This window comes from Erinaceus europaeus, chromosome 7, assembly GCF_950295315.1.
Source record: "Erinaceus europaeus chromosome 7, mEriEur2.1, whole genome shotgun sequence".
Classification (NCBI taxonomy): Eukaryota; Metazoa; Chordata; class Mammalia; order Eulipotyphla; family Erinaceidae; genus Erinaceus; species Erinaceus europaeus.
In genome coordinates this window covers 95067206-95139294 of record NC_080168.1, presented here as the reverse complement: position 1 = coordinate 95139294, position 72089 = coordinate 95067206, and the positions used below count along the sequence as shown (strand labels likewise).

Here is a 72089-nt window from a genome sequence, read left to right as displayed (position 1 = left end):
ATAAAACAACAAGGGCAACAAAAGGGAAAAACAAACAAACAAACAAAAAGATTTGTTTAAAAAATAAAATTAAGTCCAGGGTGAGGGAAATAGTTCAACAGGTAGCACTCTGAACTTGCATACATGAGGTCCCAGGTTCAATCCCCAGCACTACCATATACCAGAGCTGAGTAGTACTCTGGTCTCTTTTTCTTTTTATCACTCTCCTATTTCTTCCTCATATATATAAAGATTAACAGGGGACAAGTGTGGCACATCCAGTTGAGCTCACATTACAATGCCCAAGGACTTGGGTCAAATCCCCTGCCCCACCTGCAGGGGGAAGCCTCAGGAGCGGTGAAATTTATTGGATAGAAAAAGAAATTGAGTGAAATGGGGGAGATAGAGAGACACCTACAGTACTGCCTCACCACTTGCGAAGCTTTCCTCTTGCAGGTGGAGACTGGGGGCTTGAACCTGGGTCCTTGCGCATGGTAACGTGTTCACATTCAGGTGCACCACCACCCAGCCATTCATTCTCTCTCTCTCTCTCTCTCTCTCTCTCTCTCCATCTCCTCTTTCTTGATTTCTCTGTTTTTATCCAATCCATCAACAAATTAAAATAAATAAATAAAAGTAGACAAGTCTTCATGAAAAATAAATAATTAAAAATAAATAAATAAGCCAACTCAGGGGGGTGGAGTTAGAGGTGCTGGAGTAAAGGTTTCTTTATTTATGTTTAGTTATTTTGTGACTGGATGTTCAATTTCTTCGCTAATTCTTTGACTTCTACCCAGGTCTGCGTTCATTTGTACCAGTGAGGTAAATGTTTGCACCAGTCACTCAGGATATATACTAAGGTCTCCCAACCTTGTAACGTGTGTGCTCAACCAGGTGCTGACACCACCCAGCCCCTCTCTCAATCTTGTAAACTCTCAGCTTCTCTCGGTGACATTAATCTGCCTTGTTAACCGTAAGCCTTCATGATCTGACTGGTCCTTTTGTTTCTGAGAGTACTTTGGAGAATGTGTCCATGCTTTTTGTTTACTGCCCTTTTGCTAGTCTTTGCCATCAAGAGGCCCTTCACTCTTGCGATGTTTTGCTCAGTTTTCCTACCAGTGTTGCCCATTCCACATTAACAAAATAGGTTGCCGATCCAATTACTTTAAAATCTAGACTCCAGGGACTGGAAGGCGGCATGTCTGGTTGAGTCCACAGGTTACCAAGCACAGGGACCTGGGTTCAAGCCCCAGGTCCCCACTTGCAGGAAGGAAGCTTCACAAATAGCGAAGCAGTACTTCTTTCTCTTTCTCTCTCTCTCTCTTCCTCCCTCCCTCTTTCTCTCTCCATTCCCTTCAACTCTCAGTTTCTCTTGGACCTATCAAGTAAATATTATACATTTTTAAAAATCTAGATTCTGGGGAGTCGGGTGGTAGCGCAGCGGGTTAAGCGCACGTGGCACAAAGCGCAGGGACCGGTGTCCCAATTCGAGCCCCTGGCTCCCCACCTGCAGGGAAGTCGCTTCACAAGTAGTGAAGCAGGCCTATAGGTGTCTATCTTTCTCTCCCCCTCTCTGTCTTCCCCTCCTCTCTCCATCCTATCTATTGTTGTCATCCTATCAATGATGACAACAATAATAACTACAACAACAATAAAAACAACAAGGGCAACAAAAGGGAAAATAAATTTTTTTAAAAACCTACATTCTGGAGCTGGAGAGATCATAACGGTTATGCAAAAAGACTTTCATGCTTGAGGCACCCAAGGTCCCAAGTTCAATCTCCAGAATCCCCATAAGCCAGAGCCAAGAAGTGCTCTGCTTTAAAACAATAATAAATAAAACAGAATCTAGATCCCAAAGGAGACACTTGGTTTGCTAGTGCAAATATTCACAAATGCTTTACAACTAAATAATAAATCTCTTGATTTTTCATATGTATATTATATATTTAATTAATTAATTTGCCTCCAGGGTTATCACTGGGACTCAGTGCCTACACTACAAATCCACTGCTCCTGGAGGCCATTTTTTCCATTTTGTTGCCCTTGTTGCTTATCGTTGTTGTTGTTATTAATATTGTTCTTATTATATATTTTATTTTAATGAGAGAGAGATACAGAGAAAGACCAGAGAGCTCTGTTCAACTCTGGCTTATGGTGGCACTGCAAATGGAACCTGGGACCTTTGGTGCCTTAAGCATGCAAGTCTTTTGTTACGTGGTCAGCTCACCTTTGTTTATTTGTAAGTACCAAGCTCTAGGCACTTAAAGCAAAAATGAAAATAAGCACATCCTTTTTTTTTTTGCCTCCAGGGTTATTGCTGGGGCTTAGTGCCTGCACCATGAATCCACTGCTCCTGGAGGCCATTTTTCCCCCTTTTGTTGCCCTTGTTGTTGTAGCCTTGTTGTGGTTATTATTGTTGTTGTTGATGTCGTTCGTTGGACAGAGAGGGGGAGAGAAAGACAAACACCTGCAGACCTGCTTCACTGCCTGTGAAGTGACTCCTCTGAAGGTGGGGAACCGGGGGCTCAAACCGGGATCCTTACTCTGGTCCTTGCGCTATGTGCCACGAGCACTTAACCCGCTGCACTACTACCCGACCCTCAAGCATGTCCTTCTATAGGCTCCTGTCTGTGGATTTTTAACTGTAGCACTTTGAGCTAAACTTAAATAGGTGTAAATTGCTTTTTTTAAGCACTGATGTGCTGTTTGCCACTGACCTAATAGTATATGTCACCTTGGCTAATTTCCCTGGCAAATCATTGTCCAAAAGTATGAATGTTTGTCCTGCCAAATAGTTCTTGTGGCTGCCTTTTTTTTTTTCTCAATGGAATATAGAAAGGAAAAGAGACTTTCTTTCTGCATTTAAGGAAACCATTTAAGGGGTGACCTTAGGAATTGTCCCTATGACCTATTACAGAGCACTTTGCTTAATGGTTACTTGAAGTTTCTGTGCTGAGGAGTGAAGCCACATTCAGGGGATGATGGCCCCATAAATTCAATACAGCCTTGAAGGCTGAGGTCATCCCCCATCAACACAGCACATTTGTTCTCATGGTATTGCTTTTCATTAACACCACCTGCCCTTCATTCCTGCAACATTGTCAAAGCAGTATCCACTGCAAAAATTGTCTAAACAAATCTGATTGATGTTTTGAAGGATATGGTTCAAAAAGAAGTCATCCTGCATGCTCCTGTCCACGTGGTTGGGTATATTAAATCTTAGAACAGTGCCTCCCCAGATAATTTTCTGTGCTTCTACAGAAAATTACTATATCTATCCCATAACCAAAGCATATTATTTTCTTTCTTTCTTTTTTTTTTTAATTGCCACCAGGGTGATTGCTGGGGCTTGGGTGCTGTATGAGCAACCCATCACTCCTGGCAGCCACTTGACTCCTTTTTTTTTTTTTATAATCTTTTCTTTGATAGGACAGAGAGAAATTTAGAGGGGATGAGGAGATAAAGGGATTGATAGAAAGACACCTGCCATGAAGCTTCCTCCCTTCAGGTGGGGAGTGGGGGCTCAAACTTAGGTCCTTGAGCATGGCAATGTGGGTGCTCAACTAAGTGCACCACTGCCTGCCCCCTCGCCCAAGTATATTCTATACTCACAGCACTGGGTAGTTTTTTTTTTTTTATGTTTATTTATTTATTTATTTCCTTTTTGTTGCCCTTGTTTTTATTGTTGTTGTAGTTATTATTGATGTTGTTGTTGTTGTTGTTGTTGGATAATAGGACAGAAAGAAATGGAGAAAGGAGGGGAAGACAGAGACGGGGAGAGAAAGACACCTGCAGACCTGCTTCACCGCCTGTGAAGCGACTCCCCTACAGGTGGGGAGCCGAGGGCTTGAACCAGGATCCTTATGCCGGTCCTTGCGCTTTGAGCTACATGCGCTTAACCCGCCGCGCTACCACCCGACTCCCTACTGGGTGGTTTTTATAACCAAAACACTGTCTCACAGCAATGATTCCACGTGTTCTATCTTCCCACACCTTTACGTCCTACATTACCCCTAGCAGCTGGCCGGTATAGGTTTCCCTTCTAAACGTTTCCTTCCTTCTTCCTTTCTTACCTTTCTTTTTTTTTTTTTTACCTCCAGGGTTACTGCTGGGGCTTGGTGCCTGCACTACGAACCCACTGCTCTTGGAGGCTATTTTTTCCCTTTTGTTGCTCTTGTTGTTTATTGTTCTTGTTGTTATTATTATTAGCGTTGTTATTGTTGCCATTGTTGTTGGGTAGGACAGAGAGAAATAGAGAGAAGAGGGGAAGACAAGAAAGGGAAAAGAAAGGTAGACACCTGCAGACCTGCTTCACCACCTGTAAAGTGAGCCCCCTGTGGGTGGGGACCCCGGGGGCAGGAACCGGGATCTTTACACCAGTCCTTGCACCTTGTACCATGTGCGATTAACATGCTGAGCTACCACCTGCCCCTCACCCCCATATAATATATTTCTATGTTCATGATTGGTCAGCAATTTGTTTGGCTTTATATGTTAACTCTCTTTTCAGCCACCAGGTTCCAGATGCTAGCATGATGCCGACCAGACTTCCCTGGACAGACAACCCCACCAATGTGTCCTGGAGCTCAGCTTCCCCAGAGCCCCACCCCACTAGGGAAAGAGAGAGGCAGGCTGGGAGTATGGGTCAGCCTGTCAATGCCTATGTTCAATGGGGCAGCAATTACAGAAGCCAGACCTTCCACCTTCTGCATCCCACAATGACCCTGGATCCATTAACCTGGAGAGTTAAAGAATAGGAAAGCTATCAGGGGAGTATGGAGTTCTGGTGGTGGGAATTGTGTGGAGTTGTACCCCTTTTATTCTATGGTTGTGTCAATGTTTCCTTTTTATAAATAAAAAAATAATAATAATGGGGAATTGGGCGGTAGCGCAGTGGGTTAAGTGCAAGTGGGGCAAAGCACAAGTACCTACCTAAGGATTCCAGTTCAAGCCCCTGGCTCCCCACCTGCAGGGGAGTCACTTTACAGGTGGTGAAGCAGGTCTGCAGGTGTCTACCTTTCTTTTCCCTTTCTTGTCTTCCCCTCCTCTCTCCATTTCTCTCTGCCCAAACCAACAATGACAGCAATAACAACACTAATAATAATAACAACAAGAACGATAAACAACAAGAGCAACAAAAGGGAAAAAATAGCCTCCAAGAGCAGTGGGTTTGTAGTGCAGGCACCAGGTGTGCAGGTGTCTGTCTTTCTCTCCCCTCTCTGTCTTCTCCTCCTCTCTCCATTTCTCTCTGTCCTATCCAACAATGATGACATCAACAACAACTACAATAATAAATACAATAAAACAAGGGCAACAAAAGGTAATAAATAAATAAATATAATAATAATATATTTCTGTAAGGCCTTCCTAAGCTGCAATGGCAAAAAAAGAGGAAGAGGAAGGGGGTAGGGAGTAGGAAGAGGAAGAGGAAGAGGAAGAAATTGCTACTAATCTATGGAAAGCATTTTTAGTATTCCCAGGCTTCCCCTAAATAACACATAAAATCCAAAATAACACCAACATACAGTAAAAGAAGAATGCTATGACAAATCCCAGCCTGTATAAACTTGTTCTCTTACTGCTCAGAGCATGGATTAACCCTAGAGCAGCTGCCACAGGACAAACACACTGATCTCGATTTCTCCCTTTGCCTTTTGTCTGAAATAGGAAATTCTTTTTGAGTTTCTTTGAACTGTTCTATATATTTATTTAATGAGGAGGAGAAAGGGAGAGAGATGAGAGCACTGCTATGGTTTATGGAGGTGTTGGGGATTGAACCTGGGGCCACTGAGCCCCAGAGCCTCAGGCATGAAAGTCTTTGACATAGTCTCCCTAGCCTGGATTTCTTTCAGTTAGTGAAAACAGGTACTGGTACAGATATTTTGTAAAAAGTGAAGTGGTCTAATGTGCATTTTCAGAAACTGTAGGATAGGGATCAGCAAAATAGCTTACCTGGTAAGGGGAGAGCACCTGCTTTGCCATGTGCCCGACCTAGGTTCAAGCCCGGCCCCCTACAACACTGGGGTAAGCTTACACACTGTGGTATCTTTCCTTCTCCTCCATCTCTGTCTCTCTCTTTCTGTGTGACAGAAAGCTGGAATAGAGTGATGAAGCCCTGGCAACAAAATAAACAAATAAAAGTGGGGGGAGAGCTGTCCTTGTATAAGCTATAAGCCATGAGAGAAAACCGTCTATTCGCCAGCAAACAGTGTGTGAGTATGTGTATATTGCTATGGGACACTTATGTTAAGTGGAAGACATTATCTAGTTACTTTTCCTTTGCAAACTTCTCATCTGCCCCTGATAAACCTGAGATGACCAGAGCTAGACTTTCCCCCAGGCCGTGAAAACCACTTTGTAACTTACTTTGTCAGTAAGAACATTTTGTATTGCAAGTGCTGGGAGATTTAACTTAATAGCATTTAAACAATAGAAGCAAACTTTTGTGGGCATGGGATAGACAGCATAATGGTTATGCAAAGAGACTCTCATGCCTGAGTCTCTGAAGTCTCAGATTCAATCCCATATACCACCATAAGCCAAAACTGATCAGTGCTCTGGTTAAAAAAACAAATACAAAAAAAAAAATAAAAAAGGAATTCCAAAAGCACACTGTTAGCGCATGACTCAAGTAGTACAAAGGTCCAGAGTGACCGTGACAGTGGTTTTAAGATAGACCTGAAGGTGCAGCACAAATCATGTCACTAAGGATGGGGTTTCTCTTCAGCTCTCCATTCAGTGTAGCCTTCAACCTCAACCACCACACCCGGGCCCTTGGGTATTTCTAGAATCTTCTTATGATGACAAGTGGCCACAACAGTTCCAGCACATTCCATCATGCTATACCATCCAGGCAAATGCAAGGGGCACTGAAAGAACTCAGAAGCGCTCCTGGAACTCTCAGAAAGTATTTCTTTAGTCTAATCAGCTATAAGGAAAATCTATGAATATAACTGTATTTTAGAAATACAACCCTGCTAACACTTTGATTGTAGGCTATTGAGAGCCATTTCTGACATCTGACCCCAGAACTATAATCAACTGCATTGTTTTGACTCACTAGGTTTGTTAGTAATGTGCCATGAGAGCTATAGGAAATAAATACAAGGGCAATCTACTGGTAAACATAAGAAAGTTGTGGGACTATGTGAAAGCCTGGTAGATCTTAGGGGAGCTCTCCCATCCTTGTGATGGAGGTCTGGAAAGACATCCCACTTGTCAGTCTCTCCCTTCTAGGGATGGAGCTAAGAGGGAAACACTTTCCATGACTCAGTTTCCTCTTGTTAGTCTCTCAAAGCTTCACAAAAGCCTGCATCCTCTCACACTTAGTTCACTCCCCTGCTAGCAGACCAAATGGCTGCCTGCTTGTAAGTTCACTTAGAGTTCACTATAAGTTCACCACCCTTTGATCACACACATAAGCATACTCCATCACAAGCCTTGCCAGTATCCTGGCAGTGAGACCCCCACACCTGTTTCCTTGTCTTTGATATCTATGACTTACATCAAGCTTTGCCCTTCCCTGCTTTATCTCACCTTACTGGTTTAACCACTATGTTTTTCTTAATACCTTTAGATAATTAACATGTCTTGCATCATGGAAACTAATTGCTTTGACCTTCCTGTATCTCATCAATTCTTGTTATTTCTACCCCTCTCCACCATAGGGGTATCTGACCTTTATAACCCTGTAATTTCTGACATATTTGAAAAATGTCCTTTGTTCTGTTTGCTATAAAACCCTGTGCTTACCCCAAACAAAGTGGACGTTCATACCTGAGTTTCCCCTGGCAGTTTTCCTTCTGCATCATGCAGTCCCTAGAATTAGTGAGGGGAAAGCCAGTGGTTTACCTTGGGTTGTGAGGCCACCCACATGAGCACCAGCAGAAAGTCATATTACTACAAGAACCCAAAGAAAGAGGTGTGTTAGAGTGGTGAGGAGGTCATAGTGATGACAGCTCTGCTCCTCACTTGAACAATGTCCCCACCCCTGCATGTGAAGACTACTGCAATAAAGCCAGCAATTACAGCTTCTAACCAGGTATGTGGACAGAAGTAATCTGCAGACCCTGTACCAAATCTATCCACTTTATTTTCTTTCCCTTCCTCCCTTACCTCCCCTCCCCTCCCTTCCCTTTCTCTTCCTTTCCTCCCCTTCCTTCCCTTTCCATGATGCTCTGGCTTATTGTGGTGCAAGGGATTGAATCTGGAACTCCAGAGCCTCAGGCATAAAGTCTTTTTGGCAGAAGCATTATACAATTATCTCCCCAGCCCTACATCTATCCTTTTCATATATATATGTTATATATATATATATCTTATATATTTTATATATATGTATTATATATAAAATGTATATGATATATTTAATATATAAAATATATAAGATATATTTAATATATAAAATATATAAGATATATTTAATATATAAAATATATTATATATTTTAAAGATAAAACTATATAAGATAAAGATAAAATATAAAAATATAAGATAAAGATAAACATATGATATATTATATATATATATCATATATATATATATATTTCTTATTTATATCCTTGGCTTTTCCATCCCCAGCACGATTTTTTTTACCTCTAGTATCTGTCTCTACCATCACCCTCAGTCTAAAGATCTTGAATTCTCTATAAAACTGTGTTTTGCATGTTCTCAATCTCAGGTGATATTTATTGATATAACTTCAGAAAACAGACCTGTCACCTGCCTACCTGGCCCTTATGACTAAGGGAAACAGGAGTCAGGGAAGAACAAGTCTGAGAGAAGTAATCAAAGATTTAACAGCATCCATAAAATACCAAAAGAGGAGAAACCCCTAAAAAGTTCATAACACCTAAAAATGGCAATAAGCCTCTAAAGTATCATAAAACAGAAATAAATGTCCTAGCTGAATAAATTTCCAAAGATTAGCTACACTCTCAATAATATAACCAGAATGTTAAAATTATCATCATTAAATCATAAATTTGACTTATCTAGGACAAATAGCTAATTATATAAATACTAATTACTAATGAGGCATTCAATTAATGTTTTTCTTATACCTTCCTTGTAGTTAGAATACTTTTTTAAGATTAATGACTTTTAATCTTTATTTCATGAGAGACACAGCAAGTGAGAGAGAGAGAATACAGTACCACTCTTTCATATGTGATGCCAGTGGAATGAACCTGGGGCCTTATGCATATTAACCCTGAGCTTTAACCACTGAACTACCTTCCCAGCAGGGTACTTAGAATCATTGTAAGGGAGAAGGTAAAGAACCCAAGTCTTATTTCAAGAATTTTTCTTGAGGGCAGGGGCGTGAGAATGGTGCTGGGCTTCACATGTGGTTAACCATACATGTTACCATGAGCAAGGGCCCAGGTTGGAGTCCCCACTCCTCTCACCTACAGGGGGGAAACTTCGCAAGCAGTGAAACAAGTCTGTGTCTTTCTTTCTCCCTATCTCACCTCCCCTCTCAATTTCTCTCTGTCCTATCAAATTAAATGGGGGGGGGTGATCATTCTTGAGCAGTTTGGGCAGCATAAGACATTTGATTTATAAGCATGAATTCCTAAGTTTGATCCCTGACAGTACATGTGCCAGGGTGATTGAAGATTTGGTTCTCTTTCCCTTCCTTCTTTCCCTCTCTTTCTTTAAGTAAATAATTATAGAAATCTTTAAAAAATTATTGGGGGCGGGTCGGGCTGTAGCGCAACAGGTTAAGCGCACACAGTGCAAAACTCGAGGACTGGAGTAAGGATCCTGGTTCGAGCCCCCGGCCCCCATCTGCAGGGAGGTGGCTTCACAAGCAGTGAAGCAGTTCTGCAGTTATCTTTCTCTCCCCATCTCTGTCTTCCCCTCCTTTCTACATTTCTCTCTGTCTTATCTGGTGATAACAACATTAATAACAACAATAATAATAATCACAACAATGATAAAAACAACAAGGGCAACAAAAAAGGAAAATAAATAAAATATATATTTTTTAATTATTCTTTTTTTTTTAATTTTTTTTATTAAAGAAAGGATTAATTAACAAAACCATAGGGTAGGAGGGGTACAACTCCACACAATTCCCACCGCCCAATCTCCATATCCCACCCCCTCCCCCGATAGCTTTCCCATTCTCTATCCCTCTGGGAGCATGGACCCAGGGTCATTGTGGGTTGCAGAAGGTAGAAGGTCTGGCTTCTGTAATTGCTTCCTCGCTGAACATGGGCGTTGACTGGTCGGTCCATACTCCCAGTCTGCCTCTCTCTTTCCCTAGTAGGATGGGTCTCTGGGGAAGCTGAGCTCCAGGACACATTGGTGGTGTCTTCAATCCAGGGAAGTCTGGCCGGCATCCTGATGACACCTGGAACCTGGTGACTGAAAAGAGAGTTAACATACAAAGCCAAACAAATTGTTGAGCAATCATGGACCCAAAGCTTGGAAAAGTGGAGAGGAAGTATTAGGGAGGTACTCACTGCAAACTCTAGTATACTTCTGCTTTCTTACTTTGGTGCCATACTCCAAACTCAGGCAATTTCTGCTTTGCGTTTCTACTTCTTTTTTTTTTTTTTTTACATGCATAACATTCCCCAGATTCCCATTTAGCAATACAACCCCCACTATTTCATTCATCATTTTTCATGGACCTGTATTCTCCCCACCCACCCACCCACCCCAGAGTCTTTTACTTTGGTGTAATACTCCAATTCCATTTCAGGTTCGATTTGTGTTTTCTTTTCTAATCTTGTTTTTCAACTTCGGCCTGAGAGTGAGATCATCCCATATTCATCCTTCTGTTTCTGACTTATTTCACTCAACATGATTTATTTTTTAATTATTCTGTGGAGACACAAAACTTTGGTGATGCATGTGGTGTGAAACTAATCTTACAATCTTGTAAACCACTATTAATTACAAATTTAAAAAATAGCTTGTTAAAAAATGATTCTGGAGCCAGCAAGACAAATTCCTTGAGTCGCGTGTCTTTTTGACACGCACAAGATCCAAGTTCAAGTCCAGCCTTCACTACATTGGCGGAAGATTCAGTGCTATGGTATTTTTTTCCTCTTTTATTTTTCTATCTGAAAAAGTCAGCATGGAGCAGTAAGTCCCCAACAACAACAAAATCTGAAAAATGATTAGCTATACGTTTAAAAAATGTCAGCAGTTTAAATATTTAATAATAGAGCGAGTTCACACATAGAGTATTACATGGTTGTTTATCTTGAGGGGGAAAAATCTTAATAATCATGAGAAAATGCTTATTTTACAGTAAATATAAAAAGCACAGTGGAAAGTAATATATGGGGGTAGAGGTAGAGAGCATAATAGTTATGCAAACAGACTTTCATGCCTGAGCATCACTCTTACACATGCAGTGCTGGGGGTCAAACTTGAGACCACCTGCTTGAGAGCTCAATACTTTATCCAGTGCATCACCTCCTGGGCCACCACAGTGGTCCTTCTTTAAATTTCTACTATTTTATACATTCCAGTATATCTTTAAAGAAAATGCATTGCTATCTTTCCTCTTACTAGTGATTAAATTCACTTACATCCTCTCTTATGTGATATTAATGTGTCTACCTCAGCTTCATTTCAACTAGTATTTACTTGCCACAGTTTCTGGTATCCCTCTGTTCTTTTTTTTTTTTTTTTTTCCTCCTGGGCTCGGTGCCTGCACCATGAATCCAACCCTCCTGGAGGCCATTTTTCCCCCTTTTTGTTGCCCTAGTTGTTGCAGCCTCGTTGCGGTTATTATTGCCATTGTTGACGTTGCTTTGTTGTTGGATAGGACAGAGAGAAATGGAGAGAGGAGGGGAAGACAGAGAGAGAGGGGAGAGAAAGATAGACACCTGCAGACCTGCTTCACCGCCCGTGAAGCGACTCCCCTGCAGGTGGGGAGCCGGGGGCTCGAACGGGGATCCTTATGCCGTCCCTGCGCTTTGCGCCACGTGCGCTTAATCCACTGCGCCACTGCCCGACTCCCAGTATCCCTTTGTTCTTACCTCTCCTGTGAACATTTGTTTAAGTATATCTCCTATAAAATTTCAAGATCATAATGACTCTAATAATCTGCTTTGTAACTGATGGGTTTACTTTGATACGGGGTTTAAGAGACAGCACAATGATTATGCAAAAAGACTTTTTAGGCCTGACTTTCCAAATTCCCAGCTTCAACCCCAAGCACTACTGTATAAGCTAGAGTTGAACAGTGTTCTGATATTAATTAATTAAAATATGGGGTGCATTTTGGGTAATGGGGTGCATGTGTTACAATGCATAAGGACCCAGGTTCAAGCTCTCAGACTCCACCTGCAGGGGGAAAGCTTCTGAAGTGATGAAGCAGTGCTGCAGATTGATCTCTCTCTCTCTCTCTCTCACCCTTTCCCTCCCCTCAATCTCTATGTTTCTATTCAATAAACAAACAAAATAAGATAAAAATAATTGTATAAAAAATATAGTTTATGGGGAACTGGGTGGTAGCACACCTGGTTGAGGGCACATGTTACAAGGACCCAGGTTCGAGCTTCCAGTCCCTACCTGCAGGGAGAAAGCTTTGCAAATGGTGAAGCAATGCTGCAAATGTCTCTGTCTCTGTCTCTCTCTCTCTCTCTCTCTCCCTATCACCCCCCTTCCTCTCAATTTCTGACTATCTCTATCCAATAAATAAAGATAATACAAAAATGTGGTTCAGGACGTGACGCAGTGATAAAGCTTTGGACTCTCAAGCATGAGGTCCCAAGTTTGATCCCAGGCAGCACATGTGCCAGAGCGATGTCAGGTTCTTTCTCTCTCCTCCTATCTTTCTCATAAATAAATAAAATCTTTAAAAAAAAAAAAGATAATACAAATTTTTTTTTAATTTGGGGGGTAGATAGCATAATGGTTATTCAAAGAGACTCTCAAGCCTGAGGCTCCAAAGAACTAGGTTCGATCCTCTACACCTCCATAAACCAGAGCTGATAAGTGCTCTGGTAAAAAAAAAAAAAAAAAAGAGCAGTTTGATGTGTTCTGGTTATGTCCTGAAGTATTTAGGAAAAAAAATGCCATCTTATTTTGTATTTTCTATTTATACTTCTAGATTTTAAAAAATTCCTTTCCTGCATTCCTTTAAATTAGCAACAATAAATAAATAAATATCCATTTCCTCACTTATTGTCCTTCTGGAGCTAGGGTATATATTCATCTCTAATTTTGGAGGTGACCTTTAATTTTTTTAATACCATGTTTATTTTTCAAGCAATGTCCAAAGTTATTCAAAACTTTATTCCTCAGAACCACAGGGAAGAAAAAGTGCAGTGTACACGCACACAAAACCCAGAATAAGAGGGCAATAAGATAGCTGGCTGGCTCAGTACAGTAAGTACCTTGCCGTGTGCATGACATGGGCTTAAATCCTGCTACGACTTGGAAGTTTCAATGCACTGGGGTTTCTCTCCCTATCTGAAATAAAAAGAACCTTAGAGGAGTCAGGCGGTAGTGCAGTGGGTTAAGCACATGTGGCACAAAGCGCAAGGACTGGTGTAAGGACCCTGGTTCGAGGCCCCGGCTCCCCACCTGCAGGGGAGTCGATTCACAAGCAGTGAAGCAGGTCTGCTGGTGTCTATCTTTCTCTCTCCCTCTCTATCTTTCCCTCCTCTCTCCCTTTCTCTCTGTCCTATCCAACAACGATTACATCAATAATAATAATTGCTGGGAAATTGTGCCAATGCAGTCACATCTGCCATGTTGTCCCCTCAGGCTACTGCTAGTTCCCACAAGAATTGGGACATTCTCGGAGTGCCTGTTCAGCCATGTTGTGCCCTCAGGACATTGTCTATATCCCCGCAATATCTGGAGTGCTCTGGTTACTCCTCCCCCCTCCCATTCTCATGAGAGTTATCATCCTATCCTGGAGTGCTATGGTTACTCCTCCCCCTTCCATTCTCGCGAAAGCTACTCCTATAAAAACCCTTCGTTTTCCACACCTCGTTCTCTTGCCGGCGCTCCACTCTGGTGTTCAGACGCAGGAAAGGTTACTGCGTGAGGCGGCCATTTTCTCTACCTCCACGTGGCCCAACCTGCCTCTCTAGCACCCAACTCTGAGGTGCCAGCACGAATAAAGATTTGTGTTTCCTCTTCGCTCCGGACCCTCTCTCTCTCTTCTCTGTGGCCCGCGCACTACAACATCTGGCTCTACAACAAATAATAACTGCACCAATAAAACAAGAACAACAAAAGGGAATTAATTAATTAATTAATTAAAGTGAGTCTCTGCTTGGAGACTCACTAAAAAAAAAAAAAAAACACGAAAGAAAGAACCTTAAACATTGGCTTGAGTGAGTTGAAACCAGGAGCCAGGTAGTGGCACACCTGGTTAAGCTCACACATTACAACGCATCAGGACCCAGATTCAAGCCCCTGGTCCCCACCTGGTCCCCTTCAGGGGGAAAGCTCCACAAGTGGGTGCTGTGGTTCTGTCCCTCTCAATCTCCCCCTCCCCTCTCAATTTCTCTCTGTCTCTATCCAGTAATAAATAAATAAAAATATTAAAAGTGAGAGAGTTGAAATCATGCATGCTCACAACCCAGTGTTCCAATCAATCAATCAATCAATCAATCAGGAGGAGTGGGAGGAGGAGGATGACAAATGAGCAGCCGGATGAGTCTCACTTTGGTAGGGTCCACGAAAAGAAGATGGAGATGGGAATTCAGTTGCTTCCTAGTCAGAATGCATGCTCCATAATGGATCCAGTAACTATATATATATGTGTGTGTGTGTGTGTATATGTATATATATGTATATGTATATATATTATATGTATATATTATATATACATTTATTATATATTTATTCCCTTTTGTTGCCCTTGTTTTATTGTTGTAGTTATTATTATTGATATCATTGTTGTTGAATAGGACAGAGAGAAATGGAGAGAGGAGGGAAAGACAGAGAAGCATAGGAAGATAGACACCTGCAGACCTGCTTCACTGCTTGTGAAGTGACTCCCCTGCAGGTGGGGAGCCAAGGGCTCTAACCAGGATCCTTACGCGGGTCCTTGCGATTAGCCACGTGCGCTTAACCTGCTGTGCTACCTCCCGACTCCCAGATCCCCTAACTTTGAACATCAAACATATCTTCCTGACTTTGTGAAGAAGAGATATTTTTTAAGCTAGTATAAAAGCTCAGTGTTGAGCATATGAGAGAAAGGCGTAGTCAAATTTGAACAATGTACTTTAATCTCACCATTACTGAGCTAAAATTCAGAACAGTGAAATCTATGGGGGTGGGGGTAGGGGGGTGGGTGAATCCCTTCTCTGAAGTCTCTGGTCTCCAAAAAAAAAAAAGCAGACTAAAAGCTTTTTGATCCCACAAGTGAATATACACAGTCAGTATTTCTGTACTCTGTGTGCTAGATAGTCTCTTGCTACTCTGGACCCACTTTCCACGCTTCTTTATCCTGTTCTCCCCCTCTGTGGGTAATTTTTATAGATCATATCTATTTTCCTCTTTAATTCCTGGTTGGATTCCACCTACAGAAACTCCTACCAGGAAATCTAACGTCAAGAAGGGAGTAATGAGAGGTTTTTGTTTTCCAGGAACACCTCTACAGAAGGTGGCAGCTGAGTCAGATGGTTCTCTCACACAAATATTTCCCTCTGAGTTTTCTCAGTTTTTTTCTGAGATTGCTGCCTTAGTCCCTTCAGGCTTCTACAGTGCTTCATCTTTTATTAGTTTCTCTAAACCTGCCCACGCCCTTATAAGTGGTTACCTCATTAAACTTCTCTTCCCTTTCTCCCATTCAATGTGCCACAACACAACTTCCCAGGGAATTTCAAAAGTGCAATCTGTCCTCCCATTTCCCACATTGTACTGTAGTCCCCCACCCCCTGTTTTGTTGTGTTTTGCTATTGCTGAGGTTTTACCACTCCAATTCAACTTTTTCAGATAGAGAGACAGATGGAGAGAAGAAAAGGTACCACAGCACCAAAGTTTCCTCTCGTGCTTTGGGGACAGGGCTCAAGGCTGGGTCATGCGCATGACTAAGCAGGTGCATCATCCAGGTAAGATAAGTTGTTGACCCTGTATATATAGTTTCAAATTGGGAGTTGATGTTTATGAAATAGTCACCTCAGAGAACGGCACCTACTACTATATACTTAATAACTGTTGGCTCCTCTTCATTCTTCTTATGCCTAATCTAATACTTCTATTGAGGAAGATATTATAAGTCCTGTTCTTCCTTCCTTCCTCTCTTTCTTTCTTTCTTTCTTAATGAGAAAAATAAGAGGAGAGAAAAAGAGAACCAAAGCATCACTCTGGTTTCTGGTACATGTGCTGCTGGGGACTAAACCTCAGAGAATAAGCTTGAGAGTTCAATGCTTTATGCACTGCACGGCCTTCTAGACCGTGTAAGTCCTATTTTTTCAACAGGTCCTACTGAGGTTAAGTAACTCTTGTCCAAAAGAGTACAACTGTGCTTAAATGATAGAGCTGGGTCTCAAACTGTAGGGAAACTGTGAGGATATGGTTGAGCTGGGTGGAACCTCCCATTGAAAGATAGGTGCCTGAGGAACACGGTCTTCCTGTCAGCCTCTCTCTACCAGAGATTGAGGATGGGAGAGAATGGTCTTCAGGTTCAGCTTCACCTGTCAGACTCTCTGCCTCACAGGGACTCTGCATTCCCAATACAATAGCTTACTTCCTTGTGTTTAAACCAAATGGTCTGCTTATTCAAAAGCTACCAGAAGTTACCATACCTAACCCATCTTCTCTCCGCCCTCAGGACACCTCTCTGCTAGCCATTGATAACCCTACTTCTCCATTCCCAAAACAGCTCTCCTGCTTACAAAGATGCTATCAGAGGCCCCTTTTCTCATTTCTTTGTTCTTGCCCTTCTGAATAAGACTATAACCAAACCTCACCCTCCTGACACGCAAGGACCCCTACACCCATGCACATCAAAGCCTAGCTTCCTCATTCCTTAGATCACTCACCTGATAGTTTTCCCAACCCCTTACCTCTCTCTACCCCTTTCTGCTTTAACCATATATGGTATAAACAAGCTACCTCCTTCTGCAACCCCTTAAAAGGCTTGCCTGATCAATAAACAGATCATTGCTATAAGCTTGGTCTCCGGGTCATCTCTTGTCGGACACAGAGTGAGTCCTATAAGACTCAGCCCCTGTTGCCTCGGGTGACATTCTCCTAGACCCCTGCATCTGGTGTGCAACAGGGTGTGCATGCCAGGAGTCTGCACCCAAGAAGAGGCCTCCCCACAAGAAGAACGGCATCAAACCAAACTCTACTTTTCATTACATTGAGATATAGTTTTATTTAAATGTATGTCCCTCATTACTACCAACTATAGCATCCTACACACGGTAGTTGCATGAAAAGTGTTTTGGGGAGAGGATGATAGCATAAAGGTTATTCAAGAGACTTTTTAAAAAGATTTTATTTATTTATTCATGAAAAAGATAGGAGGAGAGAGAGAAAGACCAGATATAATACTGGTACATGTGCTGCCAGGGATTGAACTCGGGACCTCATGCTTGAGAATCTAATGGTTTCTCCATTGCGCCACCTCCCAGACCACTCAAAAGACTTTCATGCCTGAGTTTTTATCTCCTACACCAACAAAAGCTAGAATTAAAAAAAAAAAAACAATCCACCAGAGTCCCAGGTTCAATCCCCTGCACCATAAGCTTGAGCTGAGCAGTCCTCTGGTAAAAAAAAAAAAAAAAAAATCCAGAAGTATAAGTAGAAAACACAAAATAAGGGGACCCAAATCATTAAAGGGTAAAGGAGAGTCTCTGGACCATCACATATTACCATGCACAACTCCAAATGAATCAAAGACACTGGCACTGGATGAAAAACCATCAGATGCATAGGAGAAAACATAAGAGAAACATTTCATTATGTCTGCTTTAGAAATGTCTTTGAAGACTCTAGTCCAACAGCAAGGAAAACCAAAATAAAAATAATACATAACACACTGAAAAGTTTCTACACAGTAAAGAGAACCATCACCCAAACACAAAGAACCTACAGAATGGGAGATCTTTATACACATACATCAGATGGAAGACTAATAACAAAATAAATAACTCACTAAATTCAGCAATAAAAAATAAACTGCAATATTAAAAAATGAAGAGAGATTGCTTTGTTTCAAATTTGGGTTACTAACCAACCTAGGTGTCCAACAGCAGATGAGTGGCTAAGAAAGTTGTGGTATATATATTGGAATACTATTTGACTATTTAAAATGATGAAGTCAACTTCTTCATTTCAACTTGGATGAAATATGAAGTAATCATGTGAGATAAGCCAGAAAGAGAAGGATGGATATGGGATATACTTACTCATAGGCAGAACTTCAGAGACAAAAAAAAAAAAAAAGGAGGTGGGGCTATGGAGCAGCAGCAGATGTGTTTATCTCATCAACTCTCCCAGATCAACTAGGAATACCAAAAGAGACCACCTGGGACCACAACAAACAGGACTGTAGCAACTTCAAAATCCACCAAATCACCAGTAAGTGCAAACACTTGTGGTTCATGGACAGAGAGGAGAGCCTAGGAAAAAATTAAGTAGCTGGTAACAGTTTGGCAGTTTACCAGTTGAGACACCACCTCAGGTCTGTTTCAACAATAAGGGGACAGCTGAAAGGAAGAGAGGACTTCCCTGAGACTCACCAAATGCAACAGTGAGTCCCCATTGCTACTGCCCTCAGAATCTGGAGCATGGGCAGGGAGGCCCTGTGCTGACACCAGGAGACAGAGAACTAACCAAGAAACTCAGGAGAAGATCTATACCTCGGTGGCATAGCAGTGGGGCTGTGAGAGTCTCTTTTCATAACCACTAGATTATCTCTGCCACACCCTGCTTTATCTCTTGGGCAGGAGTCAGTGATTAAGATAAGAAGCCTACATAGAGTTTAAAAGCCCTCAGGCTCCCATAGCCTACAAGCAAGAAAAAGAACAAAAGACACTTTTAAACCACTGAGCTCCAACTCAGGGATTAAAATAATATTGAAAAAACTGTCAATTGCCACAACTGTGAACCCTTTAATTACCTTACTTAGACACAAGTCAATCCAGGCAAGAGTGATCAGTAATTTGAAAAGTACTGAGAGAAGGACCTCATAACATACGATATAAAATGGTGAAACAAACAAGAAGAAATATTGGAGAAATTAACCAGGACAACAACAGATGAGTGGCTGAGCAAGTTGTGGTATATATATACAATGGAATAGTACTCAGCTATCAAAAATGGTGACTTCACTGTTTTCAGCTGATCTTGGATGGACCTTGAAAAATTCATGTTAAGTGAAATAAGTCAGAAACAGAAGGATGAATATGGGATGATCTCACTCTCAGGAAAAAGTTGAAAAACAAAGTCAGAAGAGAAAACACAAGTAGAACCTGAACTGGAATTGGCATATTGCACCAACGTAAAAGACTCTGGGGTGGGTCAATGGGGAGAATACAAATCCAAGAAGGATGACAGAGGACCTAGTGGGGGTTATATTGTTACATGGAAAACTGGGAAATGTTATGCATGTACAAACTATTGTATTTACTGTTGAATGTAAAACATTAATTCCCCAATAAAGAAATAAAAAAAAAGAAAAAAAGAAAAGAAAAGAAGGGAGTTGGGCGGTAGCGCAGCAGGTTAAGCACATGTGGCTAAAGCACAGGGACTGGCGTAAGGATCCCTGTTCGAGCCCCTGTCTCCCCACCTGCCGGGGAGTCACTTCACAAGTTGTGAAGCAGGTCTGCAGGTGTTTATCTTTCTCTCCCTCTCTGTCTTCCCTTCCTCTCTCCATTTCTCTCTGTCCTATCTAACAACAACAACATCAATAACAACAATAATAATAACTACAAAAATAAAAAAAACATGGGCAACAAAAGTGGAAATTAAAAAAAAAAAGAAAGAAAAGAAAAGAAAAAGGAACACAGAGTGAAACAGACTGGGTTTAGTGTATTCACCAAAGCAAAGGACTCTGGGGATGGCGGTGGGGTGGGGGTGGCTTTCAGGTCCTGGTAGTGCTAATAGAAAAGGACATCCTAAGTTGGGGGTGAGAGTGTTTTGCAGACACCTATCATGGTGAGATGGAAAATTTTACCCATGTGCTAACAACAGAACAGTAAACCATTTACCTCCCAATAAAAACATAAAATAAAAAACAGAGAAGACATGGACAGAATCTTCACCAAAGAGGAGATTCAGAGGGTCAACAGACATAAAAAAAAATGCTTAAAGTCATTGATTGTAAAAGAAATGTAAATAAAAATGAGATACAACTTTACACTTGTGAGAATGTCTTAATACATTAGAAAGGACAGAAACCTCAAGTGTTGATGAAGTTGTGAGGAAAAATGAATCCTTCTACATAGCTGAAGGGAATATAAATTGATCCAAAACCTGTGAAAAACAGAAGATTTCTCAGAATACTAGAAATATACCTACTCTATGGGCTGTCAGTTCTCTTGTGGGCATACCCAGGGAAGATAATTGAAGAACATGAGTTCGAGCCCCTGCTTTCCACCTGCAGGGGAGACACTTCACAAGCAGCAAAGCGGGTCTGCAGGTGTCTTTCTCTCTTTCTTTCTATCTCCCACTCCCTTCTCAATTTCTCTCTGCCCTATCGAAGAAAATGGGGAAAAAAAAAAAAGGAAAAAATGGCTTCCAGGAGTGATAGATTCATAGAGCAGCATCGAGCTCCAGCCATAATGGGAAAGGAAGGGAAGAAAGGATGACTGGAGGGAGATAGGGAGGGAGGGAGGAAAGAAGGAAGGAAAGAAAGAAGGGAGGGAGGGAGGGAGGATGGGAGAGAGGAAGGGAGGAAAGGAAGAAAGTTGTTATATATATATATATATATAATGGAATATTGGTTGTTCAAATGATGAGGTCATCTTCTTTGCCTCATCTTGGATGAACCTCAAAGGAATCATGAGATAAGCCAAAAAAAAAAAAAAAAACAAATGAAGATAAGATCTCACATATAAGTGGAACTTAAGAAACAAGAAAAGAGATGGACCCGTGCAAGGATCCTGGGTCAAGCCCCTGGTTTCCCACCTACAGAAGGGTCACTTCACAAGTGGTGAAGTAGGTCTGCAGGTGTCTATCTTTCTCTTCCCCTCTGTCTTCCCCATCTCTCAATTTCTCTCTGTCCTATAGAGAAAAAAAAAAAAAGGCCACAGAAACAGTGGATTAATAGTGTCAGCACCAAGCCCCAGCGACTAGAGGCAAAAAAAGAAGGAGAAGGAGGAGACGGAGACGGAGACGGAGACGGAGACGAAGAAGAAGAAGAAGAAAGAAAAGAAAAAATGAAGGAAGAAACAAGGAAAGAGGGAAAGAGTGGTCCGGGAGGTGGCACAGTGGATAAAGCACTGGACTCTCAAGCATGAGGTCCAAGTTCAATCCACAGCAGTACATGTACCAGACTGAAGTCTGGTTCTTTTTCTCTCTCCACCTCTTTCTCATAAATAAATAAATAAATAAATAAATAAATAAATAAATAAAATCTTAAAAAAAAAAAAAGAAGAGAAGAGAAACAAGGAAAAGAAAGGGAAAACACAAAGTGAAACTTGCACTTGGTGTAGTGTGGTGTGTTGCCTCCAAGCAAAGAACTCTGGAGGAAGAGGGGATATCTTGAAAGAAGGTGGAGAGGGCTGGTGCATGATGGTAGAAAAGGACATAAGTTGGGGATGAGAGTGATAGCAGACATGCTATCATGGAGAGATGAGAAACTACTTATTGACTACTCCCCATAAAATTATTTGGGAAAAGAATAAGCACAAACAAACAAAGACAGGGGCCTAGAGATGGCCCACCCAGTAGAGCACACACTTCACCATACACAAGGACCTGGCTTCCAGTGCCCAAGAGTCATTCATGTAGGAGCACTTGCACAGGGGAAGCATCACAAGCAGTGAAGTAGTGTTTGGCTGTCCCTCTAATCTCCATGTCTGTCTGTCTCATCTCATTCTCTACTAAAAACAAAAACAAAAACAGAGAGACTGACCATAGAAGTAGAGGAATTTTGCAAGAACGGAGTCTGATAACCCTGGCAAGCAAAAACATAAATAAATAAAATATTAATAATATCATTACAATATTGACTTGACTTTTTTTTCTTAACAGTACTACTCAGCTCTGGCTTATGGTGTTGTGGGGATTGAACCTGGGACTTTAGAGCCTCAAGCATGAGAGTCTCTTTGCATAACCATTATGCTATCTATCCCTGCCCATCTTAACAATATTGAAAACATAATTTAAAAAAAAGGGGGGGGTTTAAAGATTTTTTTTTTTGCCATCAGTGTTATCACGGGGGCTTGGTGTCTGCAGGACAAATCCATCATCCTGGTGGTTATGTTTTTTATTTCTTTTAATTTGATAGAACAGAGAAATTGAGATAGGTAGGGGAGACAGAGATACTTGTAGTATTTATTACTTCACCACTCATGAAGCTTCCCCCTTGCAGGTGGGAATTGGGGACTTGAACCCAGGTCCTTGTGCATGCTAACATGTGCATCATTATGCGTGGTCCCATATGTAAGAAATTTAAAACATTCACAAATAACAAACATTCCTACCCAGCATTTTAGCTGTAGACTTGAAATTATGTCGTTTTTGTTTGTTTGTTTGTTTGTTTGTTTTTGCCAGCATCTGCTTGCTCTGACCATTTCCAAGAGGCTTACTGTTGGAGCCCTAGACTTTGAATCTCCAGGGAATGTAAAAAGGAAAGACAGAGCTGGTGTGAAGTGCCTGCAGCTGAATCAAAGGTGTTGCAGTCCAACCATAAACACCCACTGAAGCCGGAATCCAGCAGAGGGAGAACAACTGCTTAGTGGCAACAGCGCCCGCGTTAACTTCTGAGGCAGCTTATCTCAAGCATGATCATGACTCTATTTTACCTGGTTTGATTTCCACTGGTTTTTCAAGCTTGCTTCTGGAGCCTTTTAGTCAATTTTGTGAGCTCACTTCGTAACCTCACAAGCCATTTGCTTATTGTTTATGTCAGTGAGAGAGACACCTGCAGCCCTGCTTCACCACTTGTGAAGCTTTGCCTCTGCTGATGGGGACTAGGGGCTTGAACCTGGGTCCTGGTACGCTGTGATGTGTATACTCAATTAGGTGTGCCTTCACACAGCTGTCCTTTATATCAGTCTGAGTCTTATTATGTTTACTTACAGCTAAGTGCATCCTAATTTATTTACTAAGGTGCAGCTACAGCTTTCTAACTTTAGACCATTTTTGACCTATAAAAAGTACAATTTTATATGGTCCAATCTAACAGAACTTGGTAACAATGCTTGAAATGTGGAACTGTCTGAATCAGGAACAAGTAGGGTGTATGATGCCCCACTTTGCTGAGTTTGCAAGAAAGTCTGTCTTATTGTGCCTCAGCAAAATAGTTGCTTTGAACAATTGTCCCTGAGTTGGGGTACAACACATTCTTGTATGTTTCATTTAATATTCTTTTGTTATAACACCGATGAGAAAACAAAAATAAAAATTCCTGACCAACACTGAATAAAAGAATGTTATCTGAAGACCTGGTCTTATTATATGTCATTTCACTTATTGGCAGTTTCCAAAAACCACCTATGACATTGCTTTATACAAATACATTTATTTGGAGGAGTGGGAGGTAGCACAAACTGGTTAAATGCATATGCTACCATGCTGAAGGACCCAGGTTCAACCCCCCCAGTCCCCACCTGCAGGGGAGAAGCTTCATGAATGGTAAAGCAGTGTTGCTGGTATCTCTCTCTCTCTCTCTCACCCTCTCTTTTTTAAATATATATTTTAATATTATTTATTAATCATTGGATAGAGAAAGAGAGAAACTGAGAGGGGAGGAGAATGTTGAGAGGGAGAGAGACAGAGAGACACCTGAAGCCCTGTTTCACCACTTGTGAAGCTTTCCCCCTACAGGTGGGGACCAGGGGCTTGAACCTGGGTCCTTGAACACTGTAATGTGAACACTCAACCAGGTGCACCACCACCTGGCCCCCTCTCTCTTCTTCTCTCTCCCCCTTCCATCTCAATTCCTCTCTGTTCTATCAGATTAATTAAGTGAAAAATATCTTTAAAAACAAATATAAATTTTTGGATATAGAAAGATTAATTAGACCATGCACTTTATATTTTTCACTGAAATTTTTGAAAAATTAGCTTGACTAAATTTTATTTTTCAATCAAGTTACCAATTTGAAAACTTAAGTGCTTAGATTGAAGGGATATATACTCCAAGCTGGGGTCTATGCATAAAAAAAATTTGAGAGTTTCTATCTATTTTTCCCCTTACATACTGATTAAATATTGATTTATAAGATTAAATGTTAATAAGAGTATACATTAGTACTGTTCCTAGCACCAAAGGTCTGTGTGTCCCTAACCCCATCCCCACCTCCCTATAGTGAAACTAAAAATTTAACCTCTCCCCCCACCCAGAGTTTTTTACGTTGGTGGAATACTCCAAACTCGATCAAATTCTACTTTGTTTTTGTATTTCACTTTTTAAAAAAATATGGAATGCTTGACAAATGTGCATGATAGGCAAATTTTTCTGTATTGCTGCCCCTGGATTTCTTTTTATTTTTACCATTGCTCAGCACTGGCTTACAGTGATGCTGGGGATGGAGTATAGGACCTCTGGTGCCTCCAACATAAAAGTTGTTTTGTTTTGTTTTTGCCTCCAGGGTTATTACTGGGGCTCATTGCCAGCACTATGAGTCTACTGCACCTGTCTTTGTTTTTTCCATTTTATTTGAGAGGACAGAGAGAAATTGAGAGGGGAGGGTGAAATAGATACCAACTGACCTACTTCACCACTTGGGAAGCATATCTGCTGCAGGTGGGAGGAGGGGCCTCCAACTCCAGTCCTTGCGCTTAGTACTATGTGTGCTTATCGGGGTGTGCCACCACCTGCCGCTGAAGTAAAAGTTTTTGCATAACCATTAAGCTATCTCCTCAGTCCTATATTGCTCCAAGTATAATATACATACTGTTGCAGTGAGCACAAAGATTTTTCTCTCTCCCTCTCTCTAAGTAAAACAATTTTACTGTTCCATTAAAAAAAAAAAAAGAAAGAAAGCTGAGGCCATTATGTCTCCCTCTTTCTCATTTTAGAGGCAGATAGCTCACCCATCTTTTCCCTTGGTGACCTTTTCTTTTCTTTTGCTTCCAGGGTTATTGCTGGGGCTCAGTGCCTACACTATGAATCCACTGCTCCTGGAGACCATTTTTTCCATTTTGTTGCTCTTCTTGTTGTTACTGTTGTTGTTGCTGTTGTTATACAGTGTCGTTTTCACCGGGCTGGCTTCACAGGCGGGTAACAGATGACCAGAAACTCGTGGCTGAGCTGAGAACACAGCTTAATCTTTATTCACGAGTGGGCAAACAACCTAACTACCACACAATGTGCTCCTCCATCTTTCTCCCCCAGTGGCAGTGGCAGGAACTCAGGAAGTACGTAGGCTGGGGGGCAGGGAGAAGGGAGAAGCGCGAAACTAGCAAGGGCTAAACCAAATCTCTCGGAGGCAGGGGGAGTGAGACCAAACCAATGTAACAGAAAAGACCATGTAAATAGACCACAATGTCAAGCAATGTAACAGAAGCAGAACTAGATCCCAGAAGCAGAACTAGAAGCATACCAACAATTCCCCCTTTTCTTTTTAACTAGTTGACCATAGTATCAGGAGTGTGGGGTGAGCAGAAACCTATATCGTACAGGCATTTTCAAAAAAGAAACTGGCACAAACATGGAGGAACAAATAATAGAGCAACAAGAACCAGTGTGATGCCAAGGGAAGGCCTGAGGGGGGTGGTTCTTGCCTCTGTGGGCAAGGCTTTATCAAGCTAAAGGACCTTTCTTGCCTCTGTGGGATTTTCTTGTCTCTACGGGTATTTCCTACCTCTGTGGGCATTACCTAGCATGGGGGTGTATGGCCTAGAGTCCCAAGGCAGCTAGCTGCAGTCAGTCTTTGGGAAACCCAGCAGCATAAAGGAAAGCCACTGTAGTGTTGTGTACCAGTAAGTCCGATAGAAGTGCCAATTCAAAGCAGATGTCCACTGAAGAATTGCCAGGGGGTGGAAAGTTGCATGAGGAAGGTCAGCTGCTGGAATTCTGCTCTTCTGTAGAGAACTTGACAGCTGTAATTCACTTATGAAACAAAACTTATAGCAGGTTAGAAGTTTACCACAATTGATAACTCGATGATTATAATTGGTTTAAGTATCTTTATAAATTTGGAAGGTCTTTTTCGTTTCATTTTAAGGCTCCTAACCAATCTAAGCGCAATAAAATGTGGTAAGGCAAAGAACTGTTTGTAGAGTCTCAGGCATGAGAATCATTAGCATAACCATTGTGCAATCTATCTTACGACTGGGCTAGTTCTAACTCTAAATGAGAAGGTATTTGAGAGCTTTACATATCAAGAACATCCTATTTAACCTTTTGTTACACCCATTCAAGATGGAGACACACCCTAGGTGTGCACAGGTTTTTTAGACCAACTTAGTTAAAATATATTGATTTTTAACTAATTTTTACCTCAGACTTTAAATGTAAGTTATTTTTACCTTTATGAGAATTATGTTGAAAACCTTTTTCATTTAACTTTGCCTAGTAAGAATGTAGCCTTAAAGTTACATTTCTAACCTTAAAGTTAATGTTTACCAAACTTTAAACACACACATAAACATGGTCTTCAATACACAAGGAGAAAAACTTTTGTTACGAAGACATGTCATTTTAAACACGAGTTTAGATCTATACTGTCTTAGCCGTTGGGGGGGGAGCATCTGGAGGTGGCCTCCCGCGCAGCTCCACTTCTAGGAATTGTAGGTTGCCATCACTGCACGAATCTCTGCGTATTCTAGCTCCTCTGCCTTCAGAGCCAAGCTGGGGATCTTGGCCAGGGGTCCCAGTCCTAGCAGGGAGCCCGTGGTTTCCGGGTGGTCCAGGATCTGCCCAGACTTCATGTGCAGAAGGCGCAGCCCTGCCCGCCATGTCTGCTGCCCTGCTCCCGGAGGCCGAGCAGCGTGGAGGGAGCCTGTGCCCAATGCCCCGCGCCAAGTGGTGGCAAGCCAACTCCTGCGGGCAGAAACCAGAGTGTGGCCCAGAGAGAAATGTTCCAGAAACAGAGAAACAGTCTCATGAAGAAAGGGCAGAGGCCTTTGGAAACCTCTTCACAAGTAGAAAAGCAGCCCATAGTGGATAGGTAGCCAAATCTTCACTTATCTGGGGGATGAGCAGGTCAGGTTCCATGTTGGTGCGCCATTTGTCGTTTTCGCCGGGCTGGCTTCACGGGCGGGTAACAGATGACCAGAAACTCGTGGCTGAGCTGAGAACGCAGTTTAATCTTTATTCATGAGTGGGCAAACAACCTAACCACCACACAATGTGCTCCTCCATCTTTCTCCACCCACCCACCCCACTCCCCCCGCAGCGGCAGGAACTCAGGAAGTATGTAGGCTGGGGGCAGGGAGAAGGGAGAAACGTGAAACTAGCAAGGGCTAAACCAAATCTCCCAGAGGCGGGGGGAGTGAGACCAAACCAATGTAACAGAAAAGACCATGTAAATAGACCACAATGTCAAGCAATGTAACAGAAGCAGAACTAGATCCCAGAAGCAGAACTAGAAGCATACCAACAAGACAGGACAGCAAGAAATTGAGAGAGGAAGGGAAGACAGAGAGTGGGAGAGAAAGATAGACACCTGCAGACCTGCTTGACCGCTTGTGAAGCGATCTCCCTGCAGGTGGGGAGCTGGGGGCTCAAACTAGGATCCTTACTCCAGTCCTTGCACTTGGGGCCATGTGTGCTTAACCTGCTGTGCTACCGCCTGGCCCCAAGTTACTATTTTTTTTTAATGTTTACTTATTTATTTTAATATATTTTTATTTATTCCCTTTTGCTGCCCTTGTTGTTTTATTGTTGTAGTTATTATTGTTGTCATCGTTGTTGGATAGGACAGATAGAAATGGAGAGAGGAGGGGAAGACAGAGAAGGGGAGAGAAAGAGACACCTGCAGACCTGCTTCACCGCCTGTGAAGCGAACTCCCCTGCAGGTGGGGAGCCGGGGCTCGAACCGGGATCTTTATGCCCGTCCTTGCGCTTTGTGTCATGTGCACTTAACCTGCTGCGCTACCACCCAACTCCCCCAAGTTACTATTTCTAAACTTGTTTATTCTATTAAACTTTCTGTAGCTTTCAAAAATAAAATAAAATAAAATAAAAGCAATAGTGTCACTAACATCCTGCTCTCTGCTAACCTAAATAGCACAAATTATGGTCCTTAAATACTAGTTCTGCTCAATGTCTGAGGTTAAGTGCTATACATGATTTCTCCTGCAAGTAAGATTTGGAATCATGCTTTTGCACTCATGCTAAGATAATGATTCAGGCTTGTACCTTGTATAAATATTTCACTAAAAAAATTATTGCCAAGTTAAGAAGTATCCTGCCACAACACTTGAGAATCATCCAGAAGTTAACTAGAAAGTAACTGAGAATTACCTGGCCAAGAAGCAGAAGAGGCTAGTGTCTATACATTCGGAGTGCTTTTGCTTTGGGAATAGTTTTCAGATCCAAAAGAGATGGCTGAGAGGTTTAACTGTACTTCTTATATCTACGGAAAACAGAATATGGAGTCTAAGTCCACTGAAGAGTGGTAACTCTGATAAAACATGTTGTGGGCTGATCCTCAATACACCCTGGGAATACAGATGAAGCAAAAGAAATTGCTCCTTCCCAAGGTTCTCAAACATCCCATTTAGGGGGATCCTTATTAGTGGTGCCCCTAAATACTTGCCGGAAGAAAATGAAAATCCTTTGGAAAAATATGTGTCTCACATCATTTCTTCTGTTTCAACTACTATGTCTAGCACACACACAAAAAGGCTAGGAGACAAGATAATATAAATGAGAACCAACGTAAGTAATGTTCAACAGACAACTAGAACAAAGAATCAACAACAGACCCAATGCGAGTCCAGATCTTGGAACTGTTAAAAGATGCAGGTTATAAACCAACAATGTCTACTACATTCAAAAAGATAAAAGCTAAGGTTTATAATTTTGGCAAAGACTTAGCAATGTAAAATGAGCCTAGTGAGTTTTTTTCTTAGAATTTTTCTTACTATTTTTATTTATTTACTGGGTAGAGACAGTCAGAAATCTAGAGGGAAGGGGGAGCTAGAGAAGAAGAGAGATAAGAGACACCGCTTGTGAAGCTTTCCCTCTACAGGTGAGGACCTGGGGCTCAAACTCAAGTTCTTGCACATTGTAATATGTGTCCTCAACCAGATGTGCTGCCATCCAGCCCCTTGGGTTTTTTAAATTAATTAACTAATTAATTAATTATCACTTTTGTTGCCTTTGTTGTTTTATTGTTGTTGTTGTTGTTGTTGGATAGGACAGAGAGAAATGGAGAGAGGAGGAGAAGACAGAGAGGAGGAGAGAAAGATAGACACCTGTAGACCTACTTCACCACCTGTGAAGCGACTCCCCTGCAGGTGGGGATCCTGGGGCTAGAACCGGGATCTCTATGCTGGTCCTTGCGCTTCGCACCACGTGCGCTTAACCCGCTGCGCTACCGCCCGATTTTTATTAAAGAATCAAATTCTAGAACCTAAAATCAGTTAAAAAAATAAAACTGTATTGCTCAATAGGTGAGCTAAACACCAAATGAATTAGTCTAAGAACATATCAGGAAAAAAACAAAAGCATCAGTGGTCCGGGAGGTGGCACAGTGGTTAAGAAACTAGACTCTCAATCATGAGGACCTGAGTTCAATCCCCAGCAGCACATGTACCAGAGTGATGTCTGGCCCTTTCTCTCTCTCCTCCTATCTTTCTCATTAATAAAATAAATAAAATCTTTTTAAAAAAAAGTATCCAAAATGAAGCACAGGGAGACAAAAGAATGGGGGAAAAATAATGTTAAAAGAAGTTAAGAGAAATAGAAAGCTAGCAAAATAGCTCATTTGGGTTGTATGCTCCTTTGGTCTGTGCCTGCCACCAAGGTACCCCTGCACTGGAGGAAGCTTTGGGTTGTGTCTGTCTCTGTCTCTCTCTCTTTCTATGTCTCTAAACAGGTCAGTTCAGAGCAGTGGAGCTCCAGAGACAACAGAAAAATAAGATAAAAGAGGTCTAACACATATTTAATTGGTGTTATTGAAGTGAAAGTGGGCTTGAAGCAGTATTTGAAAAGACAATACCTGGGAACTCATGGAAGGCATCAACCCACATAGTCAAGAGAACCAGTAAGTCATTTAAGATAAATATGAAATGAAAATGAAAAGAAATATACTTCCAAACACATATAATTAAAAAGTAGAAGCCCACGTGTCAGAGCTGGAGTCTAAAAACAGCAACAGCAGCAAGAGAAAAAAAAAGTCTGTTTAAAAAAAGAGAGAGAATTGCTCAACAATTTGTTTGGCTTTGTATGTTAACTCTCTTTTCAGCCACCAGGTTCCAGATGCCATCAGGATACCAGCCAGGCTTCCCTCCAGCTGAAGACCCCACCAATGTGTCCTGGAGCTCCGCTTCCCCAGAGACACACCCCACTAGGGAAAGAGAGAGGCAGACTGGGAGTATGAACCGACCAGTCAATGTCCATGTTCATCGGGGAAGCAATTACAGAAGCCAGACCTTCCACCTTCTGCAACCCACAATGACCCTGGGTCCATGCTCCCAGAGGGATAGAGAATGGGAAAGCTATCAGGGGAGGGGATGGGATATGGAGATTGGGTGGTGGGAATTGTGTGGAGTTGTACCCCTCCTACCCTATGGTCTTGTTAATTTATCCTTTCTTAAATAAAAAATAAATTAAAAAGAGAGAGAGAGAGAGACGCCAGGCAGTGGCGCACCTAGTTAAGCCTACACATTGCAGTGCTAAAGTTTGCAGGTTCAAGTTCCCAGTTCCCACCTGCTGGGGGGAAGCTTCACGAGCAGTGGAGCAGGGCTACAGGTGTCTTTCTGTCTCTTACTCTATCTCCCCCTCCGATCTCAATTCCTCTCTGTGTCTATCCAATAATAAATAAAAAAAAACATTTTTAAAAAAGTAGGGGAGGGACAAAAACAAGAACAGTAGTCCACACAATTGGCTTTTCATAGGCAACAGAAGTCAGAACCTTGGAATGATTTCTGTGTCCTGAAAGACCGGAGGACAGGTGGAAAAGCTCATTGGATAGTTTGCTGCTTTGCCACATGTGCAGTCCAGATTTGAACCTGACCCCCACTACCTTGAAGGAAGCTTCAGTGCTGTGGTATCTCTCCCTCTTTGTACCTATCTAAAGAAACAAATAATAAAAAAAAAAGACTATAAACTGCTATATATATATATATATATATATATATATATATAGTGCTATAGCTCCCTCACATATTTTATTCTCTTGCTGCCTTCTCTGCTTATACTTTGTGATAACTTTGGGTCCTCCAGGAAATCAAGAATAATCTCCCTACCCCCCAAACATTAATCATATCTGTAAAATCATTTTTGCCATGTAAGATAACACATTCATGGGAATTACGTGTGGACATCTATTGTCAGCCACTATTCTGCTTTTACCACACATCACCATTCCAAAAAAAAAAAAAATCCTAATCCTTTTACCCTATAAATAGTATTCTTTTTGCTTTTCTTTTCTTTTTTTAAAATTTTTTACTTTTTAACCAGAACACTGTTCAGCTCTGGCTTATGGTGGTGTGGGGGATTGATCCTAGGACTTTGGAGCCTCAGGCATGAGAGTCTGTTTGCATAATGGTTATGCAAACAGACTACCCTCCACTCTCTTTTTGCTTTTAAGCAAGAAATGGAATGAATTATTTTCCACCATCAGCATTATAAGACAGAGTATTTTGCATACTATTTCCTTCCTTTAAACTGCCATTAGCGTTCAATCTTGGTGAGATAAATTTAACCCCAATTTGAAAATTCTTAACTTGAACTTTTGAGAGGGATAAACTATCTAGCTGATGCAATGTCTAACAAAAAATCTATAAAAAGACCACAGGACAGGTCAATCTGATGCTAACCCTTTCTCGTCATACCAAAAACAGGCATTTCTTGTCGTAAATTATTTCTGGTCGTCTGTATTTTAGACAAACTCTACTTTAGTGGGTTTTTAAATAGACAAAGTGTGACTGGAGAAATAGCCCAACTAGTAGAGCAGTGTGCTCACATGCCTCAAGTTCCCAGTTAAATCCCCAGCACTGCATGCACCAGACTGTGCACTCTGCCTTCGTTCTCTCCTCTGTCTCATATGAAATTCCCTCATATGTAATTTAAAAAAAATAGTCTATATTAAAAAAAGGAATGGACAAAAGTGAAAAAGGAGAGAAGGTTTCAAAGGAGGCACATCGTTGAATAAAGGATTGGTGGCAAAAGCTCATTCTTGTTGCACTTATGTCGTTAGGGTTCTATATCGAACCTCAATTGCCCTCATCTGTAAAATAAAATGTTTGGACCTACTGACCTTTTCTAATTCTCTTCCCATTCGGACATTCTATGGTTCTAGAAGAGAAGACTCTTACTTCAAGATGCTACCAAGCTTTCTTTTCTTTTCTTTTCTCTATTTCTTTTCTTTTTTTTTTTTTTTTTTTTTGAGCGGGCATCTAATTAGAGGGACAGGAATGGAGAAAACCAACTGCAAATTTAAAAGGAGTGAGGGGACCTAAACAAACAGGAAGAGCTAGAAACGAGGATGAGGGGTGGGGGTGGGGAGAGAAGACTGAAGAGAGGAATGGGGGCAAATAACTTGCAAATAACGTCAGTTGCATGCACTTGAAGATGACTAGTGTCTGGCACCTAGCTCTGAAGACCTCGCCAGCCTCTTGAGGCTGCAGGGATAAGACATTGCTCTCCCTCCAAAGGCTCTGACAGAATGCTGCAGATGTAACTGCAATCTAACCGTGGCCAGGTCGCTTTAGAAGCCCTGGCCGGCAGAAATGTAAGCATCACAAACATTAGAGTGTGCCAGAGGCAATGTGAAAAGGCAGTTTCTGGAAACTAGCGGGTGCCTTCCGCACGGCCTCATCCAGACGTACAAAAGGAAGCACCTGGGCGCTCCCCAGACGAAGGCAGGCTCCAGTCCCGGCCAGCAGCCGAGCTGCAGAGGCCCCGCTGCCCCGGCCGCCCCCGCCTAATCCCTCGGGCCGCGGAAGTGACGCAGCGCGCCCCGCCCCCGCCGCCAGAGCCGCTGCTGCTACCGCGGCGGGCGAACCTGCAGGAGGCGGCGGCGGTGGCGGCGGCGGCGCCGAGGCCGAGGGAAGATGGCGGACGGCGTGGACCACATAGACATTTACGCGGATGTGGGCGAAGAGTTCAACCAGGTACGTGCGGCAGGGCCCGGGCCCGGGCCGCCGAAGCGGGCGGCGTTGCGGCCCGGAAGCTGAGCCGGGGCCTCCTCCGCGGGCCGCGAGCCGGCGCGGCTGCAGACCGTGCGCCTTTGCCGCCTGTGGGCCGCGCCGCCCGACTCCGGCGCGGCGTCTCCCTCGCCCTTCGTTCTACCGCGTCGTTTCGCGGGCCGCGGGCGCCGTGGCCGGACGCGGGGCCTGGAGCGCGGGCGCGGGCCTCCGTGCAGCCGCCGCCGGCCCCTCCCTCGCCGCCGGCTCGCAATCCCCATTGTTGGCGGCGGCCGGCGGGCTTCCCGCCGCGTTAGGCCCGGGCGGCGGGGCCGCATGTGCGCGGCGCGGAGAAAGGGCGGCCGCCGCGCCCCCAGCCCGGCCGCCGGGGCGCGCAGGAAACCCGGCGGGGCGCGCGCCGTCGCCCCCCAGTCCCCCGGCCCTGCCGCTCGGGCTCCGATTCCTCCCGTCGCTCCATTTTGTCTCCTTGTCCGCGCACTGTCGCCTCATGGAAGGCCGCGTCCACGGCCCTTTGTATCCCGCGCGCCCGGTCTCCGGGGCGCTCCCGCCCGCGTTTGCGACAGGTCTCGGCGCGGCGCCTTCCTCCTCCTCCTCCTCCTCCTCCCGCCTTCTGAAGGTGGCTTAGCCGAGGGCACCTTTGCAACAAGTCCTTTGACTCTGGGAGCCATAGGTGGTGTTTCAAAGTCGGGGCGCGCTCACCCAGCCTCGGTGGTCGAGGGCTCTGCAGTGCGCCTTCTAGGCCACGGTCTTTCGTGGTCTTTGTGATGAAAATCCCGGGGCCCAGCGGAAAACTTGGAAGCACGCGGTGGTAGGAATGGAAAGAAAGGGGGGAAAAGAAGAGGCTACTACTAGCTCTCCGGGAAATCCGAGGAGTGCTTAGAATATTAAAAAAAAAAGGGGGGGGGGAGCGCCCCCCCGAAATTCCTGTGGTATGGTGTAAAATCTCTAGACTCCAAATTGTCTCAGTTTTCCAAAGCAGAATGGGGGGGGGGCTGCTTTGTGTTTTGAAAGGTTGGAGATAGTGAAGATGCAAGTTTTTTTTCTTTTCTTTCTCTCGTGTGTGCATTTTTTGGTTTTGTTTTGTTTTGTGTTTTTTGTTTTTCCTCCCCAGCCTAGAGCTGGCCGCGCAGCTGCGGTGTGTGATGCTGGGCATCCTTGCAGATGTTTTCAGAGTAGTGACACAGGACTACTCCGCCGGCACTTCACATTTTCACTTTTCTATAGTAACACTTTTTTTTAAAGAAATCAAATTAAGCCTAGCACTAGTGTACCTAAAAGCTCCACTAAACATTTTTTTTAATTCCATATTTGCATGAGGTGCAAAAAAGTAAAATCCTACTGGATCCCACCCCCCCCCCCCTTATGGATCTTATTTGTAAAACTAGGAGCTCTCTTGTTAAGGTTATTCCCCCCACTCTCAACCCTCCCCCATGGTTTTATGGCCTTGATTTAAAATGTTAGCAAATAATTCAAAAATGATGAGCTGATAAATGTTTCTCACTCCCTTAAAAACTACTATAACCTATGTGATCAAGCGTTTAAGTTTTACGATCGTTGTTCCTTTTTGTGTTTGCGTTTTTGTATTTGATTGCCTGACTTGTGTCAGTTATAAATTAGAAACTGATCCTGAGTGCTGCCCCCTTTTAAAAGTCAGTAGACAAAAAGTCGTTGGGAATTTTTTTTTTTTAATTTATCAAATGAGTTTAATCCATCCAACAGAGGGCTATTCCTGCAAGTTGACCCTTGAGACCAGACTATCTTCATTAGTTTTCCTTACATGAAAATACATATGCTTTGCTTTTCTACTGCCACAGAAAAGACAACTTGACACAATCGAAATTGAGCTTATTCAGTATCTTTCCATGAAATTTTTTTTAGACTTTGCATACTCAAGTTGGGATGGGCATTTTTCTTCTTCATATAGCTGGATAGAATGATACTTGCTTATCCTACCCTATTCAGTAAGTGATGCAGACTGAGCAGAAGGCAAAAAGAGATTAAAATTTTTGTGGCCCTGATAAACTACTGCTTCATAAGGTTCTTTTTTAAAAAACAAAACTTTGTGTTGACTTGTACCTATAGCATTACATCTCTTTTTTTTGTTGTTGTTATCATTTGCATAGCACTGGCTTTTGTGTTCTTGCTGAGATAATTCTTGTGCAGAATATGGCCACGAAAGGATAGTTGGTCATTTTTAAGATTCATCTTGGTTTTTTCACATTGTTACACATATTGAAATATTTGTCTGAGTTTTCATCAAAACTAGAAGCAACCACAAAATTATGGCTGATTTAGTTTGCACTCAATTAACTTTTGACCTTATTTTGATTGCTGTAGTAAAAATTGACTTACTGTAGTTGAGTAAAATGTCTTACTAAATATATTATCAGCCTTATTTGGCATCTGAACTGCTGTAAACATTTTAAGCCCTTGTTCTTTAATGTGAGTTGCATTTTAATTGCATTTGTATGATGTGAAATTCTATGTATTGAGTATATTCTATTTTCTTCTATTTTAAATGGTCTTTCATTGAACTTTTTCATGTGTATTTTAGTAAACACAATATAAATCTGTTTTCAAAAGCATGAGACATTCAGCTATCCCAGAATAATTTGGGGATAGTGTTGTGAATTAATTAGTGAAACTATTATGATTTTTTTATTTACCAGATGAATTTAATAAGAATAAAGTTGGGGAAGGGAGAGAACTCAAGGGGCTCAGCTATTTATGGAAACCTTCTTAGTTCTTAAATCAAAAGTCTTTGGGTGTAAACAGAGAGTTGAATTTGAAATACTTCCAGATCTCTATATATTACTTGATTTTTGAAGTTGTGAAGAAAGTGATTCTGTTTCAGCCTCTAAAGTGTATCAGTTTAGTTTGAACTGAGATTTGTACTCAACTGTAGCTAATGACCCAATATTTGATAACTGTAGACTTTTTTAATTTTAACCAAAATAAAAACATTTTAAAATGTAATGTGTTCAATATACATTTCTTGAGTATCTGTTAAAGGCCAATATGGTTATGAAATTTAGATAGTCGGGGCCGGGTGGTGGTGCACCTGGTTGAGTGCACATGTTATAGTGCCCAAAGACCCGGGTTCGAGTCCCCGGTCCCCACCTGCAGGGGGAAAGCTTCACAAGTGGTAAAGCAGGATTGCAGGTGTCTCTCTATCTCTCTCTCCCCTCTCCATTTCCGACTATCTCGATCAAATAAATAAAGATAATTTTAAAAAATTTAAAAACGAGAAAAAGAAATTTAGATAGTCTACTTTTATTGAGCATTGTATTGTAGGCGAGACAATCTACTTAATAAGGACCCTGACAGGTCTAATAATAGTCTGACAGGTTGTGTTTTAGAGACAGCATTCCATATGTATCTTTTTCTGTAGACAAGGCCACAAATCATCAGTTTTCTGAAAATGTTTGTAGTGTGTACACTGAATGAAGTACACTGATTTTGTTTAGGAATCAAAAGTTGTTAATGTGGAATTTTTCATTGATGACATTACTGATTTAGTAATCTAGCCTTTGAGATTTAAAATGAAAACATTTATAAATAGTGGCTGGGTAGGTTTTTTTAAGTTTATTTATTTATTTATTTATTTATTTATTTTTGGATAGAAACAGTAGTTGAAAGGGAAGTGAAGATAGAGGGAGACACCTGCAGCACTGTTTCACTGCTGAAGCTTCCTCCCTGCAGGTGGGGACCAGGGGCTTGAACCCAATTCCTTGTACACTGTGTTGTATGCTCAACCAGGTGTGCCCCTGCCTGGCCCCAGAAAATCCTTTAAAACAAGGCTGCAAGATCAAGAATGAGGTAAAGATTGATACAAAAAATTGGGTAGAAATATTTAGGGGAGCTAGAATTCTGTATTTATGAGAAGTTACAGCTTTCTCTAAATTGTCCACTTAGGCTTATGTGACACATTTTTGTAATAAACTGGTTTGTTTATGGGGACTGCAAACTAAATTTAGTATTTACTTAGGACATGTTAGGCAAAACTAAGAAAGTGATTGTTTTTGAACATGGTAAATACATATTAGATTACCTACCATTGGATATTGCATGCTAGTATTTATCTTAGTATTGCATGTTAGTAGTTCTCTTATATTTTGTAAAAGCAGATGTAACCACCCACTCTTGTATTTCTCTAAGTGGAGGTGACAACTTTTTTTTTTAAAGGGCTTTGAAACAAAGACCTTTTGCTTTGCTGTTATTAGCAGTATCATGCAATGCAGAATGGGCGTTACTACAGGTTTAGAACCACCAAAGCAGTATTAGATCTTTCAGGGGAAAATGACTTTCACACAAAGCTGTATTACACTTTTATGGGAGATGATTAAAGAAACTATGTCTAAAATGAATGAGGAGGGAAAGTAGTCATAAAAAGGGGACTGAGTAACACTCTCTTAAAAAATAGACCAATAGAATTTTGATTCTTTTAAACTTGATTTGTTAGGACAGAAATTTAGAGGGAAGGAGGATTGATATGGGAGAGAGGCACCTGCAGCATTTTTTTTTTTTACCACTTGTGAAGCTTTTCCCCTGCAGGTAGGGGCCGGGGGCTTGAACCCAGGTCTTTATGCACTGTAATCTGTGCACTTGGTGGGTGTGCCACCTTCTGGCCCCTGTTCACTTTATTTTTAAGTTTTTTTTTTTTTTTTTTAAGATTTTATTTATTTATGAGAAAGATAGGAAGAGAGAGAAAGAACCAGACATCACTCTGGCACATGTGCTGCTGGGGATCGAACTCAGGACCTCATGCTTGAGAGGCCAAAGCTTTATTACTGCGCCACGTCCCAGACCACTTTAAGTATTCTTCATTATTAAACTACTACTAAGGAAAGGAAATAGTTATGATCAGGCAACCTTTGGTATCTAAAATAGAAGAATAATGTTGATACACTTCTGCTTTAGAGTATCATTAAAATTTCCTGGTGGTCAGCTTGGAGAGATAAGTCATGCAAAAAACTTATGTCTGAGACTGAGGTCCCAAGTTCAACCCCTAAGAAGAGCTGAGCTGGTCTTTCTTATTATCTTTCTGTATCTCTCATTAAATAATAGTAACCTAAAGGTAATACTGGAAAGACTTTACATAGGAGAATTTGACACTGCTGACAGCTTTTGACAAAGTAGAGATCATTTTCCCTTTTGTTCACAGACTTTCATAACTAGCTCTTTTTAAATAATTTTGCATAGTTTCAGATATGCATGTTTAGTGGGACAGAAAGTAGAATGTGCTCTGTATTACTGCTTTTTAATATGAAGGATAGGTGTGATATGCGGAAACTGAAAAGGAGGATGGATTACTGATAACTATCAAGAGTGCTTCCTTGAGTTCCATTTTTAGCTTTGTGGCTAATGCATTCAGATTCATCAATATTTTTTCACCAAATCCAAAGGCTGTGTGGCCTTGGAACAGAGTGAAGCTAACTGGTCCACATGGAGATCAGACCCCAGGACCATGGTCTAATTAGCATCATACTTCCACCAATTGGAACCATTCCAACTACCAGACCAAATGGCTGATCCTAAATATTGGTAGAACCATAACAGTATGGAAAATTGATTGGTGTCAACATAGGAATTCATGGACGGACAAAAATAGTAAGTGATTGTGATTCACCAGGTTAGTGTAGCTGTAATTATACTTATTGTCTACTATGTAAAAATTTCATAGATTTACAGCTAATTAAAAATAAAGTATGTTAACCTATTTCATGGAAGTGTAAGTTTAAGTACTTTCATTTTAGTCCTGCTACTCAGATCATATATTATGATTATAGTGTCTGCTGAGAGTGGAGCCACAACCCCCTTCCTTTGAATAATAATAGTAATAATAATTCTGCTTGATACACAGAACTGAATTTGAAATGCAAGAAAGGATAAAGTTCTTGCTGCCCCCTGTGGGAAGCTTTTTAGTATTTTTTTTTAAGTTTGTTTATTTGATAGAGAAATTGAGAGGGGAGAAGAGAGATAGAAAGACACCTGTGGTCCTACTTCACCACTTGTGAAACTTTACCCCCTGTAGGTGGGGACCAGGGGTTTGAACCCGGGTCCTTGTGTATTATAATTATAACATGTGCGCCCAACCAGGTGTGCCACTGCTGCAACCATTGCTGCCTTGAAGCTTTAGCTTCACTGAGATTTCATAACAAGACTTATCTCTCCTCTTTTTCTTTCTTTCTTTCTTTCTTTCTTTCTTTTTTTTTTTTACTGTCACTGCAATGTTGCTTTCTTTTAATACAAATCTCAAACGTTCTGAAAGATTATTTTGGTACTGCTGTACAGAGTGAGATCATGGTATTACTCAGTGACTTGTCCTAGTTTCTGTCCATTTTGCTAAAGATGGCTTTGTTCTCTGACTTTCCTTGAGAACTTGGGTCCCTCAGTAAATGTCTTACAGACATTCTACCTCATGCCAACATGGTTGTATACAACTTCTGTTAAAGTTAGTGAGTTGGGTAACTCAGTTATGCAAATTACATGAAGATAACTACAAATTTCAGGTTCCTTTGACTGTGCACATGTATTTCTTCTTAGGTGTTTTTCATCTTTTTCTTTAAAAAAAAACTTATTCCCAATAATAAGACAGTTCCCTTGAGCACTATAGTAATATTTTGTTGATCTGTTCATAATAGTATTACAAATATTTTCTCTTGATCAGTCTCTACCTGTGATAGGCCCTAAAGCAGTTAACTCTTTATGTGCCATTTGTATAGCAATTCATCCTTAGTAAATTGTATGAGTGGGGGAAATCTTTATGTGTGCTGTGCAGTTATGCAGATTACGTGAAGATAACTACACATTTCAGGTTCCTTTAACTGTGCACATGTATTTGTCCTAGGTGTTTTTCATCTTTTTCTTAAAAAAAATCTTATTCTCAATAATGTAATTGCCTCTTTTGTTATTTTAAATATTCTACCTCATGAGTGGATTAAAGTGGTGAAAAAGAAGGAAGATAAAATACAGCTTTTCTGGCCCAATAATGGTTATCAGAGACTATTTAAATATTCAGTATTCTTCCAATACCTGCATTTTATTGTTCCTGTGCTTATTTACAAATTGAGCCTACCTGTCAGTTTTCTCCTGCTCACATAATGTGTTTTCCTCTTCTTTGCTTATCACTTAGGTGTGTAAATGGCATCCACTAGGCATTAATTCTGCTGGTGATATTAATTGGCAAAGTCTGGTTAGATTCTTGTTCATAACACTGTTCTCTTGCTAATTGACTAGATATTTCTTGCTAGTTGACTAGATAAGAATTCAGGTAAGCAATAACTTTTTGTTAAATATGATGGATGAAACTATTGCTAAATATGAATCTGTATGGTCTTGTCTGCACTTTCTTTCTCTTTGCCTTGTTCATTTGTTACAACATTTTGAATCATTTACATACACATTTCTTCATTCTGGTCCATGACTCAGCTTACTTACCCTTTTTTCCTAAAAAAAAAAAAAAAAAAGTGTGTGTACACACACTCACACACAAACACAGGCTTTCACAAGATCCTTAATGCCATAGAAAATAAGTTGTACTTTTCTGCAATTGAATATTTGAAGATGTGTAACGATACTGGGTTGGGTTTTCTTTTTTTTGGGGGGGGGTCGATTAATTCATCTTTTTTCACTTAGGTATTGTTACATTTAGTTATGAGTAATTTACTTCCAAGGAAAGGTTTATATTAACTTTTGTCTCTATATCATTCTTTTCCCAGAGGAATATTACTTCATACACTGTAATTAATCAGTGGGGAAAGTGGGAATTTTGTTATCTAGAAATTTATTTTATAGACAACCCTTCAAGAATAATCTGTAACATGAAGTGAGAGATTTGTACTGAGATCTTTGGGCTTTTTTCTTTTAACAAAGTTGATGAATTTGTATTCAGATCTGTCTTGTAAGTCTGCCTGCTGTATAATCTAGACATCATATCTATATCTCAGGAAGCTGAATATGGTGGACATGATCAGATAGATTTGTATGATGATGTCATATCTCCATCTGCAAATAATGGAGATGCTCCAGAAGACCGAGACTATTTGGATGCTCTCCCTCCAACTGTTGGTGACGACGTGGGTAAAGGAGCTGCACCGAATGTTGTCTATACATATACTGGAAAAAGAATTGCATTATATATCGGAAATCTAACATGGGTAAGAAAACTTAATAATGTGAGTTAAATTTGGTAATTTAACTTCTTGAAATGTTCCAGAAGTTTTTTTTTTCCCCCTCTCCAATTTCATTAGAATTTGAGGGTACTATTATACCACTCTTATCCTATGGTCTTGTCAGTGTTTCCGTTTTATAAATGAATAAATTAAAAAAAAAAGAATTTGAGGGTACTATTGGAATCTCAGAAGTCATGACACATTTTTGCATAGAAAAATATGGTCATGGGGCTGGGTGGTGGTGCACCTGGTTAAGTACTTACATTATAGTATGCAGGGACCCAGGTTCAAGCCCTTGGTCCCCACATGCCAAGGTAAAGCTTCACGAGTGGTGAAGCAGGACTGTAGGTGTCTCTCTGTCTCTCCCTCCCTCTCAATTTCTCTGGTCTACCAGATATAATAAATTTAAAAATATTTAAAAACATTATAAAAAAGGAAAAAAACAATCATGACTTTTCTGATAATTCAGTGGTTTAGTTGTTCTTTATGTTTGCTTATTGCTATGAGAAGGCAAATACCTTTAAAAATTTGATAATGGGCAATGGAAATAGCATAATGGTTGTGCAAATAGACTCTCATGCCTGAGGCTCCCAGGACCCAGGTTCAGTTCCTTCTACCAACATAAGCTGAGCGTTGGACTGGCTTTAATTTTTTTTTTTTTTTTTTTTAGTAAAGTCAGGGCCAGGTGGTGACTTACCTGATAGAATGTGCACATCATTATGATCGAAGACCTAGGTTCAAGTGACTGATCTGCAGCCTCCCAATCTGAGTATTACTGGAGATGGTAGCAGCACATTAAGAATGGAGTTGCTAAATAAGCTCAGCTCCCACTTTTGTTAGTTTTGTGATTTTAGATGAGCTATTTAACCTATTTGAGCATGTATAAATCACGAACGATGACAATAGACGTATAAGATTGTTATTTAAATGGCATGTAATCAGTGTATTTTTTTTTTTCATTTTACATTTTTAAGGATTGAATTAATTTTTTTCCCAAAATAATTTCCTTTAAGGAGAGGAACTGAGAAGTGAGATTGGTTAATCTTATTTGAAAAGTTTTAATCCTAAGGATATATACCTTCTGTTTCCCAAAATTTTATCAAGGGATGAATTTGTTGGAGACTAACTGTACTTAGAGTTCTACTGAGGACTATTTTTTTTTTTAAGAATGCATACTATTTTTCTTTTTAAAAAATATTTATTGTATTTATTCCTTTTTGTTGCCCTTGTTTTATTGTTGTAGTTATTGTTGTTGTCGTTGTTGGATAGGACAGAGAGAAATGGAGAGAGGAGGAGAGAAAGATAGACACCTGCAGACCTGCTTCACTGCCTGCGCTTAACCCACTGCACTATAGCCTGACTCCCTATTTTTCTTTTTTTTAAAGAATTTATTTACTGGGAGTCAGGCAATAGCGCAGCTGGTTAAGTGCACATGGTGCAAAGCGCAAGGACCTGCATAAGGATCCTGGTTTGAGCCCTGGCTCCCCCACCTGCAGAGGAGTCGCTTCACAAGTAGTGAAGCAGGTCTGCAGGTATCTGTCTTTCTCTCCCCCTCTCTGTCTTCCCCTCTCTCGATTTCTCTCTGTCCTATCCAACAACAATAATATCAGTAATAACTACAACAATAAAACAACAAGGGCAACAAAAGGGAATAAATAAATATATTTTTTAAAGAATTTATTTATTTATTCATAAGGAAGATAGGAGGAGAGAAGGAACCAGTCATCACTCTGGTACATGTGCTGCCAGGGATCGAACTCAGGACCTCATGCTTGAGAGTCTAGTGCCTTAGCCACTGCACCACCTCCCAGACCACAGGGCTAATTTTCTTTACTCTGAATGTACCCTGAAAAAATTAATTGCATTAATAAAATTCAGGGGTATGTTTTTGATGGTTAATGAAGGGAAATTGTCTTTCAGTGGACAACAGATGAAGATTTAACTGAAGCAGTTCATTCTTTGGGAGTAAATGATATTTTGGAGATAAAATTTTTTGAAAACCGGGCAAATGGACAGTCAAAGGGGTAAGTTCCCCCCCCCTTCCTTAAGATGTTAGTGATTCATGATGACAATTTTTAGAGTGACTCATTTCATATAATTCATTAAAACTAGTGGAGCTAGAAAAATACAGTCAACAAAACAGTCATTTGTTCTTTAATTTTATCCATTTGTTACTGAAATATTTATTGACTTGAGTTTGAAAAAAAATATTCTTTTTTTTTTTTTTGCCTCCAGGGTTATTGCTGGGGCTCAGTGCCTGCACTACGAATCCACTGCTCCTGGAAGCCATTTTTCCCCATTTTGTTACACTTGTCTTGTTGTTATTGTTGCCATTGATATTGTTGGATAGGACAGAGAGGAAGGGAAGATGGGGAAAGATATAGACACCTGCAGACCTGCCTCACTGCTTGTGAAGCGAACCCCTTGCAGGTGACCCTTGCAAGTGAGGAGCCGAGGACATGAACCTGGATCCTTACGCCGGTCCTTGTACTTTGTGCCTCGTGTACTTAACCTGCTGTGCTACCGCCTGACCCCCATAAAAGTCTTCTTATAACTATGGAATGGGGAAAGGTAACATTAGTAACATGAATATTCCATTTATTTATTTATTTATAGCCAGGGCTCCACTTCTCTGGGTAGACTTTTTTTCAGAGAAATAGAAGCAGGAGAGATGCCAAGGTGCTGGTACTCCATGTTGTATACCAGAGGCTCAAACTTGGGCTGCATACGTGGCAAATCAGACACCCTCCCAAATGAGTTATCTTACCTGTCTATCTATCTGTTTATTTATTTATTTATTTAGTCAAGGGCAAAGCATGCCCTGGCACACGTGACACTGGGAATCAAACTTGCACTTGAGAATCCAACACCTTGTGCCACATTTCAGGCTACCTGTTAATTTTTTTCTTTTTCTTTTTTAAATTTATCTTTCATTTCTTTGATAGAGACAGCCAGAAATTGAGAGGAAAGGGGAGGTAGACAGAGAGACCTGCATCACTGCCTCACCACTTGTGAAACTTTCCCCCTGCACTTGGGGACTGATGAATTGAACCCAGGTCCTTGCACATTATAAAATGTACACTTAACCAGGTGCTCAACCACTAGCTCCCCCATTGATTATTTTTGAACCATTTAACTGTGAGTGAGGTAGGACCAATATAGGAGCATTATGAAAATACAGGGTTCTAAAAATAAAGCCAGATTTTCACCATGTATATAGATTGCTCTGAACATTTTAGTGACTGGGCTTTGAGGGCTTTTTTCTAGCACATATTTTATATTTCTAATTACATATGTTACTTATTTTTAAAGCATTTCACTTTATTTACTTTTTTATACTTATTTATTCCCTTTTGTTGCTATTGTAGTTATTGTTGTTGTCGTTGTTGGATGTGACAGAGAGAAATGGAGAGAGGAGGGGAAGACAGAGAGGGGGAGAGAAAGACACCTGCAGACCTGCTTTACTGCTTGTGAAGCGACCCCCTCTGCAGGTGGGGAGCCAGGGCCTCTAACCAGGAGGATCCTTACACCAGTCCTTGTGCTTTGCACCACGTGCGCTTAGCCTGCTGTGCTACCACCGACTTCCCATTAAAAAAGGTTTTTCATTGTGATTGTGGTTTACATGTGTCTGATGGTTAAAGGTTAAGCATCTTTAAAGTGGCTTTATTCATAATGACCAAAAAATGAAGCAACCCAAATGCCCCTTCAATTAATTAGTGGAGAGTGTGTGTGTGTGTGTGTGTGTGTGTGTGTGTGTGTGTTTCACTTAGGACAGAAACTGAGAGGGAGATACATGTCATGTTGGGGATTAAACCAAGAACCTCGGGTATGCAAGTACCAATTGGGGTTTTTCTCCAGCCACATAATTTTTATCCATTGCACCACCTCCCAGACCACGAGTGGATTTTTAAAAATGTGAGGGAGTCGGGCAGTAGTGCAGCGGGTAAGTGCACGTGGCGCAAAACACAAGGACCAGCATAAGGATCCCGGTTTGAGCTTCACAGGCAGTGAAGCAGGTCTCTTTCTTTCCCCCTCTGTCTTCCCCCTCCTTTCTCCATTTCTTGCTTACAACAACAATGAAAAACAAGGGCAACAAAAGGGAAAATAAATAAATAAAAATGATAAAAATGTGCTACATGTCTATAATGAAGTATTTCTTAACTGTAAAAGAAAGTGTCGTTATAGATTATAACATACATAAGCTTTGAGAGTGTAAATGCTAAGTGAAAAAAGTTTTTTAAAAAAATATTTTATATATTTACTAATGAGAAAGATAGGAGGGAGAGAGGTGGGGGGGGAGAGGGAACCAGACATCACTGTGGTACATAATGCTGCCAGGGATTAACTCAGGACCTCATGCTCGAGAGTCTAGTGCCTTATAGCCACTGTGCCACCTCCCAATTTTAAAGAGCCACACATTGTGTGATTCCATTTATAAGAAAGGCCTAGAATAGACAGATCCATAAATAGAAAGTAGATTGGTGATTCTTTGGATCTAGTGATGGGAGGAAATGGAGCAGCACCTAATGGGGATGTATTTATTTCTGTGGTAATAAAAATATTCTATAATTGATTGTGATGATAGTTGTAAAACTGAATATCCTAAAAAGCACTCAGTTTTATACTAGACTAACAGTAACACTAATCATTTCTGCCTTTGTCCCTTTATACATCTTTAGGTTTGCCCTTGTTGGTGTAGGATCTGAAGCTTCCTCTAAAAAGTTAATGGATCTGTTGCCTAAAAGAGAACTTCATGGTCAGAATCCTGTTGTGACTCCATGCAATAAGCAGTTCCTGAGTCAGTTTGAAATGCAGTCCAGGAAAAGTAAGCAATCCTCGGAGGCTTTTCTTACCAGATGGAAGTTTAAACCAATGTAGTTGGGAGTTGGGCGGTAGTACAAAGGGTTAAGTGCAGGTGGTGCTTTGGACCAGCTTAAGGATCCCAGTTGGAGGCCCCAGCTCCCCAGGTGCAGGGAAGTCACTTCAGGTCTGCAGGTGTCTTGTCTTTCTCTGCCCCTTTCCATCTTCCCCTCCTCTCCCCATTTCTCTCTGTCCTATCCAACAACACCACCAATAATGACTACAACAATAAAAACAAGAAGGACAACAAAAAGGGAATAAATAAATATTAAACCAATGTAGTTAAGATTTGTTAGCTGTTGTACTATCAGAGGCATCTTGATATTTTGTTCATTATAGAAAGTATGTGTTTTGAATTTGATTAATTTTTGGTTATGATAGGGTGGTCTCATATTGAACGCCTACTCCCATATTTTTTCCTCTAGATGTCATCAACCCAATAATATACAACAATATATAAAATTTTTTAAAAATATTTAATGAGAGGGATAGGAAGAGAGGAAGAACCAGACATCACTCTGGTACATGTGCTACTGGGAATTGAACTCAGGACCTCATGCTTGTGAGTCCAGCACTTTATCCACTGCCACATACCTCCCAGACCACATAAAAAATGTTTTATAGTCCTGCCATCCTTGTCCTACCATTCCCATCCTAGAGAAGGAAGAAACTGCATTCTAGTTCTTAGGTTGGAGGAAAATTGTATAGATATATGTTATAGTAGGGGAGAAACAGATAACTAGAAAATACTAGCTGCGTGGCACCAAGATTATTCACTTCTAGGTATAAAGTGAATATAGAAAATTTGCCATGGGGACTAGGCGGTGGCAAACCTGGGCCTGGGTAAGTGCACACATTACAGTGCACAGGGACCCAGGTTCAAGCCTCTGGTCCCCACCTGCAGGGGGTAAAACTTTGCAAGTGTTAAAGCAGGGCTGCAGGTGTTTGTCTCTTTCCCTCTATCTCCTTCCCTCTCAGTTTCTCCCTGTCTCTATCTAATAATATATAAATAATACTAAAAAAAATAAAAAGAAAGAAATTTTTGTTTAAAAAATTTTTTGCCGTTAGACTTCTAAATGTTACCGCTTCGTTAAGATGAATGAACATAAAATACACAGAAATCCTAGGGGTTATTCTTGTTTTACTATTTCAGAACATAAGACTTAAGGTTGTGCTATAAAATGTAGTGCTTGTTGAAGTTCAGGTTTCTGTGGAAGAATTATTCTTGGTTGCTGTACTAGTATTTTGAGATGGCCTATATTCACTTACTGGCAATCCATTTAAGCCTGCATGTTTTAACATTTCCAAATAACTTAAGTAGATGCGACTTTCCTAGCCAGTACTTCTTACTTGGCTAGACCCAGCGTAAGCCTGTGTAAGCTAAATAGTATGCAGTGTGAATGAACTTTGAAATAGCAGTATTTCTAATAACTGTGGTTACATTTCAGAGAACTATTTTAATAAATGCTATTTATGAGTATTTGGATATTTGCAGCTACACAATCAGGACAAATGTCTGGGGAAGGTAAAGCTGGTCCTCCAGGAGGCAGTTCACGCGCAGCATTTCCACAAGGTGGTAGAGGACGGGGCCGATTTCCAGGGGCTGTTCCCGGTGGGGACAGATTTCCTGGGCCAGCAGGACCAGGAGGGCCACCCCCACCTTTTCCAGGTAAATTTTTTCTTCAATTACCATGGATAAAAATCTGTCTACCTCTTTTCCTTGTCTTTCTTTTTCAAGTAATGCATTATTAATGTGACTTACTCTCCTTGTTATGCTATTTTTGGAATCCAGGAAATTTGATCAAGCATCTTGTTAAAGGAACTCGGCCTTTGTTCCTGGAAACTAGGATTCCATGGCATATGGGGCACAGCATAGAGGAAATACCCATTTTTGGCCTAAAAGGTCTTTATTTTTCTCCAAACTTGCTTGACTTATATATAGAATATTTACATCCGTCTTATTTTCTTAGCTCTTAAAAATCCTTTAAAGACCATTTTCCCTCGTTTCACTTTCTAGCTTGACATCAGAGTAGAATATAAGGTGGGTGATTTCACTGTAAGACGTGTGTACACTGAAAGATGGAAACTATCTCTAAGTGTTGTAGTCTTTCTTGGTCTTTTTGTTAATTAATTTTTCTTAAGCATAAATTGAGCTAGTTAACTTACAGATATGCTTGACCTTTGTAGTAGTTGTTGTAATATTTACCATATGGGGTTTGATTTGTGAGTTATGATTTAAATATAATCTTGCCATTAAAAGGTTAAAATACTTTATTGAAGTGTTTTTTTTTTTTTCTCTCTCCCCCCCTTCTCTCCCCTTCTCCTTATAGCTGGACAGACTCCACCACGTCCACCCTTAGGTCCTCCAGGCCCCCCTGGTCCACCAGGTCCTCCACCTCCTGGTCAGGTTCTGCCTCCACCTTTAGCTGGGCCTCCTAATCGAGGAGATCGCCCTCCACCACCAGTTCTTTTTCCTGGACAACCTTTTGGGCAACCTCCATTGGGTCCGCTTCCTCCTGGTCCTCCACCTCCAGTTCCAGGCTACGGTCCCCCTCCTGGTCCACCACCTCCACAACAGGGACCACCTCCACCTCCAGGCCCATTTCCACCTCGCCCACCTGGTCCTCTAGGGCCACCCCTTACACTTGCTCCTCCTCCACATCTTCCTGGACCACCTCCAGGTGCCCCGCCACCAGCTCCACATGTGAATCCAGCTTTCTTTCCTCCACCAACTAATAGCGGCATGCCTACATCAGATAGTCGTGGACCACCTCCAACAGATCCATATGGCCGACCTCCACCATATGATAGGGGTGACTATGGCCCTCCTGGAAGGTAAGCCAGTGCCTATGAGAGTAGACGATATATTTGATGGTAAATAATATTCTGAACTTCAGAGGGAAATACAAACTTGCTCCTAGATACTTTTTTAATAATTTTTTATTAGAAGAGGTAGTAAGTATTCTGTGGTGAGGAGCATACTGTATACACAAGGTTGGGAGTGACCGGGCACTGTTTCTGATGTAGCCTTGTGATTTAAAGCAAGTCACTAGGTCCTGGGAATTCATCTCTGTCTGTCTAAGTTAAAAGAGACCATAATAAAGACAACATAAGCAACAAAGGGGGTTCTTGAATATTGTAACTAAAGTCTGAATCTCATTTTACATTGGTGATGCTACACCATACTGCTGTTAAGTATTATTTATTGATTATCTCATGCTAATCAAAAGTTTTTTGTTGAAGAGAATGGTTGGGGGTTGGTCAGTAGCACAGATAATGCACAACCCAGGTTGAAATCCTTGGCCCTCACCAGCAGAGGATTATCTTGACAAGTGGTGAAGCAGCACTACAAGTGTCTCTTTTCCTGTCTTCCCAGTCGCTGTCTATTTTTCTAAAATGGCCCCCAGGAGCAGTGGATTTATAGTGTAAGCTTGGTACCAAGCCCCAGTGATAACCCTGGTGGCAATAAAGATTAAAAATGAATAAATATTTTGAAAAACGAAGAGTAACCTTTGTTCCCCCTAAAAAAAGATTAATATTCATCTGTCTGCTCTGCCACATATTTGATTAAAAGATTGCTCTTCTGAGGTCACTAGTAATGCTTTGTTTTCCTTAGAAAAGTGCCTTAGGGATAGGGAGACAACTTAATGGTTATGCAAGACTTTCCTGCCTGAGCCGCCAAAGGCCTCAGATTCTACTCCCAGCACCATCAGCCGGAGTTGAGCATTGCTTTGTTAAAGAAAAAAAAAAACACATAATTGCTAAGTTTTTGGGTTGTTGGAAAAGTCATGACACATTTTTGCATAGAAAAGCACATCACGATTTTTCTGCCAACCCATCAGTATACCTTCTGTTAACAGTGTGGTAACTACATATTCAGTGCTCACCCTTAGTTTGTAAGAGTGAGGTGACTTAGTGTGTTGGCACTTTAAGGTTTGTTTTTAAACTTTGAAAGTTCGTTTCCTTTACACAAATGGAACTTCTATATTATTAGGTTTTCAGAGATATTGTTAACTAGCCTCTTTTTTTGTGTGTTAAAATTTGAGAGCAGCACAAGTATCTCTAGTTATTTATTGGCTAGAGACAGCCAGAAATTGAGAGGGGAGGAGGAGATAGGAAGAGACAGACACCTGCAGCACTGGTTCACCACTCCCAAAGCTTTCCCCTTGCAGGTGAGGACTTGGGGCTCAAACTCAAGTCCTGGTACAGATCAGATGTCTCTTTGTCTCCCCTTTCCCTCTCAACTTTGCCTCTATGCAATAAAGTAAAGTCTTTGTAATTAAAAAAGAAAATCTTGGGATTTTAGTCTTAGTGATGTTTTTATATTTAGTGAGTGCCTTTTATTTGCTAGATATTAGGAATTCAGTGGCATACAGGAGTTTAAGAACTTCTTTCTCCTGAAATTGTATTCAGAAAAATATACTAATCAGAGAAAATCCGATGCCTGTCTTTGCTTGTGTAGAGCAACAGTTTTTACAGTCTACATTTGGGGATGGGGGCGGCGGAGGGAGAGCCAGCACATAGGAGCACACAATTTAAATTTGATACTGGAGTGGGGGTAAAGCCAGAGCATCTCTCTGGCACATGTGATGCTGGGGATCTAACTTGGGAGGATATTCTGGACAGAAATGTAATGTTCACTGTGCCACCTCCTCGAATGAATTAAGACAATTTATCTGTTTTCTATGACTAAAAAATATTATACATGGATTTGTGAAAACATCTGTAAGTACATCATTTCTGGCGTTCAAACAAGATTTCTGATTTGCTATTTTATTTCACTTGAAAGATAATAGACCAGGAAGACAGCATAATGGCTATGTAAACAACTTTAATGCCAGAGGATGCAAAGTCCCAGGCTCAGTCGCCTGCCCCACCATAAACCAGAGCTGAGAAATGCTTTGGTGTTTTTTGTTTGTTTTGTTTTGTTTTAACAGAAAGATAATGGTGTAAAAGAATTTTGCTTAGATTTGGTCTTTGTAGAATAGTGTTCTTCAATCTGGAAAAATTGCTACCAGTTCCAAGCCACCTGTCAAAGCACTAGTATGAATTTGTGTATGCACTATTATGACTAACTTGGAAATCCATTGCATGCTGTTTTAAGACTCATTTAATTTTTTAGGGAAATGGATACTGCAAGAACACCACTGAGTGAAGCTGAGTTTGAAGAAATCATGAATAGAAACAGAGCAATCTCAAGCAGTGCTATTTCAAGAGCTGTGTCTGATGCCAGTGCTGGTTTGTATATTTGTTAATATTTCTCATTTATATTATTATTAGTGACCTAAAACTTTTGTCTACAGTGTTGAAGATGAGTTGTTAACATGTAATTATTTTTGTATTCCCATATCATTCATTACCTGGACTTAAAAGACATTGAAGGAAACTAAGTCACAGTATAGTTATAGCAAAGAGCCCTCAGGAACTTTAAAAAAAAAAAATGTATCAATAATAGAGAAAAAATTTGTGCAGCAGTCTAACATATCTGATACTGGATCTCATACTTGAGGACCTCACGCTTGTAAGCATGAGGGTACTCAAGCCACTGTGTCACCTCCTGGGCCACAAGAATAAAAAAAAAAAAATAGCCAGGAGATAGCACATTTCCATGTGCAGGGACCCAGGTCTAAGCATCTCATTCTCTTTCTGCATGGGGGAAATTCATGGGTGGTGGAGCAGTAATACAGGTATCCCTCTCCCCCTTCCTCTCAATTTCTCTCTGTCTATAAAAAATTAAAAAATACTGAAAAGAATTAAAAAAAAAACACAAAAAAACTAAGGCATAGACCAGAGTACCACTGCAACTTTTCTTTAGTCATCAGCACCTTTTGTACCTATATAGTTCTACCTTCCTTTCTCTCCCTTCTCCTTCCCCTCTCCTCCCCCACCTTATTGTGTAGAGACAGACCAAGAGGGAAGAAACATCACGTTACCACTCCATTGCTAGTGAAGCTTCACCTGTGTGTGGAACTGGGAGGCTCGGACCTAGGTCCTAACACATCATGATAACAGTATGTGCTCCACTGGATGAACTATCTCCCCTGCTCTGAAACATTATTCAGTGTCAGAGACTGAATCCAGGCAGGGGCTGTCAAAAGAGTTTCATGCTTTACTGCTGAACCACCTCCTCGGCCCCCTGCAAAGTCAGTTTAAAGTATACTCCTTTGTAAAATGCCTCTGCTGCTCCTTCTCATCTTTTTTTTTTTTTTTTTTAATCCCAGGTGGTTTGGTGGTATTTTTGAAAACAAAATTTGACTTTTGCCACTCTTTCCCTTACAGGTGATTATGGGAGTGCTATTGAGACATTGGTAACTGCAATTTCTTTAATTAAACAGTCCAAAGTATCAGCTGATGATCGTTGCAAAGTGCTCATTAGCTCTTTGCAAGACTGCCTTCATGGAATTGAATCCAAGTCTTATGGTTCTGGATCAAGGTAAAACTTTCCTGTCTCATGTCTGTTTAAGACTGCTACTTTGCAACTAGAAAAATACTGCGTTTGGGGCTTTGAAATAGAATTTTGATTTTAACCACCTGCTCTTTGCTCAGTAATTTAGAAATTTTAAAGAATATATTTTATTAATTATTTTTAATGAAAGAGAAATAACAGGACATTCCACAATTCTGGCTTATATGGCTATATATTGGGGATTGAACCTGGGGCTTTGGCATGAAAAATCTTTTTTGCATAACCATTATGCTGTCTCTCCAGTACTAGAATGACTTTTTTCTTTTAAAACTGATTCAAAATTGTCAGTGTTTGCTTCAAACCCTTCAAAAGCTTTTAGTTAGTCTTAGGATAAGTAGTCATCGAGACCCTTTTTGTCTTCCGTCTCCTATACCACACCCCCTGGCTCCAATATTATTTAATTTTAATGGATTCCTTTTTCTCCATTTTGACACATAAAGTGATTGACCACCACACTGTTTCTGTACTTTATAATTCCATCATCTTGGTGCCCTTTCTTTATATTAGTACATACATGAAAAGATGGAAAGGGCCTTTTACCTGTCAGATAAATCTTTTTAAACAGTGTTGGATGCTAAATATTTCTTCAACAAATGAGATAGTGGTCAGGCGTCTTCTTTTTAGCATCATTAGTGTTTTTTGAAAAGTAAGTTCTCCTTCCTTTAAAAAACAAACAAACAAAACAGTACCACTCAGCTCTGGCTTACGGTGGTGCTAGAGATTGAGTCTTGAAACTTTGCTGATACAGGCATCAAAGTCTTTGCATAACCATTATGCTATCTCCCCAGCTTGAAAGATGTCTTTCATATTTTTGGATCAGTTTTTAGTGTGTTTCTTTCTCTAATTAAGTAACATTTTAAATGGTTTCCCAGTCTTTTCTTGTGGGGAGATACACATAGGGGTTTGTGTGTGTAATTTAACTGAGTACTTCTCAACTGGCTTAATAGTGATGCTGGGGATTAAACCTGGACCTCAGAGCCTCAGGAACTGAAAACCATACCCATTACTCTTCCCAGTCCTCTAAGTGGTTACAGTTATTAGATTATTCTTCTACTTTCCATCCTTTATTCTACCCCCAACAAATATGTTCTTTTTTAAAATTTCTTTATTGGGGAATTAATATTTTACATTCCACAGTAAATATAATAGTTTGTACATGCATAACATTTCTCAGTTTTCCATATAACAATACAACCCCCACTAGGTCCTCTGAAGGACCTGTATTCTCCACCACCACCACCACCCCCCCCCCCCAGAGTCCTTTACTTTGGTGCAATACGCCAATTCATGTTCAGGTTATAACAAATGTATATTCTTTTTTTTTTAATTATATTTATTTATTTTTCCTTTTGTTGCCCTTGTTGTTTAACATTGTTGTGGTTATTGATGTCATCATTGTTGTTGGCTAGGACAGAGAGAATGGAGAGAGGAGGGGAAGACAGGGGGAGAGAAAGACAGACACCTGCAGACCTGCTTCACCGCCTGAGAAGCGACTCCCCTCCAGGTGGGCCAGGGGCTCAAAACAGGATCCTTTTGCCGGTCCTTGCGCTTTGCGCCACGTGCGCTTAACCCGCTGCGCCACCGCCCCACTGCCTCACAAATGTATATTATTAGGGAGATGTCTTAGTGGTGCAATATTTCTGCCGACCCATCTATACATGTAAAACTGATTTTTTAATATGTAGATTTAGGTAATGTATTGTAATTTTGGTGTATTTAGTCCTATTATATATTGAGTTCATGAATTTTATCTAAAAAACTTGTTCTTTAACTTGAAGTGGTGAACTTCTTTGAAATGATAGGTAATAAGATCTATTGCCTTAGTATGTCTGGTTCGCAGTTGTGGAGTGAGCATTTTCTAAACTGCAATTTCTGGTTTGTGGCTTGTAGGTGAGTTATTACCACTGGTGCTTTTTAAATAGTAAATTTAGACTTTATAAAAATAAAGAGCTTTTGCCTTTGTCATTTTTAAACACAAAGATACTTTAATAAAAGATTTTATTTTTTAATATTTATTTTTCCCTTTTGTTGCCCTTGTTTTTTCATTGTTGTTGTAGTTACTGTTGTTTTTATTGATGTCATTGTTAGATAGGACAGAGAGAAATTTAGAGAGGGGAAGATAGGGAGAGAAAGACTCCTGCAGACCTGCTTCACCCCCTGTGTAGCGATTCCCCTGCAGGTGGGGAGCCGGGGGCTTGAACAGGGATCCTTAAGCCGGTCCTTGTGCTTTGCGCCTCGTGTGCTTAACCCGTTGCGCTACCGCCCGACTCCCAAAAGACTTCATTTGTACATGAGAAAGATAAAGAACCACACATAATTGTGGTACGTGTACTGCCAGGGTTCAAGTGAACCTAGGGATCTCATATTTGAGAGTCCAACACTATCCACTGTGCCACCTCCTGGTCCACAGTACATAAGCGATCCATTTACAGAGAGCATTAATCCAGTAATTTCTTTTAGAAGACGTGAACGATCAAGAGAGAGGGACCACAGTAGATCACGAGAAAAGAGCCGGCGACATAAATCCCGTAGTAGAGATCGTCACGATGATTATTATAGAGAGAGAAGCAGAGAACGAGAGAGACATCGGGACCGGGACCGAGACAGAGACCGAGAACGTGACCGAGAACGCGAGTATCGTCATCGTTAGAAGGTGTGTATTCCTTATTTCTGTTTTACTTAACATGTATTCATTAACAGTGATTATAACTCCGAGGCTGTTGTTCATACAGTATATGTCTGCATGTTAAGTGGTCCAACTACTTGTTCTGAATTTAATCTTCCAGAAACATCTGAGACAGTATCAGGTAAGTAATAACAGGTAAATATTTTGACCTCTTACTGTTTTGCTGAGTTATATTGCAGATTGTTAGTGGCTTTAAGAAGGCAAGAAAATAGATCAAGAGGACTCATTACCTACTTCTAATACCTAAAAATTGGGATTCTCTTAATTGTAAATATTTGCATGTAGTTTTAAATATTTAAAATGCAGGGAGTTAATTCATGTACTTAGAATGTATTTTAGTCTTAAAAGTAAATTTAAAAGGGAACTCTTAACAATACGGAAGGATGGTTTACCAATATTGAAAGAGCTTTTCTCCTTTAAACAACAAAACAAAGCAGTTTTTTTTAAAAGGAAAGCTATTTTCCCTAGCACTTGGTTTTGTCTTTAAAGGAATACAGATACCTTGATTTGCAAAGAAAATATGAAAATATCCAGTTAAAATGGGTTCAGAGTATTCCATGTCTGAGACTTTTAAACTGTATGCAACCACACATCTAAGGTTACAATAACCCTGAAATAATTTTCATTGATGTTTCATTCATAAACCATAATCATTGTCTTTTTTTTTCTGTATTTTAAATATATTCCTTGTGAACATTTTTCATAAAACAGGAAGAGTTGTCTGTTTGTTTCATTTCACGTGTAATTTTATTTTTATATTTGTGAACAGCATTCATTTGAGGGGATGCTATAAGACTTGCACATTTGACACAGTTACTTTGTAAACAAATATTTTTTCTTTATATTGTTAGTGGCATGCCCAGATGAAATTACATTAAATCAATCCCTTTTATTGGTAACTGCTCTTCACATAATTTCTACAATCATGGAAAACATTGACTTATTCAGTCAAGAAAATTGTTAGTGTTTAAATTGTTGTTAGACAAAATCAGAGTTATTAAGTGTGTGTAAGTCTCAGAATAAGCAGTTTAATATGATATATTTTAGCAAACAAGATCCTGTTTGAATACTATTTAGAAAATAAGCATGGAAGTCTTGTTTTTATTGTGCATAAAAAAAATTTAAGAGCTTTCTGAAATGAAGACTTAATTTTAACACTCTTGCATTTTGAATGCACATCTTGATTATTATTAACTTAAAATAGCTCTCCATATATTGTATTAAAAAATATTTCCTTGATGTCAGGCAAAACTTTTTTACTTTTAAAACTAATTTTATTGAAATTGTTTTTGAATGTAAAAATTAAGTGGTGTATATTGTATTTCCAAACCCTATGTAGTGCTTTTTCCCTCTGGGCTGATTTGATTCGATCTTATAAAAAATGTCTATGTCCCTCAGTTGCTTAAGGTAGATTGTGGCCAACTTAGTATTTGACTGAATCAGCCATTTCATTTATAGTGAGGTGTAAGTTCTCTTAGATACATGGATATACTAATAGATATAATTGTAAATATTCATTTGTTAATGAATGAGAGGGAGAGAGAACCATAGCATCACTGTGGCACTTGGGATGCCAGGGCCTGAACTCAGGGACCCCATGTTTGAGAGTCCAGGGCCTTATTGCACCATCTCCTGGCTCCCATATATATTTATTTATGAAATAGATACAGAAAGACCAGAGCACTGCTCAGCTCTGGCGCAGGGTGGTGTTGGGGATTGTATTTGGGGCTTCCAGAACCTCAGGCATGTAAGTCTTTTTAAGTAACCATTGTGCTCTCTCCCCAGCCCTATTTGTTTGTTTATTTATTTATTTTAATAAGACACACAGCTTTGATCAGTTCTGGCATATGGTGATGCAGATTGTATCTGCAACCTTCAGCATGCAAGTTTAGTAAACAACCACTGTGCTACCTCCTTAACCCTTCAAGTTATATTTTTATTTAAACCTTGTCTGCAACGATTTTCAGTTGTCTCCAAGATTGATGCATCCATCAGTGAGCTTTTGCAATAGCTTATATTTATAATTCATTAATTTTCTTAGTGGTTTTAGTTGAGCTAGCGTAGTTGATCAAGTAAACTGAAGAACTAACATTACATTTCAATATGGCCACACCTAATTATGCCATGATTTGAGTTTCATTACATTCAGACATTAACTATGAATTCCTAACTGCAAACTTTATATTTTTTTTCTTAATCACTGATGTATATCATACCAAAATTCCCATGTTTTATTTGTGCATTAATCAGAATTGAGTTGTAATATTGTTATATGCCTTCATCCAAGCAAAATTTTACATAAGCATTTCTAGTTCAAAAGTTTGTTACCTTGGAATATTGTACTTTTGCTATAGCAAACAGTATTGTGGATTTAGTGGATGTGAGTAAAAGGGTGGGGACTGGAATTAAAAATATTCAAAAAACTTAAGCTAAAAACTATCTACAGATTTAATTACCATTATAAGGTCTGTTGACCTTTTAGAAGTTCTAAAATATGAGTCCTTTTGAGCTTTCATGTATATCTTTAAGTGGAGTAAAAGTAACTTGGAAGCTAAATTGAATGCCAGTAGTAAGTCTGTATACAAATAAACTAATAATTGTAATCTATTACTAATGAGAAAAAGGACAAGTTCTTACTTTAACTGGAAACAATGGTGTTGGCAATTTGTTAATGTGTGTCCCATCTTAATTTTTTATGTGTGTTTGAAATGTTGGTAATGTTAATTGCATTCTCATTTTAAAATGTATTAGTTTTTCTAAAGGCATTCAGTATCTTTTAAGTTCAAATAGGTATTTTAATGGGAATATCAGTATTGTAAATTTCATTATGTAAATACATTGTGCTTCATATTCTGTAACTTCTGCCTCTATTCTCAGACCACTCTGAGCAAAACAAACACATTTGGTGCTTTAAGATTGTATATTTCATAAAGAAATAATTTCACTTACTTAGTTGAGTTATTGTCTTTCAATCCTCATTCCTGTTGGGATAACCATACTCAAGAAATTTGTTTTTTTTTTTCTTTTCTTTTCTGTGTACTGAGTAATGAAAACAAGAAATCCCTCTTTATTCATGATTTTCCTCTTTTTGGTATGAGATTTTGAATATTCTGAAATCATGCTCCAGTTCTTTGATAAAAAATTTAAACATGTCTGAGCTATTTTGCTGTATGATTATCTGTCTTTGCCATAAATATGATCCTGGGCAGTATTGTCACTGTATAAGGTTTAGTGCACTTTGCATTCTTTTTTTTCTCTTTTTTAAGTTCAGGGCTTTGTATTCATTTTGGAAAAACAAAACCAAAAGAATCAAAAGTCCTTATGTTAAGGTGTTTCATTCCCTGAAGAGATAGTGTTATTTTGAGGCATATGTGAAAATTTAAATTTTCTTATTTGACAAATAATATTGCTGTGATGACATTTGAATTTTCTGCAACTCTTAAGTTATCAGAGGTTTGTCTGATATTGTCTAGCCCTTTGTTTCTTTGTATTTTCATGTGTATCCTATCTATTCTGTTTGATTTAGATATGCTAGCTCTTCTACTCTAACTGCTTGAATTTGCAGAATGACTATATAGTTATTAATATTTTAAAGTGATAAGGTAGAAAGTGACTCCTTGTATGGATATATAGTGCTTTTGCTCACTGTGGTTTAAGAATATGGTTTTTGTTAGCAAATGATTATTGTTCCCTTTTTTTTTTTTAAATCGATACCAGTATGAGTCACCTTGCTCTCACCTTCATCTCGGTGTGGAATTTATTGCCATTGTTTTAGTTTGTAAATTATTAGATTGTTTTGAATAATGTTTTGAATGAATGTATACAGTTAGCATTGTTTAAAGAAGGTCTAGTGGCCCTCCCCACCCCTCAAAAAAGATTTATAAATGCCACCAGATTTACTGATTTGCCTTCTGTGATAGCATGTTTTAACTCTCACAGAGAGGTCTCTATCACATAAACAGCTGATTTTGAAATGTCTAATTTGTGCAATTTGGAGGCAAAGATTTCATTTGTAGTGGATTACTTCACTGTTTAGTCAACTGCCTAGAGTAGCAGTCATGCATGTTTTATAGTGTAGTAGAAATGCTCTAGTTAAAATGAGGTAAGTACTATCTCCAGGGGTAGATAGAAGAAAATACAAAGTGTTTTGGCAGGGATTTTTTCATAAATATCTGTGATGAACAGAATTTTGTGGCATGTTCTAGTCAATACAAGAAAGAATTTTAACTTTAAATATTTTGTTTGTTTTTTTAATGAAAGAGATACAGAGAGAGACCAGAATTCTGCTTACCTCTGGCATATAGTGGTGCTTGGGGTTGAACCTGGAACCTCAGAGCCTCAGGCATTAAAGTCTTTTGCATAGCCATTATGCTGTTTCCCCAGCCCAAAATTCTTACTTTAAAGAGTTAACTTGTATTTGGAGTATTTTATCTCTTGTCTGCTCCATCTCCATTTCTCTCACTAAGGAGAAATGTTCAGATGGAAGTAAGTTTATTTTACTGAATTGATGAAAATACTCCCAGGGATTTTATTAGAATATTCTTAATTCAATATATTGATGTAACAAGCCATATGAGTTATCGCTTATGTATATATATTTGAGTGATGTTCACCATACTAATCCTTACCAACTTGCCAACTAAAATTTTTAATGTAAACACTCATAATTTGAGTTGTTAGTATTGGCTTCATCTTACTGATATCTCAAAATGCAAGTGCTACACTGTATTGAAAATTTTAAGTAAAGAGCTATAGATTTCATTGACCTTAACTGTTTGCATAGTTCTTCTTTAACTGTAGTTCAATTAATTGTGTGGCTTTGACCAAATGATATTCTGAAAACATGACCACTGAATGTATTTGTCACTTTTTAAGTTTTTTGATATCCTTGTTTATGTAGCTGTCTACTGAGAAATTTGAGACTTATAATATGAATTGGATTACTGGAAATGGGTTGTATCGCCTTCACAATTGCTTCCGTTTGAGATTGTAAAATTGGTATTTCCAAGTGGATAAATGTAAAGTGTCTAGAAATAGAAATAAACTGAAGCTATCTCCCAGATTTTATGTCTCTATGGTGAAAATTAGAGCTTTACTTATAGTAAAGACATATCTATAAAATATGACCAAGAAAAATGTCAGTAGGCTCATCCTGGACAACGTGTGTTGTAATCTCATGGCACAATTTTCTACCTCAAAAGTAGCAAAATTTTCCATTGGAGTGGTAAATGATACAAAGTTGCAGTGTGTGCCTTATGAGTTTTGGAAGCCTTAAGTCTTGGTTTTACTCACTGTGACTTGAGATAATCTTACCCTCTTAATTATCCACTCTTCATCTCTCCTACACAACAAATGTGAGGGAGATAATATTCTTGGACAATATTTAAGTAACCAGTAATAATTTATTTATTTATTTTGCCTATTTGCAAAGATTAGAAAATGTGCCTTCCCTCAAATACCTTTTTAGAAGGGTTTTCACAAGTAATAAAAGTAAAACATGAAACCTGCTTTTTCTAGACATCTTTCCTATGACCTGGTTCTGCCAAAAGTGTCATTATTGTAAGATAAAGATACAATAAAAGGTAACACTAGAAATGGCCTGAGTTAAAGTATCTGTATTTTCCCTTTGTAGCTCTAAAATTGTAGATTTTACTCCCAAGGCAGTGTGGTGCATATATGTATCAATGCTCTTAAGATACTTTTACAGCCAGTTGGAGAAGAGCCCAAAAGACAAAAATCGGTGGTTGTGACAGAATATTGATTACCATTGATTTTAAAGCAAAAAATATGACTGCTTTTGTGACAGAATATCACTATTCTGATATTTTGTTTTGTTTGAGAGAGATTGAGGTAGCAGAGAGAGAGAGAGAGAGAGAAAATGAAAGAAACTGAAGCTTCCTGCAGTGGAGACTGGGTTCAGTCCAAGTGAGCTATTCCACCGATCCTGTGTCTTTTTACTTTTAATTTATCTTATTTTAAATGCTCTCTTGGAATTTATATTTTAACTAACTGATACATCAGCTACTTCTTATATCCACGTTAGCTAAATATGTATCTCCTTTGTGAACTTTTTTTAGTTTATCAGATTTCTGGTGTGTCCCTGCTTCATGTGAGTTATTCAGGGAGTTATTTTAGATTCTCGTTTAGCTTGATTGGGTTAGTTTATATACTACATCAGATACTTCAGTATAAGTAGAATAGAGCAAAAGCCAATGTTAACTTTGTATTATGTCTAAAGGATTTGTATGTGGATGTCATTTATTTAAATGTGAATACTATATACTTTTTTATTTATAAAATTTGTAACTTGGAGCACCATTTTATTAACACTTACAGAAGTTCCTGTATGCTGTCAAATAAATGATTAATTTGTAAAAATAATTTACTGCATTTTATACTCAATTTGCATTTGTCAATATAGAATTGATATGTGGGTGAATGAGACATAAGACCATCCAAGCATTTTCCCATTTATTTTTGTAGTGTATGCATACTTTAGAAAATAATAAAAATGCTTCCAGCATTACAGAAACAGTAGCTGCTGTATCTTCTGCATTCCTTTTCTGTCATTATTAAATTAATAAATAAAAAAAAGAAAGAAATCAGAGTGCCTTTTAATTAGCACATAAATTGGAGTGTTTATTTCTCCACCACAAAAAGCAACTACTGTTTCAGCTGATCCTTACTTTGTGTTAGAGTGTGTAACAGTAAAGTAGATGCACGACTTGTGTATGTATAGTTAAGCCAGCGTTTTTCTGTGTATTATGGGGAATAGCAAAATCTACATCACAAATTTTAACACATTACAGCTGAAGGAAGAGGAACACCTTCCAAGACAAAACAGTCTTCATGAGGGAAAATGACGCTTGTCCAGCAGTTTGCTTCTGTGACTGAACTGAACCTGTAAGGATTCATGGATAAAATGAACAGGAATAGATCTGAATAAAGCAAATCTGCATAAATGGTAACCAGTAGCTCTACTTTTATTTTTATGTTGCTTAACTGTTTTATTTGAAGGAAACCTGTGTGATTTAAAAAGTTCTAGCTTTTGCAACTTTATTACTGGTTATATACATTTGGCCATTATAATGTGCAAGCAATTGATAAAACGTCAAGTAAATGCCTGTTTTCATAGTAGTTTGTTCTTGTTAAAAATGTTCAAATGATGTCTGTAAACAGCACCGCTTTGATTACAATAGATGTAGTGTTGTAATAAACTGTTTAATGGGGCTGATGTGTAAAGCTGTTCAAGTTATTTGATGTTTACACCTCAGGGAAAGTCTTGTGTTCAGCAATATCTAAAGATAATGTTACTATGACATTTATACTGTCCTTTAAAGAAAAACATTGCAATAGCGTTTGGGGAAATGCATCAATCTAATCTTGCGTTCAGTGAATTAAACTTACTAATTAAGTGTCTCTTGCCCTTGATTTTGATAATAGTCTAGGCAGTTACATAGATATTTAATATTTCTACATTCTGCTTTTCTAGCTGTTTTTACCTAGTTAGCTTGTGACTTTGCCGAATGGTATGTAAACTTGTAAAATCTGAAATTTCATGGACATAGCTGTCCAGTCAATGTATATGGATAGATAAAGAAAATTGGTTCTAACATTTTGATAATTACCCTACATTATTTGCTATACTGCTGCAGCTTAATTACAACACACGTACTGAAATGCTTAACTGTAAATTGCTAGCATTGAAAAAATATTTTGACAATTCTGATTTGTTACAGCATTAATTTGCTGCTTTATATCGGTAAGCTTATGGTTTCTTTTTGAAGCCACGGGCAGTGTAAATACAGCCACGCAGAGACGTGTGAGTAAAGACAACCTTAGTTTTCCAGTTACTATAGATTTTTGAAGGGTATGATTTATTATTACAAACATTGGTTGTATTCTCCTGTTTTGTAAAGTGGGAGATTAGAGTTGTATCCTATCTTCAGTTTAAGGAAGTCTATGTATATTTATGCAGCGTGTTGGCTCAATGCTAGTGTGACTTAGTTAATCAAAGATTTGTTTAAATCTTGCAGTGCATATAGGCTCACATTAAAAGTTACTCATCTAGCATGTGTTTTTAATTGCAAAGCTAGGCATTGTCAGAGCCTGATTAGACATAGACAATCGTTTTGAATCATTCCTTTGGAAATTTGAGTTAAACTCTTTAAGAAAGCTAATTTGTTTTTGAGATGCTTATCTTCAAGAAGTCTTCTAATAATGCACATTTGTATTAGAACAGTATAGCCAAATTCGAGGACAACAATTAAGGTATTTAGATAACCTAAATACTAGGTAGTGTGCGACTACAGGAGCCTCCAGAAGTTTATGCTGCAGTATTTGCTTTCATCTTGTTCACAGTCTCACTATTTTGTACAAAATTAATTGTTTCATATTAATTCATATTGCCAGTTTTATTCCAATTTTTTGCAAATAGTGTGTGCATAGAGATCATTGATGTTTTCCAGAATGATTTGCTTTCAAAAATGATTTTTTAAAACTATCTTTTTGAAAATGCAGTTTTTTTTAACATTGGAGAATTGTATCAAAATCGATTTTTCTTGTGTGTTGTATAGTGTTAGTTTTGTTTTGTTTTTTTTTGCATTCTTTTGTAAATATTTTAATGCTTTAATGTAAAGAACTGTGGACATAAATCTATTCCAAGGGAAATTAGTTAATAGTAAGATTACAAGGTAAGTAAATGTCCACAAGAAAAAAATTTTCTCCGGACAATTTAAAAATGAAATCATAAAAATCTCACTGTGCACAAACTGGAAATTTTGTACTAATTAAATTCTTAGTTGACCTTTTCATCTTCTTATCAGTGGAACCCTTAAATTACTCATCTCTGTCACTCTTCTCCCTACTTGGCAGATATCATAATGTGGCTCTTGTTGCAGACAATGTGAGTTTATTAGAATTATTTGCTGCTAATACACTAAGTGTTGTCAGAGGGAACTTTTTGTTTTAACCAGTCAACTTTTGCAAACTCTTTCTCTACCTGATAACACATGAATGTATAGCAGTAAAAGTGAAAATCTCAAGTTTTATTTCATTCTTCAGACCTCTGTTTATGGGCTGATATCTAAATTTTTTTTCTTTGAATTTTTTTTTGTTTGTTTTTTAATTTTTAATTCGTTAAAAAAAAATCCAAAGAGATATATCTTCCACACCCCCAACAAAAAAAAAAAAGTCCCAGAGATCTTTTAATTTATTACTAATAATTGTAATGATTATTAAAGCAAACTTGAGTTTTCATTTTAAACCATACTCTTATTAGTGCTATGCAGTCACATTCCTTTCAGCCATTAAAATTATAAATGAGTGATATAGCACCTGAAATGTATTGCTTCTGAGGCAACACTTTAAATTGAATATGCTGCTTTTAGTTAGAGGAGTATATATATTTTGTGGAAATGATACTCCATTATATATTTGGAAGTGTTTATTTTGTTGATTTTCATAAACAAATTTGGATTAAGTTGCTGTGGCTATTAGTAGAAGTTTAGTCCAGCTAAACTGTAGCCCCTTTACCTAGAATGTTCTTAAGCAGTTAACTATAATTTACAGTTCACAGATAGTTTAGTGGATTGTTGCTCAAAGTATTTTTATTTAAATCTCCTGTGGAGAATATTGCTTTTTATTGTTTGGGTTTTGTTTTGTTTTTTAAGTTTAAGGTCAGTTCTAAAAATAAACTTGGAGATTTTAAAGACTGTTATATAACATTTTATAGTGAAAGGGGAAATTGTTGGAAGGGTAAAGACTTTTCTTGTGTAATTAATCACATGTGCCAATAACCTAAATACATACTGTTTTATACAATGACATCTGACTATAGACCTTTTCTGTTGGAGTGTTTTCCCACCTGAATGATCATGGCATTTTCTGTTTTCTGTATCTTACAAGATAGGTGTGTGTGTGTGTGTGTGTGTGTGTGTGTGTGTGTGTGTGTGTGTGTATTTTAAGCTTCAGCTTGTTAGTTTAATAGGAAGTCTTTTTTTTTTAACTGAGAATCAGTATTGAGGTTCTTATTTTATAGAGAACTGCCTTTTGAATTTTACTCATCAGTTCATTGCATCCCATAGCCATCTGTATGTAAATGTCCCTGCAGTTGTATGTTCCTAATGCACGTTTATCCATTGTACATATCAGACATCATTTTTGCTTAAATATGTTAGGTGAGTTTTTGTAGTAAAGGATAATATTTTCCTGTTTACAGTGTGTTTGTGTATTGCTGTGTTTAACATCAGCCTTCAGTTTAAACACTGGTATACTTTTTTATTTTAAGCAACTTTTCTCTTAGAAGCCTTAGACTAATTTTTAAATATTCAACCAAAAATTATAAATTTATTAAGATGTGGCCTTATGATATATCATCCCTTGTGTTTTTAATGTGAGATTTAAAAAAAAATCAGAAGATTCAACATTAAACTTTCAGTTGAAATAGAAATGTTTTTAAATGTCTAGGCTTCTGGGAGGAAGTTCTTAAACTCTTCTTTCTTCACGTTAGAAAGAAGCATGAATTTCTGCAAGTATTCAAAATACGCAATTGTATACTGTTGAGATTGATTTAGATTTGTCTTAACCAATGTTTCTTAAGTTTCAGGTTGGTATTCACTCTGAATATGCAGCTACTATGTTTTGTTTCATTTTTATGGGACATATAAAACAGCTGGTTAGGTATAGACTGATTTTGATGTTTCAAAAGACTTCTTGCAATTTAATTAATATTGAAACCGGGAGTCTCTTAAAATATTAGAATGTAATTGAAGTCACGCAAATCTTGAAATTCTACCGAGAGTTTTTTGTGTGGGCATATTCTAAAAGTACCACGGGTATAAATGTTTTACATTTAATTTTAAATAATTGGACAGACCCTGCAGTTCGTACAAAACATTTCATTTTGAAGATGTGTTCTTTGTCACACTGTTACTGCGTAACATTTCTTAGCATTCTGTAAGTGAAATTATTTTAAAATACAATGGTGGATTCATGTTTATTTTTTTACTTTGAAAATTATAGTACTCAGGTGGTATTTAATGGGCAAGGATCCTTTGAGGGTAAATCATAATGTATTCTAAGGAATGCATCTATAACATTGATGACTTTAGCCTTAAGAAAAAAGGTCTATGATTCCTTCTGCCTCTTAATCCCATGGTATGTTAGCAAAGTAGTTTACAGCTTTGTACAGCCTTATAGAGTTGTATTACAATTCTTTTAAAATGGAAAGCCCTTAGCAGAAAACCATGTATCATACTACCAGTACCCATAAATCACAGTTTGTAAATAATTTGTCTAGTACTAGAAGGCCAAAGAAAGTCGTAAAAGTTTAGCTGTTGACTCTGGTGACTTCACAATAAGATTTCTGTGCAAAAGGTAAGGCGATACTTGATTAGACTTTTTTTTGTGTGTGTGTGTGTGTGTGTGTGTGTTTATGAGAACTAGACTTCCATATTAGCTTCTATTAAAAAGCTCATTCCATTTTACTAAAATGTTTGTAATTGCAATTTTTGTTTAATGTTTACTTTTGTCTTCTCTTTCTTTAGCATTTAGGTGAATGTTGAGCAGTTTGCTATATGGCTATTGTTGGCCTTAAACTGCACTAGTAACAAGCATGGTATTTATCTTGTATTGAAAATAAAATTTTTGATACTACTTTGCATTTATGTCCTTTGTGTTCACTTTGTAATTTGTTAACCATTGGGTGTGATCTTGGGGCAATTCATAACAGACAGAGAGCATTTGACTGGAAAAGATGATTAGGGTTTTTGTTTTTAAACCAGAGAACTGCCAGTTCTGACTTAATGGTGGTGCTAGGGAGTGAACCTTAGCCCTCTGTTACCTCGGGGATGAAAGTTTGTTTATGTGAGGTGTTTTGTTTTTTCATAACCACAGTGCTATTTTCCCAGCCCCTAGTATCATATTTTAATCAGATGACACACACACACACACACACACTATTGGAATCTCATCCAAAACCTTGATTTGACAAAAGAGATGGAAAGGGAGCTTGTATATGAGCATTTCATCCCAGCCTATGCACATAAGGTCATTTTTTCATCCCCACAGAGGGAGAGACACCTCCCACAGTGTCAGAGCTCTGCCTGGCTATGCGCATGGCAACAAGGCATGTGCCCTGTCTGCTTGCCTACACTCCAGCAGAGCAGGAATCTCGGTGACTTATAGACTGCTTTCTAAATTTTCTATCTCTACTCTTCTACCGTGAAATGCAAATGTTACTGGAAAATGGTTTCAAGTGCTATCTGTCCCCCTTTTGTATTTCCCTGTCCCGTGTTGGATTTTCATGTTAGTTCAAATCCAGGCACCTGCTATTAAACAGGTTAAATCATTTTACATTGTTACCTTTCCCCAAGAAGGATGGTGGGGGTCACCTTACATGAACAAATAGAGTCTACCCTAGACATCTAAGAATAGATTCAGTTTACTAGGAAGTGATTTACAGAATGCGAGGATAGGAACTAATATTCACTGAGTTAAATGATTGCTGCTTGTGACAGCTTAAAAGTACAATAATTGTAAACACTTGTCTGTTCAAGTCATTTTATACAGTTGAGAAATTATTTTTGTTTTGGCCACCAGTATACCAAAGCTGGTCACTCCAACTTTGACTCATCACATTACCTGGAAGTGTGTGTGTGTGTGTTTGTTTCGAAATTGCCTGCCTATCTACTATAGTTATGTTTTATGTTTTTGAGTTTTTAAATGATAAGACATTGGGCCCTGAAGTGGGGCAGTGAGTTGCACAGCCCCTTATTCTGTGAATACCTGGACAGTAGTCTATCAGAGGTTATCTTGTACCAGTTACCTGTATACGCAAGTATGACTGGGACAAGTCTACTTCAAAGTCGGTCAGTTAAGGGCCAGGGGGTGGCATACCTGCTAGTGTGTACATGTTACAATGCTCAAGGACCCAGGCTTAAGCCTGTCGCCCCACTTGCAAGTGTATCTCTTTTATCTCCCCTTTTCAATTTTTCTGTCTCTCCAAAATAAGTAAAATGTTCATATATAAAAAAGTTGATTAGGGCGCTGGGCAGTAGCACACTGGGTTAAGTGCACATGGTGTGAAGCACAAGGATTGGTGCAAAATCCGTTTCATTTCCTGACTCCCCACGGGGGGCGGGTAGCATGTCGCTTCACAAAAATAGGCAGGTCTGCAGGTGTCTGTCTCTCCCCCTCTGTCATCCCCTCCTCTCTCAATATCTCTGTCCAATAACAATGAAAAAAATGACTGCCACAAGCAGTGAATTAATAGTGTACACGCCAAGCCCCAGCGATAACCCTGGAGGCAAAAGAAAAAAAAAATCACATTGCTTCCCCCCCTTATTCTGTGTATCTTAAGTTTCTTTTGCTGTTTTTCTCTTCCCAAGTATTTTTTAATCTTACTTATTTTTAAATATTCTTTTTGTTGCCCTTGTTTTATTGTTGTAGTTATCGTGACTGATGATCTCATTGTTGGACAGAACAGAGAGAAATGGAGAGGAGGGGAAGAGAAAGATAGACACCTGCAGACCTGCTTCACCCCCTGTGAAGGGACGCCCCTGCAGGTGGGGAGCCAGGGCTCAAACCAGGATTGTTAAGCCGGTCCTTGTGCTTTGCACCACATGCGCTTAACCCGCTGTGCTACCGCCCGACTCCCATTCCCAAATGTTTTTATTTTGTGGTTCTCCCTAGTGCATTTTTGGGTTTTTTTTTGAAACAGAAAGCTACAGACACCAGAGCACTGCTCAGCTCTGGCTTGTGCTGGGGCTCAGATGCGAAAGTTCTTTGCCTAACCATACTGCTGTCCCCAGTCCTTCCTTGACAATAATATGCTGTCAGTTTATATTTCCTGTACAGGTCTCTCCCATACTGGTGACTTTAGCTGCCTGCTGGACATTTGTAGTTGAATATCTAACACATCTCAGACTTAACCTAAGAAGTATTCAGAATCTTGTACCTCCCTCCCTATTTCTGTCAATGAAATTCCAGTTCACTAAACTGTTCCTTCATGGCATTTAAACCCCTTACCTTCTGATTGGATGTCCCAGTGCCTTCTCGCATGCTCAAAATATCCTATCCATACTTGTCTTATTTCTAAAACAGGCCAGACAAGCTGCATCAAGAGAGTTTTCATGGACTATTTATATGCTTGTAGTGCTTTGGATACCCACACCATATCTTAGACTTATTTTTATGGGAGAAACAGACCAAAGAACTCAGCTAAGGCAGGGGACAAGCCTGGAGCTCCAGGCATGCTAGTCCTATGCTCTAATGTGCCAAGCCATCTCTTATGTCCTCTATAGTGTATCTTGTGTCTACTTTCATCTTCTTAAAGGGGGGGGGGGCGCACTCTTGGGGCCAGGAGACAGCATAACAGTTATGCCAAAGACTCATGCTTGAGGCTCTGAGGTCTCGGCATTGCCAGCACCCATCATAGTCCAGGGCTGAACAGATAAATACTGGTATCTTATTCTTTACATTGACTTATTTTTTTTTATTTTCCCTTTTGTTGTCCTTGGTTTTTTGTTGATGTCATTGTTGTTGGACAGGACAGAGAGAAATGGAGAGAGGAGGGGGAGAGAAAGAGACACCTGCAGACCTGCTTCACCATCTGCCTATGAAGGGACTCCCCTACAGGTGGGGAGCCAGGCCTCGAACCAGGATCCTTATGCCCCTCCTTGTGCTCCGCACCACCTGTGCTTAACCCGCTGTGCTACCGCCTGACCCCCTTAAGTTGCCTTAAGTATCCTAACATCCTTCGATGTTTAAGAAATAATTCAGTGTCAGTGTAAGGCACCAGGCAGTAGTGCAGTTGGTTGAGCTCACACATTTACAGTGTACAAGGACTCTTGAAGCCCCCAGTCCCCACCTGCAGGGAGAAAGCTTCATGAATATTAAAGCAGTGCTGCATGTGTCTCACTCACCTCTGTCCCTCTTGCCTCTCAATTTCTCTGTCCATTAAGTTAAAATATTTTTTTCAAAAAGTGTCAGTGTGCTGCCACCTAGTGGTAACTTAAGAAAAGGGGGAAGACAGCATTAATGGTTATGCAAAAGACTTCCCTATTTGAGACTTCAGCTGCCAGGTGTAACCCCCAACCCTACCATAAACTAGAGCTGAGCAGTGCTCTGGTTTTTCTCTTGTGTTTCTGTCACTAAAGTAAAACTATCTTAATTAAATAAAAGGTAAGGCTACAATCCAAAAGCACCTCAGTTCAAACCTCTGGTCCCTCACCCGCAGAAAAGGGAAAGTTCATGGGTGGTGAAACAGTGCTGCAAGTATCAATCTCCCCCTCTCACCTCTCTTGCAATAAAAATATTTTTTAAAGTTGCATTACGGCAGTCGGGCGGTAGCGCAGCGTGTTAAGCACAGGTAGCGCAAGGACACGCATAAGGATCCCGGTTCGAGCCCCCGGCTCCCCATCTGCAGTGGAGTCTTCACAGGTAGTAGTGTCTCTCCCCTTCTCTGTCTTCCCCATCTCCCTCCATTTCTGTCCTATCCAACAATGACAACATCAATAACAACAATGAAAAACAAGGGCAACAAAAGGGGGGAAAAAGTTGCATTACCAGGTCTACTTATAAAAATAAGTAAATAAATAAAAGGATAGGACCAAAGCAAAAAACTCAAGGGAGGGAATGGAGGGGATCTGGGAACTGGCTTGTGGAAAAGAATTTATTTTCTCTTTTGTTGCCCTTGTTTTTCATTGTTGTAGTTGTTGATGGCGTCGTTGTTAGATAAGACAAGAGAAATGGAGAGAGATGGGGAAGACGGGGAGAGAAAGATAGAGACACCTGCAGACCTGCTTCACCGCCTGTGTAGAGATTCCCCTGCAGGTGGCGAGCCAGGGGCTCGAACCGGGATCCTTCAGCCGGTCCTTGCGCTTTGCACCACGTGCGGTTAACCCGCTGTGCTACTGCCCGACTCCCAATAGAACAATTTTTAAAGATGATAAAAGGCTAAGTAATGGTTAGTTTCATTTTATAATTAAGGAAACAGTTCAGTATATACATTCAGACCCTCACCAATGCAACCAGAAGGGGCAAACACAAGAATTGAGAGATTAGTCCAACATCCAAGGAAGATCTGGAAGTTTCCTTTCTAACTCACATGTCCCTGTTAAATTTATAGCAGTTGAACAGAATAAATCAGAGTAGTAGCGGTGTGATAGTGATACACTGATAACCCTCATATAATTGGTTATTGGAACTATTTTTTAAAATAACTTTAGTTTTATTTTTATTCCCTTTTGTTGCCCTTGTTTTATTGTAGTTATTATTGTTGTTATTGATGTCATCGTTGGATAGGACAGAGAAATGGAGAGAGGAGAGGAAGGCAGAGAGGAGGGAAAAGACACCTGCAGACCTGCTTCACCGCTAGTGAAGCTATTCCTCTGCAGGTGGGGAACCAGGGGCTCAAACCAGGATCCTTGCACTTTGCGCCACGTGCACTTACCCCCCGACTCCCGTAAAATAACTTTTTAAAATGAGAGATACGGGAGTCGGGCTGTAGCGCAGTGGGTTAAGCGCAGGTGGCGCAAAGCACAAG

General features: G+C 39.6%; 1 protein-coding gene across 3 annotated transcripts; it reads left to right on the top strand.

Annotated features, from left to right (window-relative positions):
• The first annotated feature begins 33162 nt into the window (after positions 1–33162).
• Positions 33163–67198, top strand: CPSF6 (cleavage and polyadenylation specific factor 6). Of its 3 annotated transcripts, XM_007528400.3 has the most exons (11): positions 33163–33324; positions 41307–41516; positions 43452–43555; positions 46211–46356; positions 47887–48060; positions 48184–48294; positions 48722–49226; positions 51514–51629; positions 52671–52824; positions 55321–55510; positions 62353–67198. In XM_007528400.3, the coding sequence occupies exons 1-10, from the start codon at positions 33265–33267 to the stop codon at positions 55505–55507; spliced, it is 1767 nt and encodes a 588-aa protein (XP_007528462.1). In that variant the 5' UTR covers positions 33163–33264; the 3' UTR covers positions 55508–55510; positions 62353–67198. The 3 variants fall into 3 exon arrangements, with proteins under 3 accessions (XP_007528462.1, XP_007528464.1, XP_016046020.1); XM_007528402.3 differs by lacking the exon at positions 48184–48294; XM_016190534.2 differs by lacking the exon at positions 48184–48294 and having other exon boundaries at positions 55318–55510.
• Positions 67199–72089: the final 4891 nt, after the last annotated feature.

Excerpts from the sequence above, each read along its gene's own strand:
- CPSF6 (XM_007528400.3), top strand. The coding sequence starts at position 33,265 with ATGGCGGACGGCGTGGACCACATAGACATTTACGCGGATGTGGGCGAA. Across the intron at positions 51,630-52,670 it reads TGTGTCTGATGCCAGTGCTG|GTGATTATGGGAGTGCTATT; the intron begins GTTTGTATATTT and ends TTTCCCTTACAG. Across the intron at positions 52,825-55,320 it reads TCTTATGGTTCTGGATCAAG|ACGTGAACGATCAAGAGAGA; the intron begins GTAAAACTTTCC and ends TTCTTTTAGAAG.